Here is a 72,089-nt window from a genome sequence, read left to right as displayed (position 1 = left end):
ATAATCAAAAATGTTTCCAGATATTGCCAAATATCACCTATGAAACAAAATTGCCCTCAGTTGAGAATATTTAACTTAATCTATATGCCTCAAGATACTTTGAGAGGATTATACACTAACTAAGTAACATCTGTGTTTGTCTTGCAAGAGGTTGGCAATCAAGAGGAAACTATCTGGGCATGGCATCTCTCAGCCCAGATGATTCTGATGGTGTCAACCTCAACCAAGAGGGTGTTCTATATGACAAAACGAGCCCTAATGTAATGCTGTTAAGATTCTTTTTCTATGTTTGTTTGTGTAAGGAATAGGGTTGATAGGAGAAATAAATTAATTTTCTTTCTCTAATTAATTAATTTTAATTAAATAAATTTCTCATCTGAGAATGTCATCTACAGAAAAAATTAATTTTCTTTTTTCTGGGAGGAGGGTTACCAGGATTGAACGCAGGGGCACTCAACCACTAAGCCAAATCCCAGCCCTCTCACTGAGTTGCTTAGCGCCTCTCTTGCTGAGGCTGGCTTTGAACTCGTGATCCTCCTGCCTCAGCCTCTGGAGTCACTGGGATTGCAGGCGTGAGCCACTGTGCCCAGCGGAAAATTACTTTTATTTATGACACGTCTGTCATAATTGAGGAGCAACTAATCATAGTCATAATTTGGGGGAAACTAACAAGAAGAGAGGCACTCCTGTCTACCTCCATCCTCAACTCCAATCCCCCAGTTCTTTAGATCAGAACCCAATTCTCCTCCCCTCAGAGTCAGCAGAATCTTAAGAGAAGAAAAATATCCATTTCCTTCCAGCCAGATCTGAAGTGGGAAACTTACCAGACACATGAAAGGACTGGGGCCAGGACAACTTCCTTGGTGTCCCCAGGGAAGGACAGACAAGAGAATCAAAGAAGCTGCTAAGAGAGGATGAGAAGACTGAAGAGAGAAACTCAGAGAATGCTCATGAGCCCACAGGTGACACCAGGGACCTAAATGGGAGTCTTTGGTATGCCCTGATAAGGTGCAAGGGGGGAAGTTAATTGTACTAAGTAATAACTTCTGTGCCTCTACTTTTGCTGTGCTCTGGATTATTTACTTCAATGCACATTGAAGCAGCATCATTCACACTGAATATCTGATGAATTTCTTACCACTAGTTTCCGGTGGAAGGCAATAAAATCCATTTGAGGATCAGTGTTTTGAAGTCCTCCCCCAAGTGATTTGCCTGTGCAGCCAGGGGTATTATTCTAAAATTTCTTATTAGTAGAAGCAAAATCTCAATAGCTCATAACTCTCCTTTACATATAGTTTAATATTTAATTGAAATAACCTGAAACAAATAGCTAATGGAGATAATTCATGAATGGAAGAAACTTATAAAACCACATTGAGGCTACATAACTTGGAAGGACTCAAATGAAAAAGAGAATAATTTTCTAAATTAATGCTCTTTTCTTTGAATCCATAAAGGGTCTAGGAACATTGTACCTTTGCCAATGAGTTATCAGCAAACACTGTTGGTTCCAAAAGCCTAAGTGTCAGAAAATTAATTATTTCCAACTATATCCCACAAACATCATGTGTGTCAGAGGCAAGAAAATTGTACAGAAGTCTATATGACAGTCCATATGCATCACTAACACGGGTATAACCTGGTGGAGATGCTATGGCCCTGCATAATGGCTGAAAGAAGAGGACAGTAAAAGTACCCAGAGAATCTGAAATGGGAAAGTTGTCCTGGGATCGGTAAAAAAACAAAAGGGAAAGAAAGAGCACATCTGGGCACTTCCCTGTGCTCTGTGGTACATTTCCCACGACCCAGGTAGAATAAACATAACAGACTAGGTGAAGCTAAAGAAATTTTAACACCAAAAAAATAATAATAATAGCCAAATCAATAAATGGACAAATGAAATGCAAATTAAAACTACACTGAGATTTCATCTCACACCGATCAAAATGGCAACAATCGAAAATACAAGTAACGATAAATGTTGACAAGGATGTGGGGAAAAGGTACACTCATATATTGCTAATGGGACTGCAAATTGGTGCTAAGACTCTGGAAAGCAGTATAGAGAGTTCTCAAAAGACTAGGAATGGAACCATTTGACCCAGTTATCTCACTCCTCAGTATATACCCAAAGGATTTAAAATCAGCATACTACAGTAATACAGCCACATAAATGTTTGTAGCAGCTCAGTTCACAATAAATAAACTATGGAACCAACCTTGGTGCCTTTCAACAGATGAATGGATAAATAAAATGTGATATCACACACACACACACACACACACACACACACAATGGAATATTATTCAGCCATAAAAAGAATAACTTTATGACCTTTGTCAATAAATGGTTGAAATTGAAGACTATCATGCTAAGTAAAATAAGCCAATCCCCAAAAAACAAAGGTCAAATATTCTGTCTGATTTGTGAATGCTAACACACAAGAGGGGAAGAATAGAAGTTCATTGGATTAGACAAAGGGTAATGAAGGGAAGGGAGGGGTATGGGCTAGGAAAGACAGTAGAATGGGCTTGACTTTCCTATGTTCATATATGAATACACCACAGTGAATCTCCACATCCGCAAGACTAGGATCCTAATTAGAATAAGATATACCATGTTTGTATAAGTGTGTAAAAATACACTCTACTGTCCTATACAACTAAAAGGAACAAGAAATTTAAAAAATTTTTATAAAGAAAAATTTTATTAAAGTAATATTGTTGGCAAACCTATGCCATTTATTTTAATGAACTGATTTAAATAGAAAGATGGAGTGGGTGGAGAGATTCTGCTTAGAGAAACTTTTGCTTAGGTGCATGGGAAGGCAGAAAGGGAGCCAAGAAGGAATACATGTTGGTATCAAAACCCAGTGTAAGGAAGAAATGCAAGGTGAGAGCTGGGGTTGTGGCTCAATGATAGAGTGCTCGCCTAGCTTGCGTGAGGCACTGGGTTCGATCCTCAGCACCACATAAAGATAAAAAAATAAAGATACTATGTTCACCTAAAGCTAAAAAAAAAAAAATTTTTTTTTTTAAAGAAGACGTGCAAGGCAAGAGTCACTAGACTTGGGTTATTCCTGCCAATGAGAATAACTCCTCAAGCTTCTGAAGTCTGGGTAAAACTCCCATTGTATCCCTGCTACTCTTCGATTTAATGTAGGCAGAGGCAAGATCTACTTTTTAAAAAGATAATTTAAATATGCCCAGTTGAACATTTCAAAAACCACAATAAGTAAATGAGGAATTTGGGTTGAATGCAAATAATACTAAAAATTATAATATGAAGGAGTAGTTGATAATAATGTTCAACAGAAGTAGAACATCTAGTTGATTCTGAGCATCCTAGCAGCCAAGGCAAAGGATTCATTGCATGGAGATGCATAGTGTCGCCTGGCCCAATGCCCTGAGGAGGAGGAGGAGACCAACCACACTGCAGACCCCTATCTGCCAACACATGGCTCCCCCCGGACTCCTTCCATCTGGAGACAACAGCCAGGACCTGGAAGACTATCACCAAGGTCCCTGAAGGCCTGGTTACACCAGAGGTATCCCTACTAGTCTATTTCTCTTGATTCCTTTCTTACTCTATGACCTAATACCTCCATATTTTCACCTCCTACCTCATAAACCCCACATCCTACACTCCCACTTTGTCCACCATTAGAGACTATAGATCCATATGCAAACCTATCATTTATAGTGTGGATATTAATCGAACATATCATTTCTGTTTATTGCCACAAAACTGTAATTGTCTAAATAGGAGTTATTTGGTTTAAGGCTGCATATTGTTTGAATTGGATGCTGTAAACATTGATCTTCCCCTTAAAGGCAAGGTGTTGGTAACCTACAGGGACATTACAAGATTGTAGGGTAGAAACTGTAATACCTCAGCTCTGCACTGCTAGAGAGGAAAACACACAGACAACATGAAAAAATAAGGGAAGAAAGTGCCCCAAACAAACCAAGATGCTACAGCAATAGAATCCATCGACAGTACAGTAGATTAAATGCAGAGAAAGAGTTCAGAACATACGTAATTAAAATGATCTGTGAAGCACAGAATAATATAAGAGAGGAAATACAGGCAACAACTGATCAGTCCAACAAAGGGATAAGAGAGCAATAAAATTGTGCTACATATGTGTAATATGAATTGAAATGCATTCATTTCAATTGAATGCTCCTGTCATATATAACAAATTAGAATAATTTTTTTAAAAAGAAAGCAAATACAGGTAACAAAAGATTACTTCAAGAAAGAGATAGAGATTCTGAAAAAAACAACAAAACAAAACAGAAATCCTTGAAATTAAGGAAACAATAAACCAAATAAAAAATTCAATAGAAAGCATCACAAACAGACTAGATCAATTGGAAGGCAGAATCTCAAGCAATGAACACTATATATACATATATATGTATATATGTATTTTTTCATCAATGAATAGACACATAGACTGACAGATTGGATTTTAAAAAAGACCCAACAATATGCTGCCTTCAAAAGACCCATCTCATAGGAAAGACTTCCACAGACTAAGGTAAATGGATGGGATTAAACCTATCACTCACATGGACCATATAACAAGCAGGGGTTTCCATCCTCATATCAGATAAAGTGGACTTCAAACTAAAGTTAGTCAGAAGAGATAAAGAAGGTGATTTTATATTGTTTAAAGGAATCATTCATCAACAAGACATAACAATCATAAATATCTATGCCCGAAGCAATGGAGAATCCGTGTATATATAAAAAAAATTCTCTATTTCAGGATCAAATAGACTACAACACATTACTATTGGGTGATTTTAACACAACTCTCTCACCACTGGACAGATCTAAAAAAAAACTAAACAAAGAAACCATAGAACTCAATAATACAATCAATAATTTAGACTTAACATACATATAGAATATTCCATCCATCAACAAGAGAATACACTTTTTTCTCAGCAGCACATGGATCCTGCTCGAAAATAGACTGTATGTTATGCCACAAAGCATAAGGTGTTGATAACCTGCAGGGACATTACAAGACTGTAGGGTAAAACTGTAATAGCAAATACAAAAAAATAGAAATGCTACCCTGCATTCTATCAGACCATAATGGAATGAAATTAGAAATCAATGATAAAATAAAAAATAGAAGCTACTCCAACACCTGGAGACTAGACAATATGCTACTGAATGATTCATGGATAACAGAAGACATCAGGGAGGAGATAAAAAAAATTTTAGAGGTAAATGAGAATTCCGATACAACATATCAAAATCTCAGGGACACTATGCAGGCAGTGCTAAGAGGAAAGATTATTGCATTGAGCTCATTAATTGAAAGAATGGAAAATCAATGAACAAACGACCTGACATTACATCTCAAAGCCCTAGTAAAAGAAGAACAAATCAACCCCAAAAGTAGTAGAAGACAGGAAATAATTAAAATCGGGGCTGAAATTAATTAAATTGAAACAAAAAAATTGACAAAACAAAAAGGCGGTTCTTTGAAAAAGTAAATAAAACTGATAAATCCTTAGCCACCCTAAAAAAAGGAGGATGAAAACTCATCTTACTAAAATTCATGATGAAAAAGAAAATACCATGACAGACACTATTGAAATATAGAAGATAATTAGAAACTATTTATAAAATTTATAAAATTTCCCAAAGACACAAACAAATTTCTAGAGGTATTTGATCTGCCCAAACTGAATCAGGAGGACATAGACAATTTAAACAGATCAATTTCCAGCAAGGAAATAGAAGACACCATCAAAGGCCTACCAACCAAGAAAAGCCCAGGACCAGATGGATTCTCAGTCTAGTTCTATAAGATCTTCATAGAAAAATTAATACCAATACTCCTCAAATTATTCCATGAAATAGAAAAGGAGGGAACACTTCAAACTCATTCTATGAAGCTAGTATCATCCCAATATCAAAACTAGACAAAGACACATCAAGCAAAGAAAACTTCACACCAATACCCCTGGTAAACATAGATGCAAAAATTCTCAATAAAATTTTGGCAAATCACATACCAAAGTATAAAATGATAGTGCAGGGTTGGGGTTGTAGCTCAGTGGCAGAGCACTTGCCTAGCATGTAAGAGGCACTGGGTTGGATCCTCAGCACCACATAAAAATAAACAAATAAAGGCATTCTGTTCGTTTACAACTACAAAAAAAATAAATAAATAAATTTTTTTTAAAAGTGCACAATGATCAAGTGGGATTCATCTCAGAGATGCAAGGTTGTTTCAACATATGGAAATCAATAAACGTAAACATCACATCAATAGACCTAAACAAAAGAATCATGTTTATCTCAATAGATGCTGAGAAAGCATTTGACAAAATACAGCAACTCTTCATGTTCAAAACACTGGAAAAACTAGGGATAGTAGGTGAAAGTGAGAAAGCAAGAGACAGGTGAGCGAGAAATGAAGGACGGAGACCAGGCAGAGATCCACATGAAAGTTGATTTGTGAAAGCTGACAAATAAAGACCATCTCTCTATAGAGAGGAGAGAGAGGCCCCTAGATGTTTGGGTGTTCAGCTTTTGTGGAGTAGGGGTTTGGAGTTGTAGTTGTGGTGCTATGGGATAGGCTAGGGGGTGGGTGCTTGTGTCAGTGCTAGGTGAATGGGAATAGCATGGGTCATGGCACCATGGGGCTTTCCAGAATCAAAGGGTCTGTCCTTCTCGGATTGGCTTAGGCTTTTGTCCTTCTGATATTGGCTTAGGCTTCCGATACTAAAGGGAGTGGGGGAAGTTCAGGTAAGATGGTGATTAACATTTAAGATGGCTGCTCAGATGTTAAGTCAGGACCCTATTGTAGGAGCATACCTCAAGATTGTAAAAGCTATCTACCTATGCTAAGTCCAAGGCCAACACTATTCTAAATGGAGGAAAATTGAAAACATTCCCTCTAAAAACTGGAACAAGGCAAGGATGTTCTCTTTCACCACTTCTATTCAACATAGTCCTTGAAACTTTAGCTAGAACAATCAGACAGACAAAAGAAATAAAGGGATTGGAATAGGAAAAGAAGAACTCTATCTCTATTTGCTGATGACATGATTCTACATTTAGAAGATCCAAAAAATTCCACCAGAAAACTTCAAGAACTAATAAATGAATTCAGCAAAGTAGCAGGATATAAAATCAATACCCATAAATCAAATGCATTTCTATACATGAGTGATGAATCCACTGCAAGAAAAATTAGGAAAACCACCCTATTCACAATAGCCTCAAAAAAATAAAGTATTTGGGAATCAATCTAACAAAAAAGGTGAAAGACCTCTACAATGAAAACTACAGAACACTAAAGAAATAAATTGAAGAAGACCTCAGAATATGGAAAGATCGCCCATGCTCTTGGATAGGCAGAATTAACATAGTCAAAATGGCCATACTACCAAAACTACTATACAGATTTAATGCAATTCCTATTAAAATCCCAATGACATTCTTAATACAACTAGAAAAAGCAATCATGAAATTCATTTGGAAAAATAAGAGACCCAGAATAGCCAAGGCAGTCCTTAGCAAGAAGAGTAAAGCAGGAGGCATAATAATACCAGACCTTAAACTATACTACAGGGCAAAAGTAACAAAAATGGTATGGTATTGGTACCAAAATAGACATGTAGACCAATGGTACATAGAAGACACAGAGAAAAGCCCACATAAATATGGAAAAAAAAGATAGCCTATTCAACAAATAGTGCTGGGAAAACTAAAAATCCATGTGTAGCAAAACGAAATTAAACCTCTATATCTCACTATGCACAAAACTCAACTCAAAGTGGATCAAAGACTTAGACACTAGAACAGAAATCCTGTGCCTAATAGAAGAAAAAGTATGCTCAAATCTTCATCATGTTGGCTTAGGACCTGACTTCCTGAACAAGGCTCCTAAGTGCAAGAAGTAAAACCAAGAATCATTAAATGGAATGGATTCAAACTAAAAATTTTCTTAGCAAAGGAAATAATCATTAATGTGATCAGAGAGACTGTAGAATAGGAAAAAAAATCTTTCCTACATGCACCTCAGACAGAGCACTAATTTCCAGGATATTTAAGAACTCAAAAAACTTAACACCCAAAAAACAAATAACCCAAACAAATAACAAAAATGAACAGACACTTCACAGAAGAAGAAACACAATCAATCAACAAACATAAGAAAAAAGGTTCATCATCTCTAGCAATTAGAGAAATGCAAATCAAAACTAAGATTTCATCTCACTCCAGTCAGATGACAATTATCGAGAATACAAGCAACAATAGGTGTTGGCAAGGATGTGAGGAAAAATATGCACTCATACATTGCTGGTGAGACTGCAAATTGGTGCAACCACTTTGGAAAGCAGTATGGAGACATCTCAGAAAACTTGGAATGTATCCACCATTTGATCCAGCTATCCCACCCCTTGGTTTATACCCAAAGAACTTAAAATCAGCATACTACAGTGACACAGCCACATCAATGTTTATAGCAGCTCAATTGACAATAGCTAACCTATGGAATCAACCTAGATGTCCTTCAACAGATTAATGGGTAAAGAAAATGTGGTACATATACAATGGAATATTACTCAGCCCTAAAAAAGAAGAAATTATGGCATTTCAGGTAAATGATGGAACTAGAGAATAACATGCTAAGTGAAATAAGCCAATCCCCCAAAACCAAAAGCTGAATGTTTTCTCTAATAAGCGAATGCTGATTCATAGTGGGGTGGGAGAATAGGGAAGAATGAAGGATCTTTGGTTTGTGCAGAGGGGAGTGAAGGGATAGGTGGGATTGTGGGGATGGAAAGGACCGTAGAACGATACAGACATTATTACCCTATATACCTATATGATTACACTCCTGGAGTGGCTTTTTGCACCATGTACAGCCATAGGAATGAGAAGTCGTGCTCCATTTGTGTACAATATGTCAAAATGCGTCCTACTGTAAATTAAATAAATAAATATTTTTAAAAGTAATATTGCAAAAAAAATCCATAGTGTCAACAGAAGAAATATCAGATGGTACCTGAGAAATAAGATAAATTCCAGTCCCTTTTTTCAAGCTTTATTGAGGTATGATTGATGAACAATAGTTGGATCTATTTAAGTTGTGTAACATGATGTTTTGATATATTTATACATTGTGAAATAATTCTTACAATAAAGTTAATGTATCTATCATTTCAACATTTTGAATTCTTTGTCAGGTTATTTGTGGAACTCTATTTCTTGGGGTTTGGTTACTGTAAGTTTATTATAATTCTTTATGATTCTTGTAGACTTGCATAGGTGCGTATTGAAGAGCTCTTCCTAACTTTATGGACTGACTTTGGTAAGGCTTTCTTCAGTAAGGTGAGAGCACCGTGGAGTATTTTGTTGCACAAGGGGCATAAGAATTATGGGGCACAGTATCCCATCAGCTCGGGATGCTGGATCCCTCACATTGGTAACCACATGACCTTTGGTGGACTTCAGGGTTCCACAATAAGGAGGAAGCTGTTGAGGTCCCCAGTAATGCCTCTGGGTTCAGCAGCAATGGACCGTAGCAGACAATAGTGGACATTTTGGGAAACAATGATGTGCATGTGCTTGACTATAGGGACCAACTGCAGGTACATGTGTGTCTACATTTGCTGAGAGCCACAGTCAGAAAGGCACCTAGCATTTTGCCAGAAGGAGTGGTTGAGAGGTGAAGCCAATGAGCCATTAAGATAATGATAATTAAGTTAAACTGTGTATAATTGCTGTGACTGGATGATGCTGGATTGAAACAGACTGTGTATTCAGTTGTATATAGACCCCTGCTGTCCGGCAATAGGGCAGCTCGGACAATAGGGCAGCTCCTGCTGCCTCGGGTGCCCGCTACTTTTGAGTTCTCCCCTGGCAGAGTGTTGGGTTCTCGCGGAGCCCCTTTGAGAGCTGAGAGAGTTCCCGGGAAGCGTGCAGGTGAGAGTTCGGGCAATAAAGTAGTTCCTGTTTTAACCTACAAACCTCATGGTGGCTGGGTTATTTGGTGCCCAGCCAGACTGCGGCATACATTGGTTAGAGCTGGAAGCACTATAAGCTCAGTTTCAGAGAGCAATTTCAGGCATGAACATGGTGAGAGGCCAAGAACAGGAGTCAGGACTAGCTGCATGCATGCATCTGGGGTTGAGGCTTGTAGCATATTTGTGCGTGACTCTAGAGATCAGTCACGGGTACCTGCATGACAGTGGGGGCTGACAGTAAAGTTAGAGTCAGCTACCTATATACGGATGGTTGCAGGGGCAGCTGTGAGTGTGCATGTAGCATTGGAAGCCAGCGCCTGTGTCAGCAACCCAGAGTATTTGCAAGTATGTATACACAGTGAGTGGCATGCTGTGTCCCAGAGAGAGGGGACCCACAGTGGTACCACCTGGGAAGCTTAGTAAAGGGGGAAAGTGTCGTGACAAGCGACTAAACCTGTCAGAGTCACTCCAGTTGAATTTGGGCTGACTAAATAAACACACAGACACAGAAAGTACCTTTTTGGGTTCAGTGACGGCTCCTCAGCCACAGCTCCCACAAGGGGGCAAGGTGGGCAAGAAAGAGAAAGAGCACACCTTGAACCCAAGTTTTATTGGGGAGAAGCCATTCAAATGAGGCAAGGGGTAGGGTTACAACAAACAAGTGGGTGTAATCCAATCCCATCGAGTGACGCCCACTCCTGGAGCTGCACCTCTCTTATCCAAGCGGAAGTAAGGTCCAATTGCATTGCAATGGATGCAATACCAGTTCAGTGCCTATTTATTCAAGACTTAAAGGTGTGTACATAGCTCCTGTACAGAGCAGCTCCCAACAGGAAAGGGAGAAGGATGGTGTCTTAGACAACTGGAGCCTGCAAAAATTTGCAATTCTCAGAGGTGAAAGCAACTGGTGAAACAGATATCTGGGATCCACAATGGCAAACACCATGGAGTCCTTGACGGTGAAAGCTAGCAATGAAGGGTTGTGGATGCAATGCCACAAGAGCTGTCGCGGTCCTCAGTTGTGAAACCTGGACACAAACCACTGGGGACCACAGTGGCACCTACTCACTACATGACAAATAATGAGAACTCCCACCCTTCTTTGTTTTTAGTTATTTCAGCTCTACTGGTCTCCCCAGTGATCTGGGTAGGGTAAAATCAAAGCAGGTGCTTTGGTAAATGCCCCAAAAGTCTGAGGAAACTGGTCATTTATCTTATTCTCCTTTTCCTTGAAAGGGGAACTCGCAGCCGGGAGGATGGGATGATGCAGGCAAAATTAAACTTTTCTTTGTACCCCTTTGGTGCAATTATTCTTGGGTTTGGTTTTTTGCTCTACTAGGTTGCCAAATCTTCATAAATAGACACCTGAGCTTCTCAGGGCTATTCTAATTTGTAGGTAGCTCATTGTTTTTTGTTGGAGGATGAAGGCCAGGATCTCTTATCCCACCATCTTGCTGATGTCATTCCTTGATCTAACAGAAGATGTTATCTCCTTTAAAAAGAAGCTTGAAGTATTTAAGCAAATGATTAAGGTCTAGATATATTCCATTGGAACCACAGAGAAAATGGGCTGCTGAAATTTTAGTTGAATGTCATGCTAAGTAGTAAGAGACAGGAGTTAAGGTAACCTCAGGTGTTGTTTCAGTTGACTGATTTGTCAGAAGCCATTTTGCTTCAGTATCTCTGGAACAAATAAAGAAAACATTAATATTCTCTGCACAAAGACTAAAATATTCAACACTTGCTATTTTCAGTCCAATAAAGATCATTAGCAAATGAATATGCCTTCATCAGAGCCAAATATGCTTAATAAGTGCTTCATTGAAACTGCTAAAGCTGCAACTCTTTTTGAGAGTCATGGATAGCAACAAAATTACCCCATCAAAAAAAATGGCCCTTATGTTGTCTAGCTTAAAAATAATTTGTTTAATGGTAAGAAAAGCCTTTGGTCTTTGGCTTCTGTCCCTTGCACAATTTCCAACATGACAACAGGAGAGAGAACCAACAAAGAACACAAACAGCAACATGTGCCAGCTGCCATTGGTGGAGAGCAAGATTCCAAAAAAACAAAACAAAACAAAACAGATTATGGCCAATCTGACTCCATACAACAAAAGAAACACCCTGATACCAAATGGAGGGCTTCCTGTGGACAGCTGAGGGCTCTGCACAAAAACAGCTACTTCATAGCTACAGACCAAATTAACAGGCACAGGAGCCAGCACAGGGGACACAAGGATTCTAGTTCTTTTTTATGTGTAAAGTAATATTTATTTTACACAATTTTTCAGCACTTTTCCTTTATCTTTCCGCTGGGTCTACATCTTAACTCTAACAATGTGGTTCTCAACTCCATGTGGATATCAGAATTACCTTTGTAGATTATTAAATATTGCATATGACAAATGTGTTTGCTTGGACTGCCATAGCATAATACCATAAACTAGTGGCTTTAACAATTGAAATTAATTTTCTTACAGTTCTGGAGACTTGAAGTCCAAAAGTGAAGTTTTCAGAGATTTGGTTTCTCCTGAGTCCTCCTTGGCTTCTTGTGACTGTCTTCTTATTGTGCCCTTGGGTCGTCCTCTGTCTGTACATGTGCATTCTGATGTTCTTATGTCCAAATTTCCTCTTGTCATAAGGGCATCAGGCAGATTGGAGTAGGGTCCATCCTAATGGCCACACCTCCTCTTTAAGTTCTGTAACCTAAGCTCTTCTTTAAAGTTCTCTGTCCCCCCACACCTCCATATAGACACATTCTTAGTTACTAGGGCTTAGTACTTCAATATATGAAGTTTCAGGAGAGTATAATTCAATCCATAATATTTGCCAAAACCCAGTCACAGAGACTCAGATTCAATCAGTTTAGGGACCTGCCTTGGCAACTCTACTTTTAAACTGCCACAGGAAGCTCAAATCCACAGTGTTATATTCCAGCATGATTTTACTTTCTGATTTCCATATATGCCCCTATATACTGACCTGTATGTGCAATTCCATTCATTTTGTATACCTATAATAGATGCTTATGAAACAGTCTGTTCTGTTTTCTGTTATCCTCCTGGATCTTCTTCTTCTTCTTTTTTTTAAAATTTATTCTTTATGTTCAATTCATTACTGAGTGTTTCATGTTTGTGTTCTTGTATCCTTCCACGGACATTTTCTTTTCATCTCTCTGACTTGCATGGGGACTCATCTTGTTCTACCTCAGTCTTCTCTATTCTCCAATTCCATTCTTTCGTGAGGCTCTGAGATTCAGAGCACTATTCAAAGAAATTTCAGAAATAATCCATACTTCAGATAAGCTGGCATCTTATCAAACTTACTGCTTTTCTCATTTCAGCCTTGTATCTCTATCTTGGTAACTGGGCTTCTCTCTTATTTCAGAGTCTAGATCCATATACCAAATGCCATTTCAGTTAATTGGATTTCTAGCTTGTTAGAAGTTTCTCTTTTATCATTTTGTATTTAGGACTCTGTCTTAGTCCATTTGGACTGCTATAATAAAATACCATAAACAGGATAGTAAGGCTATCAAAAATTTATTTTCTATATTTATGAAGACTGGGAAATGCAAGATCAAGGTTATGAAAGACTTGGTGTCTGGCGAGACCCACTTCCTATTTCATAGATGCCCATCTTTTACTGTGTCCTCTGTAGGGGATGGAAAAACTCTGCTCTCTTTGGCCCCTTATAAAGGCACTAACCACATTCTTGAGGGCTCCACCCTCATGACCAAATCACCTCTCAAAAGTTCCACCTTTTAATAACATTACATTAGAGATTAAAGTTCAACATGAATTTTGAGGAGATATATTCAGACCATAGCAGGCTCCAGATAACATTTTTTAATGGAAACAAGGTTCTACTGCTTTGAAATAAAAGGTTTGGAAACTACTCGTCTAGATCAGTCTAACAAATGAGTAAACTTAGATCTGAAAAAGTTAAACTAACTTGTCCTCAGTTGCAGAACTGGACCAGAAATTGCTTCTCTGATTCCCTATATTGTGCTCTGATACCATATTCTAGTTGATGTTATATGGCTACAGTGGGGTTGCCCTATCAAAATATATACAGGGTTCCTTAAAGAGATGTATGGGAATCACTTGGTGCCTCATCAGACTCTGCAGGGAACAACATTCCCCACTAGACATGTGTTCATGTGGGACTTCTACAGTTGTACAGGGCACCATGCTTTAAGACCTTACATTTGATTTAATGTCCTGCTATTGTCTTAAAAAAAAAAAAATATATATATATATATATATATATATATATATATATATATATATATATACACACACACACACACACACACATACATAGGTGTGAGTTTGTGTATGTATAATTTTTAATCCAAGCTTTTCTGAGTTTTTATTTTTCCCTGAAAACTGTAAATTATGTAGCTGACCCTGCTCTTTACACACATATTGACAGACAAGGGTCTGAGCTGAGAGCAGGGATGAGAAGGTCCCTTGCTCTTAGAGACATGAGAAGATGTCCCCTTTTTTTCTTCAATATGTGTGTGTGTGTGTGTGTGTGTGTGTGTGTGTGTGTATGCCTTTTTGCAGTAAATATCCAGAGAGGTGAAATTTCCCTCCTGACTTAATTATTTTAAGAAACAGCTCATAGTCCTGACCTCATGACTTGCTACAGTGCCTAGAGCACTGTATTTATGTTCTATACAAACATTTGAGCATGATAGCCCAAGGCAAAATTTGCAGCCAGCCAAGCTGTCCTTTGAAGTTTGCTTGTCTCCCTCTAGGATTAGCCTCATGACCCTGTCTCCGCCTGAGTCTCTTCCAGATCCTGCTCTTACCTGGGCCTTACCATTCTTCTGCTTTCCACCTCATTTGACTCTCCCTCCCCCACATTAGCACCCATCCCTAGTGAAGTAACTCTCCCTCAGTGCCACAGTTTTACTGCTTTCCAAAGTCACAATAAGTAAATTCATTTATGGAAATGAGGTTTAGCAGTCATTTATTTTCTGCTAAACATCTATTTCTAACAGTACTACCTTGATTTTGCTTAGACATCCACCTCTTCCATATAGTCATAAATTCAGAGCAAACTGGCTCCATCTCTAAGTCCAAGTCTGGGTCCTAATTGGTCTAAGCCAACCATGAAGATTTCATTTTCTTTTCCATCCATTGCTTTGAAAAGGCACATGACACAGTCCAAGTGGCAGGCAAGGGTCTGGGCTAAGGGCAGGGATGGGAAGTTTCCTTGTTCTTACAGAAATGAGAAGATGTCCCCTGTTTTTCTTCAATATGTGTGTCACTATTCCTTAAAAACTCTAATACTCCAAATCTCCCATTTGCACACATGATGGATATACCCCAATAAATGTCTATTTTCATGTGGTTTTAAAATGACTACCCCCCCCCAAAAAAAAGAAAAAAATTCCAAGAAGAAAAATTTGTCAATTTTTTCAGAATTCTAAGAATTATATTTATAAATTCAATAAGTCATTTCAGTTTTTTAATATCTTTAGACTCAGTATATTTTTAAACTTCATTTGTCTATAATTTTAATTTTGTATTAGAACACAGTTTCCAAGTAAATATCAAATAATCAATGATGAATAATTATTTTTATATGTAAAAGTGACTAAATGAACAGTGTTGATCATTGTACCTGGTAAAATTCGGAACTGCCTGCCAGGTAGGAAGGGAACAGTCATGAGCAAAAGACAGTCTTGCTTGTCAAGAACTAACCAGTCTGCTGGAAGAAATGGACTTGAATCCATTAACCACATAAAAATATAAATAAAATAGATTAGTACTATGATGAAAAGGTGCAAAATACTTTTAAGAGAAATAACAACAAATTGTTGTAGGTAACGGAAGGTAAACTTGGGAAGTAACATTGGAGTAGATTTTGTGAAAGTGTAAGTTGAGAGGAACTGAACTAAGTAGAATAAAATTGAAGAATAAACAAAATTTAACAAGGAAAAATGTTGAGTATTGGTGGGGGGAGGAGTCACAAAAATAATAAAAGAAACTGCATATGCAAAAGCACAGAAGTTAACCGAGGCAAGTCACATAGGAGACACTTTCCAAAAGTTGGGGGACTAGACTTCAGAAAAGTGAACTAAGTGATATAAAGTAACAATTTCTTTCTCTGAAGGAGGGGATCAATGGCTACTTTCATTTATCCAGAAAATTAAAAAGGTGAATTTGTCAAAGACAGAAGTTAGCACAAACTGTATTTTAAATGACCATTTAATAGTTGGATATCTGAACACATCCATCAACTCTTTCCCATGGATCTTCCTCAAGTAGATGAGTATAGTATGCTTAAGACTGGATGCAGGTCAGGAGAGCCAAAAGAGTTCTACCCTGAAAGACATAGTGCTCTCTTCAGGCACTAAGCAACAGTCAGCTATGGATGGAAACAGGGAAAGAGAAGTGAGCAGAAATTCCTCTGATATATATCAGACTTTAGTTGAATGCAAGCAAGGCACTGCTGAAGGTCCACACAGAGGAGAAAAAACTCACAGAGAAACTTTGCAATTTCACCAACTGAAAGGTAGCCGTCTTCCAAAGACTGAGGCTAGGGCAGCAAAATGCAGAAATCTCTTGAGGAAAAACAAAAAACAAACAAACAAAATATAGGCATTGGGCTAGAGAACAAAGAAAACTCTTCAGAGACTGGTAGTTTTTAAATTTTTTTATTTATATATGACAGTGGAATGCATTACAATTCTAATTACATATATAGGGTACAATTTTTCATATCTCTGGTTGATACAAAGTATATTCACACCAATTCATGTCTTCATACATGTACTTTGGATAATAATGTCCATCACATTCCACCATCATTTCTAACCCCATACCCCCTCCCTTCCCCTCCAACAACTCTGCCCGATCTAGAGTTTATTTATTCCTCCCATGTTCCCTCTCCCTATACCACTATGAATCAGCCTCCTTATATCAGAGAAAACATTTGGCATTTGGTTTTTTGGGTTTGGCTAACTTCACTTAGCATTATCTTCTCTAACTTCATCCATTTACCTGCAAATGTCATGATTTTATTCTCTTTTATTGCTAAGTAATATTCCATTGTGTATATATGCCACATTTTTTAATCCATTCATCTATTGAAGGGCATCTAGGTTGGTTCCACAGATTAGCTGTTGTGACTTGTGCTGCTATAAACATTGATGTGGCTGTGTCCCTGTAGTATGCTATTTTTAAGTTCTTTGGGTATAGACCAAGGAGAGGGACAGCTGGGTCAAATGGTGGTTCCATTCCCAATTTTCCAAGAAATCTCCATACTGTTTTCCAACTTGCAATTTCACCAGCAGTGTATGAGTGTACCTTTTCCCCCACATCCTCACCAACACTTATTGTTGTTTGTTTGCATAATAGCTGCCATTCTGACTGGAGTGAGATGAAATCTTAGAGTGATTTTGATTTGCATTTCTCTAATTGCTAGTGATGATGAACATTTTTTCATATATTTGTTGATTGATTGTGTATCTTCTGAGAAATGTCTGTTCAGTTCCTTGGCCCATTTGTTGATTGGGTTATATTTATTTATTTGTGTATGTGTGTTTAAGTCATTCCTGTATATCAGTGACAAATCCTCAGAAAGGGAAACAAGGAAAACTACCTCATTCTCAATAGCCTAAAAACAAAACAAAACAACAACAACAAAAAAACTTGGGAATCAACTTAATGAAAGAGGTGAAAGATCTATATATTGAAAAATTACAGAACCCTAAAGAAAGAAATCAAAGAAGACCTTAAAAGATAGAAAGATCTACCCTGCTCTTAGAATTAATATAATCAAAATGACCATACTTCCAAAAGCACTATACAGATTTAAAGGAATTACAATCAAAATTCCAAGCCTCATAGAAATAGAAAAAGCAATAATGAAATTCATCTGGAAAAATAAGAGACCCAGAATAGCTTAAGCAATCCTTATCAGGAAGAGTGAAGCAGGTGGCATTGCTATACCAGACCTCAAACTATACTACAGAGCAATAGTAACAAAAACTGCATGATATTGACAACAAAACAGACTGGTAGACCAATGGTATAGAACAGAGGACACAGAAACTAACCCACAAAACTACAATTATCTTATATTAGACAAAGATGCCAAGAGCATGTATTGGAGAAAAGACAGCCTCTTCAACAAATGGTGCTGGGAAAACTGGAAATCCATATGCAACAAAATGAAATTACACCCCTGTCTGTCACCATACACAAAACTCAATTCAAAATGGATCAAGGATTTAGGAAAACAACCAGAGACCCTGCGTCTAACAGAAGAAAAAGTAGGCCCTAATCTCCATCACGTCGGATTAGGCCTGAGCTTCCTTACTAAGAATCCTGTGGCACAAGAATTAAAATAAAGAATCAATAAATGGAATGGGATCAAACTAAAAAGTTTCTTCTCAGCAAAAGAAACAATCTGTGAAGTGAATAGAGAACCTACATCCTTGGAGTAAATCTTTAACCCTAACACATCAGATAGAGCACTAATCTCTGGGGTATATAAAGAAATCAAAATGCTATGGTTTTTATAGGTACCCTCAGAAGGACCAGTTTTGAAGGGTTATTTCTCACCCATAGTGCCATTGGAAGATGGTGGGACTTTTCAGAGGTGGACCTACAGAAAGGAAGCTAGTTATGGGGAGCAGGATATTATAAAGAGATATAGGAACCCTGGGCCTTCCTTTGTCCTGGCTGCCATGAATTGAGAAGTTTTGCTATTATAGCAAGATTGCAATAAATCACCAAGTCAATTTTAAAGCAGGAGATGGAACCATCTTTATTCACCAGCTGGCAGGCCAACTGGCAGGATGCAAGTCTTCATCCTTTGATCCCCTCCAAGGGTTAGAGCACACCTTTATAGTTCAAAACCACATTAATCACAAGTGGCTGTTTCTGTGATCCAAAACCATAAACGAACATCATGAGATTTAAAATCATAAGCAGAAGAAGTGGGTCGAAATGATCCTAGTTGAGTACAAGTTAAAGAATGGTTACTAACGTCTAGATAATCATTCTCTGACAGGGTACATTGCCCTAGAAAAATGGGAACCAAAATGAGAACAATTTTATAATGTATAAGAACAAACATTTATGGGCTGAGGTTGTGGGGCTCAGTGGTAGAGCACTCGCCTAGCGTGTACGAGGCCCTGGGTTCAATCCTCAGCACCACATAAAAATAAATAAATAAAGGTATTGTATCCAACTACAACTAAAATATAAATATTAAAAAAAAGAAAGAAAAGAACAAACATTTGAGTTTCTAAACAGGGTGTGCTAAGCAGGTTAAGGATGGCAAAGGTGGAATTTTATCATTTCTTACATGATAAGGAGTCTCAGGGTAAAATGGAGTCTGTTTCTTTATTGCCCATATAGGCTGGCCCATAACACTGCCTTATCACAATCCCAAAAGTAATGTGGCCTACCAACCATGGACTGAAACCTCTGAAATTGTGAGCCAAAATAAACTGACCCTCTATTAAATTGATTGTCTCGGTCATTTTGTTACAGTAATGGAAAGCTGACTCAGAGGCCTAGAAAGCTGGAATCTGAACTATAAAGCACAGATTTCTTATGATTGGGAAAGATGGCACACGAGTTCTAAAAACTAAAAATCCCTGAAGTCTCACTGACTCTCAGGTCTGAATCTTTTCTTAGAGCAAAATCCTTACCCTTCCCTCTAAATACCTTAAGTCATTGTTGAACTTAATTTAATCAAAGCTGCAATAAGCCTACTCAACTAAATATTAGATTAAATCTATGTATGCACACGCATACACACACAAACAGTGGCATGAAAGGATAACTGTCTTCATTACTGGAAATAAAAGTTATTCACTTTAAGTCTTTGACACAAAGTGTTCAACATAAAACCTAAATAAATAAATAAATAAGTTATGAGATGTGGAAAAGAAAGAAAATATCAGCCATGGTTAAAAAAAGAAATGGTCAATAGAAGAAGACTCAGAAACTCAGAATTACTAAAGAAGAATTTTAAATAACTCTCAAATACTGAAATGTGTAGTGGATAATGTGGACTACATGTGTGAAACATGGAAAGATTCAACATAAATATGGAAAGTATAAAAATAGAAGTAACAAAAATAACAAACAAAATGTTGGAAGAAGAAATTTATTTGATGAGTGTTAAGAATTAATATGTTTAATTGTATGTTAGGATGGAAAAATTAAAAGTCAGCTAATCTGAAGACAGATCAATAGAAATCTGAAACAGCACAATAAAAATATTGAACAGATACCTGATGTCTATGTATAATATGAAGGAAATCTCAAGCACATGTAATTGGATCACATAAGGAGAGGAGAGATAGAAAGTAGACAGGAGAGAGAGATGAAAGATAGATGACCAGGCACATTGTCAAATGGCTAAAAAACAAAGCTAAAGACAAATTCTCAAAAGCAGCCAAATAAAAAAAAGATATTTTATGCAGGGAATAACAGTAATTATAGATGACCTCTCAGTAGAAATAATGGATCCCAAAGACAGTGGAATAATATTTATAAAGTGCTCTAAGAAAAAAAATAAACAACCTAGGACAATATATCTAGCAACAACCTTTTACAAAAGTGATAGTGAAGTAGAGATATTTTCAACAAAAACAGAGAGAATTCATCTTCAGAAGAACTTCTCTATCAAAAAACAGTGTTTCCGGGGCTGGGATGTGGCTCAAGCAGTAGCACGCTCGCCTGGCATGCGTGCAGCCCGGGTTCGATCCTCAGCACCACATACAAAAAACAAAGATGTTGTGTCTGCTGAAAACTAAAAAATAAATGTTAAAAAAAAATTTCTCTCTCTCTTTAAAAAAAACAAAACAGTGTTTCCAAAAACATTTTGGGGGGTTAAGACAAATAATACCAAATTAAAGTTCAGATCTATAAAAATAAATTAAAAACTCCAGAGAGGGTAAAAATCTAGGAGATATATAATTGAGATTATCAAAGTAGTGATGAAATTAAGTTACAGCCTAGGAGAAAATATGTACAAAATATATGATAAAAGGCTGCAAAATATGCAAAGAACCCTAGGCTTAGCAGAAAAAAAAAACTTTCAAGAAAATAAAAATATCCATTAAAAGATAAACAAAAGTTCTTATCAGACATATCACCAGAGAAGATAGATATATGATTAATAAGCACATGATAAAATTCTGTGCATTACATGTCATTAGGGAAATGCAACCATAAAACAATGAGATACCACTATCTACCTATTAGAATGGTCAAAATGCAGAACACTGACATAAATGCTAACAAGGACAGGAGCAAACTGAACTCTCATTGGCTGATGGGAATGCAAAATTGCATGGCTGCCTTGGAAGACAGTTTGTCGGTCTCTTACAATATTAAACACCCTTACCACATTATCAGCAGTCATCCTTCATGGTATTTACCCAAAGGAATTGAAAACTTAAGTCCACAGAAACAAAATAAAACCCAGCTATTTCTACCCACACACCCCTAATTCATATATAGAATCCATAACCCTGAATTTGGAGGCATAATTTTTAGGAGGAAGTTAGAGCTAAAGGAGGTCATAAAGGTGAGGCCCTAATGTAATAAATCTGTTCTTTTTCGAGATTTCCCTATATCCCCCACCCATGTGCATTCAGAGGAAAGGTCACATGAGGATGCAAGGAGAATGTGGCTATCTGCTGGTCCTTGATCTTGCACTTCCAGCCTCCATAACTGTAAACAAATAAATTCTGTTTTTTTAAAGTCACCAACCTGTGGTATTTTGTTATGGTAGGCCTAGCCAATAAAGACAGAAGATGAACAGATAAATAACTGTGATACATCCAGACTATGGAATATTATACAGTACACTAAAACACAATGAGCTATGAAGCCATGAGAAGACAGGAAGGAAACTTAAATGCATATTACTAAGTGAAAGAAGTCAACCTGAAAAGGCTAAAAACTGTATGATTTCAATTCTATGACATTTGGAAAAGGAAAAGTTCTGGAGCCAGTAAAGTGATCAGTGGTTGCCACAATTTATGGAAAAAGATGGAATGACAGGTGGAGCACAGAAATTTAGGGTAGTGAAAATACTTTGTATGATACTATAATGGTGGATACATGCTGTTAGACAATTTGTCAAAACTTGTGAAATGTACCCCACTACCAATGTAAGCCAGGAACGTGGGTGGTCTTGATGTGTTGACATAGGTTCACTGATTATAACAAATGTAGCACGTCACTCTAGTGTAGGACGTTGATACAGGCAGAGGTTTGGGGAGCAGTGAGAACAAGGGCTATGCTAGGTTTTGAATGTGATTCATCTCCTTGATCTCATGTCGAAGTTTCATCCACAAAGTCATATGTTAATGGTGTTAAATGGGTGAAACTAGATATTGGTGTTAGAAGTGCAACTTTTGCAAAGTGATTGGATTAAATAAGATCCATTGGGTAGAGTCTATGATTGAATCATGGTGGCTTTGTAAGCAAAGGGAGAGAGGCACACAGACAGACATGTACTCGTCTTCTCTTGTGATGTGATGCACTCCACCACTTTGGGATTCTGCCAGCACGAAAGTCATCACTAAATAAGGCCCCTTGACCTTGCACCTCCAGAACTATGTGCCAAAATAAACCTCTTTTATTTGTAAAGCTCTCCAGCCTGAGGTATTTTATGATAGTAATGAGAAATGGATTAGTTAGAATTGTATGGTAACTATCTGTACTTCAAGCTCAATTTTCCTGTAAACCTAAAACTACTCTAAAAAATAAAATCAATTTAGAATAAATTATATTTTAGTCCACTATGCGGCCAGTGCAATGGTTTCATTAATGAGGTTCTTAGCATAAAATTTAGTTAGCGAGATCGAAATAAAACACACAGACTCAGTTACCTTATTTCTATTGCCAGGTCCAAGACGGCTCCCCTCTCTGGTTTCCACCTCTAACCGCCCGGCAGGGCAGCAAGGATTACTCAGGGCTAGCAGGAGAGAGAGGGCACGCCAGGGAGTAGCCTTTTATTGGGGAACAAGAGATTCAGGGGAGAATTCCATCCAATGAAGGATGAGGGGGGGCCGCACTCCAAGGTCAGGGTCAGTGACTGGGCCCCTGGGGTCAGTCACACCCCCACACGGATGGGCTCTCTCATCAGGAGAGGGCAGGGAAAGCTCCGACACAGCCAGAGCGCCTCAGGCCCTAACCGGGAGTCGCCCAATCACGTGTCAGAATGGCTTCCCACATTTTAGTCTCTTCCTCACAAAATGAGTTTAGTAAAAACACAGAAATATTTAGCTAAAGACACCAGAGGATAAAAACAATTGAATATATAAATACCTAAGATGGCAGGAATGAAGAGAAATGGACAAAAGTGATATAATTTTTTAAAATAGCAAGGCAGTGGAAGTAAACCCACTTTGTTTTATCTTACCTTTATTTTGAAGACATAACTCATCATTCTCTAAATTCTGTGTTAATCCCTGACTGAAATTATTGCAAATCTGATCCAACTGAAAGAAGTAATAACTGAATAACAAGAATAATATGTGAAGTGGTTAATTTTACATCTGTATATAGGTGACTGAAACAAGGATCTAACCTGATAGAAGGAGAATGGAGTGAAAGCTTCCATCAGATATCTGCCTGTGCATGCGCACAATGTCAGGACACAAACATGATTGGGATGCTGCCATCGTACCATATAGTGCCTAAAATAATCCTTGTGTAATCCCTCCCCTTATCTGTACCTGATTTGACCAACAGAATAAGGCAGCTTCTGCTAACCCCACTGTAGACACAATGTGGAGAGAAGGAGGGAAGGAGACAGAGTGAAGAAGAGAAAGAGAAGGGGTGGGGAAGGGATCATATCATTACATGGAGAAGAACTGAGAAATAGAGCCAACAGGAAGAGCAAAGGCACTACACATATGACCCCAGCAGAGCCATTCAAGTCAGTCCCACCATGGGACAATTCCTATGGGAGGCACCAGACACTCTAGCCCCACAGACACAATATGGAGCAGAGATAAATCTTCTTTTCTCTAAATTTCTGATCCATAGAATAGTGAAAAATAACAAGAAAACGGTTGTTTTAAACCAGTAAATTGTGAGGTACTTCATTAGGCAGCACTGGGTGATTGAAATACACCTAAAGGATTCAGCTTCAGAGAAAAAGTGGGGTCAAAAAGAGGAAGTGGTAAGAGGCAATATGAGAATGAATAAGAAATTAAAGATCAAAAGAAGTTGATATGAATGCATAATACTGAAGAAGCCAGAGAATCCCAGAAATATAGATGTGGGCTTCAGACCATCTGTTCCATCTATATAACACCTGTAGCCCACCACCCTGAAAGAGGTAAAATGTTACTGGGTCAAAGTATGGTATGAAGCCAAAAAAGAAATCTATTTCTGCCAATTTGATCATGAAACCTCAACCATAACTGACTTAATTTTATTCGGCACTGCTGTACCAAGATTCTCCTTATGTTTCCAGCTGAGCTATAAAATTGAGATTGCCTTAAGTAATCCCAAATGATTTTCTAGATGAGAAAGGTGTTCCTTAAAAAAAAAAGATTAATGTATACATTAAGATAGCACATTACTATTACTTTTACACATATGAACAAATTAAACTACAGATGTTTTCAATCTACATCTGCTAGGCCAGCTGCACCATCTGCATGCGATGCTGTTTTGAGATACATACTTAAGGGCTGGGGATGTGGCTCAAGCGGTAGCGCGCTCGCCTGGCATGCGTGCAGCCCGGGTTTGATCCTCAGCACCACATACCAACAAAGATGTTGTGTCCGCCAAATACTAAAAAATAAATATTAAAAATATTCTCTCTCTCTCTCCCTCTCTCTCACTCTCTCTTTTAAAAAAAAAAAGAGATACATACTTAAGCAGCAAAGGGCACATGAAACCTTATAGTAGCAAAGTTATCTGGACCTGGCTTCATTTTAAGAAGCTAGAAAATCTTACAGACTTACAGGCCGGACCTACTAGTAATGATTGAAGCACTGGGGAGTAATAAAACTATCAGCAGTGCTTTTTCTTTTTTCTTTTGCCAATGCCCCTATTTTATTATGTGCAAATTGAAATAATTTTATGAGTTACCTTCCTTATAAAATTATTATGAGAATTAAATAAGTATGTAAAATGCTTAAAACAATTATTGGTATGAAGCAAGATTTCAGTAACATTTATCTATCATATATAATTTCCTATATATGCCATATAATTAATCTATTCTTTCAACAAAAATACCTTATTTAACATATTAAGCACTAATCAGAATTCTTGTTACTTTGCATGATATAATTATGCAAAGGCACCTGGTAGCTTGTCACACACACACACACACACAAAAAAAAAAAAACCTTGCTTACAAGCTTCAATTACTTTATGCAATTTTATATGGCTTGAAAGGAGATAATCAACAGCAGTAAGTTTAAGGCTATACATGATGGCTCATTATCTCAGAATCAGAAACCCTATTGGATTTAACAGAGCCTAAACTGCTAAGAGAATATTAGGAACAAAGATAGATGCTAAAAACCATTATGTCTTTTAGAAATCTTTTAATTGAAAGAAACTGATATTGGCCTTTAAAGTAAAGAGGGAATTTATTGGAATGATATTAGGATTTCATGCTATTGGTGGGGATATTGGCATCCACCTTATTTTGTTCAAAAAAAGCAAGTATCACCAGGTGATTGTCAGTTGAATGACATAAGAGGACAATCCGATTATACCTTAATCATTTTAGAATCCAAATTCACATTTTGTCAGCCTGAAAAGGACTCTGCCTTTTAAGCAATTAGCCTCAAAAACTTTTGGCTACGCTACTACAATTATTTGCATAAACTCAGATCATTGAAATAGCAGATTGAATAGAGACATTAATTAATTACATGGTAAAACAAATTGGTTACTTGTAAAGTTATTCCACATAAACACATTAACCAGTCAGGCTATTTTCTATTACAATAGCCATTACAATGATCAATTAAGTAATTTTTCCATATTTTTTTTATCTGTTGTAACAAACTTTCACAAACTCTATGGCTTAAAACACACAAAATAGAAGTTAATTTTCTCATGTTCTGGAAGCCTGAACTCTAAATCAGGGTGTCAATAGGGCCACAATCCCTCTGAGGGCTCTGGGGAGAACCTCTTCTTGCTCTTCCAGCTCTGGTGGCTGCAGGTATTCCTTGACTATGGCCGCATCACGCCAGTACCCCCCTGGAGTGACATTATGTCCTCCTCATCTGTGTGTCTCCTCCTCTGCGTGTCTGTTATCTTCTTCTGCCTCATTCTTATAAGAAAAATATGATGGCCTTTAGGGACATAGTTCAGGCTAATCTCATTTTTCAAGATCTTTACCTTAATTACAAATCCTCTTTTTTCCAATGAGGTAATATTTATAAATTCCAGGAATTCAGATATGATATTTTTGGTGGCTACTATTCAACCTGATATAACCATAATAATCTATTTCTGTATATAGTTTAAATATTCATTTCTATACAAGTTTTATATGTGTATAGAAGTACCCAGCAAAATAAGAATAACACATTTAACTTAAGGGGAAAGTGGGTTCAAGGAAATGGTGAACATTTGTATTTTAAATTACATATGAAAACAAACGGTAGTTAGGTGTTTTAAGTCTTTTCGGAGAAACAAAACTAATAGTGTGTGTGTGTGTGTGTTTGTGTACATGTGTGCACACTTAAAGCAAAAGAAAGATATTTATAATAAGGGTAGGCTCATGAAATTTTGAAGGCTATCAAGTCTCAATGTCCGCTGCCAGCAAGCTAGAGACTCAGGAAAGTCAGTGGTATAGATTCTAGCCTGAAGGATAGCAGACCCAAGATCCAGGAAGAATCCAGGTTTTAGTTCTAGTCCAAAGGAAGCAGGAAAAATGTCCCAGCTCAAAGTAATCAGACAGGAGGAGTTTTCTCTTACTCACCAAGACAGTGAATCTTCTTATTCCACTGAGGCTTGCAACTGATTAAATGAGACCCACCAACATTAGGAAGGTCAATTTGCTTTACTTAGTCTACCAATTCCAAAGCTAATCTTTTCCAAAGATATCTTCACAGACATACCCTGGATAACATTTGATCAAATATCTGGGCATTACATGGCACAGTCTGGTTGACATTAAATTAATTATCACAAATTTGGTTCCAGAGACATATTCAAATAGGGATTAAAGTTGCCTTAGAGAGGGTATATTGCAGTCACTTATTTATCCATATTCATCAAGAACCACCATGAGAGGTTGAGGCAGGAGGATTGCAAGTTTGAGACCAGCTTCAGCAACTTTCAAAAATATATATAAAAATGCTGAATGTGGCTCAGTAGTTAACTGCCCCTGGGTTCAATCCCCAGTAACAACAACAACAACAAACTCCTCACCATAAGCATGTCATTGTATTATCATGGAAGATATAACAAAAAGGAACAAAAGAACATGTCAATAAAAATACCAAACACATTAACACACTTGATTTTTCAGCTATTATCAGGAGAAAAAACACAAATTTGAATATTTTTAAACAAAAAAAATATTTTATATTAGTAAAATAAAATATATGCCATATATGTGAAATATAGAAAGAAACATGGCTTTGTTTAATATAATATTCACTTGATAAAAATAATATAAATTATTGAAAATTTAGGAAGCATGAAACATGGAAAAGAAATAGAATTATCAGTTTCATTTTTATAAAAGTTATTAACATTTTTAAAAATGTGAAGAAATGAGTTAAATATCTGCCCCAAACTACAACCAAAGTTTATTTCTCTCTACCCTCCTCTTCCTTGGAGTACATCAAAAACGCTTGCCCTGTGCCATTTGTGAGAGAAATTGAAGTACTGTTGGGAGCTGCCACACAGAAGTGAGCACAGACCCTTAACCTTGAGCAGGGAGGTGTGGGACTGGCTTCCACTCCCAGGGGAGAACAGGTGGATCCCACCTCCACTCGGCAGGGGAATGTTGCTCTGGGAGTGGGCATCACCCAATGAGACTGGGCTACACCCCCCAAAACCCAATCCCTTGCCTCATTTGGGTTGAACTTTCTCAAATATCTTTCTCCCCAATAAACAGAGGATTTTCAGGTGGCTCGCTCTCTCTTTCCAACAGACCCTTAAGGTTGAGAGCAGTCCTCGAGAGCCATCTCTGATTCCTGCAAGCAAAAGGTATTTCTGTGTGTTGCGTGCTTCTTTCGCCATTTTCTTAGTTATTGAGGTAGCCAGATTTTGTGAACCGATTTTGTGAACCCAGCATAGGTCGCCAGCTTGGCTAGTTGGCAATAAAGTATAATGGAAACTAGTGTAACAAGTCTGCGGAAGCATGTTGTGTGCTAGAAGTTATTTGCACAAAATATTCTCCCCTCAAGGAAGCACATTTCATATCCATGTGGTTTAGTACCTTTAAAAAGAGAATTTGTATTTTTTTCCCCATGGTAACAACTACCAAATTTTAAAGGCACAATTAAGTTGTGCCTTTTAAATTGTGTAGCTTACTCACAATTGACCAGATTTAAGTCATAATCTGGTGACCTATCAAAGGAAAACATTTCAAATATTTAAGGAATTTTACATACACATACATTGCTTTGAGATAAATATTGATAATGATCTTTCTGTAATGGAAATAGAGGATTAATTATTAATTTGCCTAAGAGGCTAGTTTCTCAGAGAAGGAGTTGAAACTTGCAATACTTCATGAAAAATAGCTATGCCTACTAGTACTTAAGGCCTTTATTCTCAATTAACCCCAAATCTTGGACCCTGTTGTCCTGGTCATACTAGAGGGGTAAACAAATCCTGCTACTGGCATATCATCACTTGGAACCAGTTCCCTGATTACAGCAAAGGAAGAGAAGTATTTCAACCCACACCCTATATATGCACCCTAGCCAAAGGCCTGAGTTATTAGGATATGACTACATTCTCCCAACCCCTGATCACACCAGCAGGAAGCCCAGTGCTTTCAAAATAGAAGTCCAACTACCCCAGAAATCACTTGCCCAGAATAGAATATCTAGCCCTGCTAAACCTCTATGTAAATACTAGCCTAGACAATGGCATACCCTAGATATTATTCTCCCCTAGTGACTGCTATTCTAAAAGATTTGGATGTGCTGCTTGACCATTTGAATTCGATGTATAATAAAAAAATATACATGCTACTCTTACTCCAAAGCTCATCATTTTCTCTTACGTGATTTTGAAACTACATTTTATTAAGTTGTTCATTTAGGTTAGCCATATTCTTTTGATAAAACTACCAAATATTTCTTACTCATGAAATTCAAGAAAATGCAAGCTAGACAAGATCATTAATAGTAAAATATTTAGCACTGCTACAGAACTGTAAAAACTGCCTAAGTTGTGGCTCATATGAATTTGGAAGTCACAGATTGACACTCTACTTAAGAGTCACCAGTAATTTGTATCAATAAATATAAATCCGCCTAACTCATTTGCCTTGTTTTAAAAAAAGGCTAAATAAAAATAAAGGAATAGGCAAAGTAGACTAGGCAATTGCAAATAAAAGTAAAGCAAACATTGTGAACTTGATATCTGATGAAGGAAAATTCAGATACAAAAGCAAATGAAACAAATAAATCAAGTGGAAAAAAACAAAACAACCACAATAAAACATAAGTATGTCAAAGACCTAAAAACACACTCACTAAAGTAAATAACTAAAAACATACTCACTAAAGTAGATACATCTCCAAAATTGTACCCTGATATTAGAGAATCTTATCTTCTTTTCAAACAATGTGAAACATTCAAGGAATTTGACTGTATGTCACAAAGAAAACTTCAGTAAGAAAAATGCAAATATTTTTGATCACAGTATTGTCTATTTAAAAGCTGAAAAAATAATTTTTTAAAAACCAAAACTGTTACTTCACCTGAAAATGGAAAAACTCAAAATTCACCATTAAACAAATAATTCAGATCAGAATGAAAAAAAATCAAAACTATCAATTTTCTTTAAAAAAAAACAATAAAAAATCACGTATTAGAATGTAAAAAGTTAAATATTTGTGGAAACTTTAGAAATTATAATATACTTATATTAATAAAAATGAATCATATATTGAATTACTCATTTCAAAAACTATAAAAACAGCAATGAAGTTGAAAGAAAAAAATGCAAAAATAAATGTAAAATACAAGTAATTGTCTAGAAACAAAATAACAGAACTAATAATTTAAAAATCTGATTCTTTAAAGTTAATCAGCAAAATAAATAATTGCTAGTTACCTAATCAAAGAAAAGGAGTGGGAGAGAAGAAATGAGAGAAAGAACACAAATATGCAAATAGGAAATAAAAAGAGAAAAATGACTTAGACACCAATAATATATTTTTTAAATCATGAAAGTACTTAATATATGTCTTTGAAAATTTAAATTAGATTAAACATAATTTTTAGGAAAATAAACCTTACCAAATTTGACAAGACAGGAAGTATAAATTGGAATTTTAAACCTTATCAAAGGACTAGCCTAGAAACAAACACCAAATTAGATGATTTTAGAGAAATCTTCCAAATCTTCAAGGACCAAATAATCCCAGTGATATTTAAACAGTTGTTAAAAAAAAAAAGAAGGAAGAAAAAACTTCCTAGTTATTATTATGAAGAAAATATAACATTGAATCCAAAACCTGAATTATATTGCAAAGGAATGAAAAACTTCAGACCTATCATACTTAAGAAGATCAATGCAAAATTCTAATCAAAATATTGTCAAAGGGCTGGGGATGTGGCTCAAGTGGTAGCACGCTCGCCTGGCATGCGTGCAGCCTGGGTTCCAACCTCAGCACCACACACCAACCAGATGTTGTGTCCGCCGAGAACTAAAAAAAATAAATATTAAAAATTCTCTCTCCTCTCTCTCTCTCACTCTCTCTTAAAAAAAAATATTGTCAAATAGAATCAAACAACACATTACCAAAAAAAAAAAAAAGAGAGAATAATTCGTCCACTGGGTGTGAGTTATTTCGGGAGTCTAATGATAATTCAAATATTACTAAATCCATTAGTACAAATTACAAATGATCTAAGAAAAATCCTATGATCATCTCTATGTAATCTAAAAAATCCTCAACAAAACTTAGTATCCATTACTAATACTTAAAAAGAAAATGAGGACTATTTCCTTATCATAATTACATTAGTATAATTAATCAACAAAAACACACATAGACCCAAATCAGCATCTCACTAATGGGAAAACACTGGAGGCATTCTCACTGAAGTTCAATATGAGGCATGGATATCATGTCTCTCTCCACCACTCTTTTTATTAGAAGTAGTAGCTAACACGATTAGAAAGATTAAAACAAAACAAAAACAGAGACACAGAATTGGAAGAGTTAAAATTATTTGTTTGCTAATTTATAAGAATAAACAGAAAATCCTGGGAAAACAAAGGTAAAGCTCAAACAATATGAGAATTCAGTATGATGGCAGAATATGAAATTAACACACCAAAACTACAAAAAGAACAGAAAAAAGATGAAATACTTAAAAATATAAACTTGGGTTAAAATTTTGTAACACATATAAATAAAACTTTAAAACACTCTTGAAAGGCTGAACAATTCAAGAGTAAACTTGAAAAAATGAAGCCCCTTGTTCTTAGAAAGCCAACTTTATCATAAAAATGTCAATTCTTTTCAAGTTACTATATAAATTTAACCTAAAATAAATAAAAATAACAAAGAAAGTTTATGTTCTGTAAGTGAATAGATTTATTGTAAAGTTCATTCTGTAAATAAGCAAAAATAACTCAAGAACTCTAAGAATAAGGGAATAAGAGAGAGATATCTGATTTAACTCCTTCTTCTGATAAGGATACCAATTCTATTGAATTATAGTTCCACTCTCACGACCTAACTTAATTTTAATCACCTCCCTGAAGGCTCACTCTCCAAATACTATCACATAGGGAATGGGGAGGAGTTTAAAAAGATGGATTTGTTGGGCTGGGGATGTGGCTCAAGCGTTAGTGCGCTCGCCTGGCATGCATGGGGCGCTGGGTTCCATCCTCAGCACCACATAAAAATAAAGATGTTGTGTCCACCGAAAAACTAAAAAATAAATATTAAAAAATTCTCTCTCTTTAAAAAAAAAGATGGATTTGTACATAATTCAGCATACAACAGAAGTTTACTGTACTAGTTCAGCAAGACATAATGACCTAATGCCAGAAGCTTTGGAAATGAGGAATTAAAATTGAGCAAGTAGGTGAATCTGGGACAAGAAAATGTGTATTTCAAACATGAATAAGATTTTATAGACAGAATCACTGAGAGAACTTAAGATGAAACAGCAGAAAGAGAAGTGTCATAGTCTGGAAGGAAGATAGTAAGGTCAGTTTGGGTTAGATGTAGAAGGTATCCAGAAAATCTCTATAAGGTGCTCAGCATGTGGAACTCAATAGTAGAGATTGGGAACAGAAAAACAAAAACAAACAAACAAACAAAAAAAACCCTGAAAATCATTCATTTGTACATGGAAACTGAAGCCACAATAATGAATGAGATTATTGAAATAATGCATGTAGAGATGAGAAGGTTAAAGACTGGTTTCCTTACACAAAATTTGTTCTTTCAATGTATATAGTTCCTCTCAAATCTCTTCTTCTTGCAGTTGCAAGAATGATCAAAGGTGTAATCCCAACCATTTCAACCCCTAATCTATTACCTGTAAAAGTATAAACTTTAAAAATTTGCATTCAGATTCATGAATCCCTCTCTGGCTTCCCTTTTATTACTTTCTGCTCCACACTTTTCACATTCCAGTAACATCAAATATTTGAGATGTCCCTCCCTGTTCACTTTGTATTTTTTTAAATTCTTCTTAAGATCTTATTGGCTCTCACTGTGCTATTAACAGGCAATTCTATTCAGTTCACATATCACTTCTTGTTGGAATTCTTTCCTGCCCTCCCAGCTACCACACTGGATTAGAATACTCCCTAATCCAACATGGTGAAGTGACCATGATTACTATTATGGTTTGGATATGAGGTATACCCCCAAAAGTTCATGTGGCAATACAAGAATATTCAAAGGTGAAATAATTATAGATTATAAGAGCTATATCAATCCCTTTGATGGATTAATAATTTGAATAAATTACTGGTTGGTACCTGAAGGCACATAGTGCATGACTAGAGGAGGTAGGTCATTGGGGACATAACTTTGGGAGTTATATTTTGTTTCTGGCTCTTTTTTCTCTCTGCTTCCTGACTTCCATGAGCTGAGAATCTTTCCTCCACCATGTTCTTCCATGGTGATGTTTTGCCTCAGTTCAGGGCCAGATAATGGGAGTCAGCTGATCATGAACTGAGACCAAAATAAACTTTTCCTCCTCTAAGTTTTCTTTTCAGGTATTTTGGTCACAGCAATATAAAGCTAAGTAGCACACTTACTGTACTACAGAATAATTATGCATTTATGTGTCTACCACAACCTCAGAACATCTTGCTGAGGAAAAAGGGTTGCTCCTTGTCAATACTAATCCATACTACCTGTTTTGTCAATTAAAGTAAAATTTTTAAAATCCTGTCTTGAATAAACTTACTTTTTGCTGGCAGACAAGCTATTAAAAAAAAAAAGACAACTCCATAATTAAGTAAATCACATAGTATCTTAGGTGACACATGATATGGGCACAAAGTAAGAGAGGAATTTGGAGGAAATAAGGAGATATATTGTTAAAAGCTTTCAAGATGTTTAAAAGTTAAGGGAAAAGAAAAAAGAATCCTGAAGAAAGGAATAAAAGCTATTGGTTGTGACAAGAGAAAATATGCCTACCCCTCCCTTACACAGGGGAAGGCATTTAGGGGCAGAAAAGCCAGACCCACTACCAACTGTGAAATTCATCTTTCTGGACAACACAATTTTTTTTTTAAATGCAGAGAATTTTGGGACATAATCACCAGCTTAGCAGGCAAGTAGGTAATACTGTTTTGTGTTAAGACTCAAATTTTATCTTTTTAAACTGAAAGAAATCCACATTCAAAAGTGCACACATTTGTTAACCTTGCTTTTCTTTTCCAGGACTCAGGAAACTAGGCAGCAAGGAAGCCATGACTCTTTAATTAAAAGCATCAGAAATTGATATGCTATTAGCACTTTGGCTGGTCGTAACATCTGATAAGGTTTGGCTTTACAAGCAATTTGATATTTTGCATGTTTATGTATGAGTTTCAGCTTCCAAGTAACTCATAAATTAATATTTAATGAAATCATTTGCCTGGAGATTTTCTGTGCATTCCCATTAATCAAAATTCTTTAAATTTGATGTTGCACTGCACACTCCAAAGTCAATGATAGAGTTATCAGAACTATTTTTTTTCATATACATTTCTATCCCATATGTACCTGAACACAAGGAGGTGTATTTCCCTATAATTATCCACTGGAAGTCATCTTTCTCCAGCCCAAGTGAAATCTCTTTACATCATACCCTTTAATTTCTTACTTGCACTGCAATTAATAAACTTGTGGAAATCCCACTAGGTTGAAACCACTTTGATCAATGCTACTTTCAAGAAGGCAAAAAATGGGCCACCAAATTATTTTAACATAGAAGCAAAAAAAAAAAAAAAAATTAGTCATTTTTGTAGTTTGTGTCTCCAGTGTCCCCCTAGTCACACGTGGCTTATTAGTCTCCAGCTTGCACGGTTTTTGAGAGTTGGTCAAGTTTGGAAGGTGGAGCCTAGAGAAAGAAGATGAGTCATTTGGGTGTGCTCTTGAAAGATATATTGAGACCCCAGCTTGTTCTCTCTTTGCTTCTCAGCAGCCATGAAATGAGCAGCTTTGCACCCCACCATGATGTTCTGACTTACCAAAGACTCAAAAGGAACAGAGCCAGCTGACCATTGACTGAAACTTGAAAAAACAAGCCAAAATAAACCTTTCTTCATTTTCCTTCAATTATTTTGTAACAGCAATGGAAAGCTAATAGTAATTTTTCTTGGAAATGTGACCTTGAAACAAGCATGGAATATGTCTAAAACAAGCATTTTAAAGATTATTCTTAAGAACAACGTAAGCGATTTAATTGTGGAAATCACAATTACCTATAGGATAAATTAACTCTAATGTTTACACAATCGGTAATTTGAAGCATGAGACTTCTTATAATTTACAGATAAAATATTACTATCTTTCAAAAAACACTTCCTTCAAATAAACTTAAGACAACAAGCTGACAGCCTTTGGAAAACTGGTATGGGCAAAATGTCAAGGAAAAATGTGAATATAGTGAATAAAAACCACAAGCAGAAAAAGGTATTTCATATAGTTAAAATATACAATTTCCCTCATCTCTAAACTGAGAGCTACAGATTCAAATATAAATAAACTGATTTTTTTTTTTAATTAACCTATAGCATACTGGAGGCAACATCTAGCATTACCACTTCTTAAATTAAAAAAAGTGACAAAACTACAGAAATCACTCTAGACCAGATTCTACACATCATTATTACTGACATTTAAGGCTGAGTAATTCCTTGATGAGAACTGTCCTGTGCACCATAGCAACACTCTTTTCCTTTTCCTAATAAACACCAGTAATAGCCCTTTTCTGCCCAAGTTCCAACAAACAAAAATTTCTCCAGATGTTGTCAAATGTCCAGTGAGGGCATAAAATTACTCCAGCTGAGAAGTACTACAGCAGACACATGCTGTGTCAAACATCTTGAAGTAGCTTCCATGTATTTTTTCATGTTCTATTTTAATTAACTGAAATCTACTTGAGAAAGCAGTTACAATTATCCCTATATTTCTCCATTAAATGTGAAAAAAAATTAGTATAGATGTTATGTATAGCTGCTAACAAACATTAACATGGTAAATACACATTAAAATAAAGAGTTCCTAGAATCAAACCCCAAAAGATACAGCTAGTGAAATAAATCTTCATCAGATTGGAAACAGGTATCCTATATTCTGAATTTTTCATTTTACTCAGGCTTTCCTTCCCTAAACCAAAAAGGTTTTTTCTTGTTCCCAAAACAGCAACTTAAATTACTAGTACTAATGAAAAGCAATATAAATATGGTCAACAGCAAATAACCCAAATAGTTGAAACTAGGATTACATTTAATTTTTATTTTTTGCAATCCACTGGAATGAGTAATATAATCCCTGACTTGTTAAAGAATAGTCACGAAATTATTTTGAGAATTTGAACCAAGGTTATTCATTAAAGTAACTGCATGTGAACTATATTTTTTCCAAATATTTTATTTTCATGGACTAACAAAATTGTTTATATCCAGACACAATAACAAAATGCAAAACTCTCAGTTTCTGGTTTATAGTTTAAAATGTAATCAACCAGTTTATTTTTCCTCTCAGTCCTCTGATTTTCTTGAAACACAAATGTTTTTAAAACTTAAGCAAATTCTCTTTGCATTCCCCTTTCCCACAAATTTTACCAAACAATCTATCAGCTAGAATCTTGAGCAACTGCTGACACTAATCTAATTTCCTGGGTTTTATTTCATGCTATCCTAAGCTTCTACTACAGTAGAAGTAATTACTTTGTTAATTTTTTAACAAAAATACTTGTTAAATATTGGTAAAGGTTGGCAATTTTAGTTAAAGGCATTTCCTATTAACCATGGTTAAAGTCGACCTTTGATAAACTTAATTTTAGATGAAAACTATGCACAAAAAAAAAAACCCTTACAATTAGGTTTTCAAGTAAGAAAGTGAATAATATTCTATGCAGCATAAGATAAACCATAGCTCTTACCTTTCAATTTCCTGGCTTGACAAGAAATATCAGATTCCTTTTTAAAAGGGTATACATATATACATTTTTAGCTTGGCGATTCCATATGCAATGAAAATCAATTCAGATTTTAATTACCGTAGAACTTTGACAATTCTAGCAATTGCAAAACTGAATTTTATCTATCAAAAAGTAAACAACATTTTAAGATTTCAAATGTTTAACCTGTTAAAAATGAGAATATATTTTAATCAAGGGCATACTATCTAAAAATAGTATTTCTATCTAGTCATGAGTTTCTCATTACATTTTGCAGCCCCTAAATGTTCAGAATAAATGTAACATTCACATAATACTACAGTCCATGAAAAGAGTATATTCTTTTATTGGGTTTTGTTCGTACATGTTGTTCTCAATAATAAAATTCAATAAATTTAATTCCTTAATCATAAAAACTTGCTGTACACATTATTTACATGTTGCGCCAAAGTCTACAGCCATACAAAACATCACAAGGATTTAATTGACTCTATGCATGGTACCATCACAGGAGGGAGCTAATTAAGTAATATACATTCAAAGATTAAATTATAAGATAGCACAGTGTATTTGGCACTGCTCATTAATATGACATCTTCTCAGAGACAGGCATTCTAAAGCCGTTGTCACAATATACCAGAATTTGCTATTCACATTAAAACCAGCTTTTAAACTTTATAACAGAACCAATTAGTTTTAAGAAGCAAAGCACAACCAGAATTGGGAATGGAATTCAAACTCTCCAACTTCTTGCTATGCTACAAGCTGCCATCCATATAGTAGCTTTAATTTGGTAATTTTTTCCATTGTGGGGAGTGTTGAGAAAAACTGAAAGAAAATAACTTCAATACATATAAAGACACATTTTTCTTTCCAGCTATCAATTCTTGTGGGGGGAGTGCAAAGGGAGCCCTGAAGATGGAGAACCTGTGATAATTTTGGCAGGAATGATAGACTGACCAATGTTATTCAAATTGTAGATTGTACAAGAAGTCAAACTCATTTGAGGAGGTCCTGGAATGTCTATATCCAAATTCAGAACCTTTAGCAACATGTTTCAAGTATTTCTTCCTAGACTCAGGTGATGGGCTATAGATTTATTTTGATGTACAAACACTATTATGAAATAGGAGAAAAGTATAAAAACTCAATATTAACTCTTTAGGTATCTGAGCTATATACCCAATGGTAATCTATTTGACTAATTTCATTTTAACAAACATTACAACCCTTCACTTCAACTGGGGCAATTAATTTAATTCATTAAAGCTGAATATACTCCAGAATGGTTATAAATAACATATCTATAGTATTTGTAAAAGGCAAAAATTGTCTTAAGTTAGCCAAAAACAAAAACAGAGACTCTTAATGAAACATGTATCACAGCACAGAGAAACAAATGAAAAAGTCTCCCATAAATTTTAGATATGCTGTAGTTTCACACAAAACTTTTGGTAATAAATTAAGACTTTGAAAAAGGTTGAATAAAGAACTATGAAGTGCAAAGGAATGTCAATGGACCAAAATTTAGTTTAATCATTTTTATTTCAAGTGTATTTTTAAAATCATAAATGGGGTTTTATAATCCAAAGTTGAAACATTTATTCTTCATTACTTTAGAATCTGACAAGCATTTCCAGACCATGCTTTCCAAATTCAGTCTTCTTTGCTGTTTTTCAGACTTCTGAGACCTAGTATTTACACTACTCCATTCTAAAAGTACAATTTTAGATAACTACTGTACACTTGTTGTAAGAGAATTTTCTGAAAACAGTCCATCAAATATAAAGTATGGTTTCTGTCCAAGGATCAGCAGTGAGGGGAAAATTTCAAACATCTTTCAAGAAATCATTTATTCATTAAAAAAAACAGAACCAATGAGTTCTCTGTCATAAAAGAGAACATATAAAATTAATCTAAATTATTTTTGTAGACTTTGGTAATATTTTTCCCCACACACAGGTCTCAATCCTACTTATTTTTTTATGCAAAGTCACCACTGGAATTTACTGGAAAAGAAAAAAAAAAATCCCAGGTGTTATTTCAAAGATGAATAGGTTACTACTAAGGAAAAGAGCTGCCCTGATAATTTCTCTCAAATGCTCATTTTAAATAAAAATAGTTACTGGAAATATTTTTTAAACCAACTTTGGGTACTATGCAGCATACTACACATTACACAAAATAGGAAATCAAAACTTTTCTTTTCTAGGAAATTTTCCATCTTTACTTTTAAGATTACAACTTATTCAACTTTTTTCCCTTTTGATTGCCTAATTCAACATTTAAATTTTTTAAATTCTGCATTTCAGTGTAGCAAGAGTTCTTTTCAAATGTTCTTCACAACACAGAACACAGACACCAGAGCAACATTCTCAAGTCACATTGTTTAACTACAATGAAGTAAGAAATGAAAGTGGACGGATATCTCAAGATAGATATTCTCTCTCCTCTGAAGAGGAGCAAGCTTTTAACAAGTGAGCAACACAGAACTCCACTCCCCTGTAACTCCCTCAAACTGAGAATACCTTCATTTAATAATATATTATTTTTAAAAATTAAAGTTTGGTCACTAGGAAAGAGTGAACAAAAATTATTCCCTTCTCCCCAAACAACCCAAACAGTTCTAGTCACTCTCTCCCTCTACTCCCCACAAAAACAGGGAAGTAGTAGGGGCCCAAAGCTTTATATCTGAAATCTTGGCTCCTATAACATTGCTATATGCTCAAAGTTGTAGGTCTATATATTTCATTATCCAATACTTCCCCCATTTATAAGTTTAATTCCATACACACACACACACACACACACACACACACACACACACACACACACCCCACCATACACTCACTCTCAAGTAAGACACTTTTTTGTGTTTGTTGATAAATTATGAGGAATATGAACTAGGTGTGCACAGGGTTTCATAGGTGCTTTGTAAACATCAGAGTCACTTGGGTCCTTTTCTCCAAAAGCCTGAAATCAAATTATGCAACCAGGGATCACTACTTTCCCAGACGCTGTTCACAGGCTGCATATTGACGAAGGGCAGAGAAAAAGTCCTCATAACTGATGTTTAGGTGGGAAGGCAAAGAGCTGTAAAGAAAGCACAAGAGGAAAAAAAAAAAAAGGCAATTAGATGATAAACTGTAATTTGGTGGGGGAAACAAAGGATAACAATGAAAATGATGTTAAGGACAGAAGAAAATAAATTATAAGCAGAATATGTTAAACCATCTCTACTAAAAGACTGCTAAACTTATTGTAAAACAGAAGAGAAAAGCAACTATATTAAGTTAGCTTCATAAGTGGTTAAAGCAAAACCTAGATTAACATAAAGCTGGAGATCTATGTGTATAAAGATCTCACTCGAATCCACTTGTAGTACTCATCACAGAGTGAAGCCAGTACTATGTGAACAGTTTATAAAGCCAGGCTTAATGTTGAGCAGAGCATCACAACACCCCACATGATGATATATTAAAGTTATATATGGTGAATAAACAAAAAATGAATATTTAATTTAACTCTACCACTTTCAACTGCTCAAGGAGATACTTATAGTGTGAAAATGAGCATTTTAAAGACAAGAGTAAACATACAACCAGAGGGTTCCCCTTTAATTATTTTAAAATAATTTTCAACAATTAACATGAAAAAAAATCTCTATTTATACAGCTTTAAAATGAGATTTGGAAATGCCAAATGGTAGCAGAATCAAATACACAGTCAGATTCAGAATTTAATGGTTACATGTAACACATACACACAAACACACAGAGTGCACAAACTTGTCAGAGAAGAACTCCTGCCCTGACCTTATGGTTCCTTTTAGCCATGTTTTTTCCCTCTGACGACAGAAATTCTGAACCAAGTCACCCACTTTCTTCATATTTCCAATCATTTCTTCATAACATCAAATAATATCTCTGGGTAACATCTGTTATCAATCTTATATCTTCATCTTCTACTTAAATGATATCCTCAAAAGACACATTTAATGGCATTCTTGCTAAAGCTGGTTTCAAACATCCTCCTCAAACTCCACACTTTCCAAAGTCTGCCTCAGTTTACACTTCTCATCAACACTCTTTGTCTTCTGTTAACTTTTCATGAAGCACTGAGAGTCACTACCCGTCAGTGCTTCAGAAGCTGTCTATGTCCCATTTTGCTCTATCAGGGATCAAATCTTCTACTTCTCCATCATTAAGGTATCTTGCCTGCCATCATTACGCTCAGTCTGATGGAGAATCGACAGAGAACAAGCCTCAACATAACAAGAGAGAGCCTGTGACAGATGTATGGAAATAATAGGTCCAATGGAAGAGTCTGTATAAGAATCTGTTCCCCATTATCAGATTTAAATCCCCACCTCTACCTTAAAATGTCCATTTGACAAATTTCATTTTAAGTTAAAACAGAAGTTTTAACTTTCCAAAACCACATAAAAAGCTGCATAGCCAAAATTCAAACCAAGATCTATCCTATCTGCTCTAAAACATTTTTTTCCCTCCAGACCACTCAACTATCACTACTGCCATTCTTAAAGTCTACCTAAAAGGCACCTGAAATGAATGACTTGGAAAATCCCTGGAGAAAACCAAATAAAACAATGTATGCTCACCCTAAGGATACCCAGTTTGGAGACCTAGGTTCTTATCCACTTTGTTACAAACTTGAAAAATTCTCTTCCCCATTTTTTTCACCTGTAGAATGAGGAGGTAGGACTAGATGATCTACAGTCCTTTCCTACTTTACCACATCACATGAACCCTGTGCCTCTTTATTTGATACTTTTTTCTTTCCTGCCCCCAAGCTTGCATTTCTGAGGACCTTTGGTACACTTTGGAGAGCTTCTCTATTCTTATACTCAAAACTACTTCCTAGGTACTGATGATCCCAAATGAAAAGATGTTCATATCTTTAGTCTTGACTTCAGTCACCAAAAAAAAATTACACCTTTTACTACTAAGTGTTTCCACGTAAACAGACTGGCTTCAAAATAATCCACATCTTCCTTTCAAAAATCAGTGCTCCCTTTATTTTCTGGTTTCCTCTCAATAACACTTCAATATACATCACCACTTCGGTTTTACCAAGTAGAAACCATTTCCTTTCTTCTCTCACATTTACCATAATTAGAAAAGTGCTAGGTCTGTGATCACACTTGGTAAATATTTCTCTTGGCAGTATCTGATCCTTCTAAGATCAGGAATTTAAATACATTTTAATGCTACCAAGTGTTTCCTTTATTCTAAAGCTGGAGTCAGCAATAACAGCCTTGGAGCCAGCACCTGATTTTATTTATGAAAAAAAATATATATAAAGATTTTTCAGAATATAGCCATTCCCAGTTGTTCATGTATAGTCTGTGGTTGCTTGGCTGTACTAGATGAGTTAAGTCATTAGAATAGTGAAGGATAGTTGCAAGAGGCTAACTGGCTTGAAAAAGCCTAAAATATTTACTATACGACCCTTTTCAGAAAAAGTTTGCCAAACCATGTTCTAAATAAACAATTTCATTTTCTTCACTATATTCTTCTCTTAAATTACAGCTGTGGCCTCTTCACTTGTCTTTATATTCCATCGTTTCCCAAACCCAATTTGCTCTAATATACACCTGCCAAACAAAATCTTCTAAAACCACCATACCCATATTAGTCACAGGTTCAACTATTTCTAAGTCTCTGTCTACAATTATACACATTCCTTATGTTGGTATTTAAAGCCTTCCAACCTTTGACACCCCTAGACTATTTAATTTAATTTCATACTACTGCCTAATACTCTGTTCTGGTGGGGCCAGTTCTATTTCTTTAAAATGTGCCCCAGATTTTCTTTTGTTTCTATTCCTATCATCTACATGTCCCACTTTATTCTAAATACAAAAATTATATCCATTTTGTATAACCTGGATAAGTCATGTTTTCTGTAGAATCAACAACTCAGGCCCACAGAGATATTGCTCCCTCCTGATCTCCTACTCAATGTCAATATCAAACATGTATAAAACAATATTTTCTCTTAGGTCTAACTCATTTATTTATATGGGTATTTACTTAGCCACTGGTAATGTGAAGTACCTGAGGTAAAGAATGTAGTAACATAATTTTTTGGAAATTCCACCAGATATAGTACTGGGCTCAAGAAAACAAGTGCTGGGCTGAATCAAAACAAAATTATTACACTAATTACTTACACAATCTCAGTCAATCTGATTTGCCAGGGAAGAAAGCCTAATGTGCTGTCCACAGGACCAAACTTCAACACTAAATCAGGATCAGGGTAACCATTTGAACCTTGGAAATAAAGATACACACATGAAATTAACATGCATCGCTTACCAAAACAATGACCAAGGATAAAATCTGCTAAATAAATGATATATACATTTTCTTCAGAAGCTTTACCTGTGTTTCTATCTGTATGTTTCCCCCTCACATCACTCTTGAATATAATTTAATATTTATGTTCATTCCAAATGTAGAAATTTTCTCAAAAGTCCATTTAACTGGATTTCTTGATAAGGAAAGTAACCCAATTCTCACCCTAAACCCAATAAGTACCCCACCCTCACCAACACCAACTTCCTCTATCTTTTAAGACTTAATTTAGGTATTCGCTTGGCATCCTGGGAAAGATACTCCTCCTCTTAGGGCAATATTGATCTTGTGGCCCAACTGTTGATTTGGGCCACAAGATCAATGCCTTCAAAGTTCCCTAGAGCCTAAGCAATCTCAAAAGGGAAAAAGAGACTACTCCAGCCTCAACAAATACATGAACATTCTTTATCTATATTATGAACTGGTTTTCATATGAGACCTGTCTTTCAGGGGGGCAGAGGTAGATAAGGAAGTTTCAACTGCTTCAAAATAAAGTTTAAAAGAGTCACTGGTATAGCAGATAAGATACTATAATCTGAGGGACCCAGGTTCTAACAGTTCCTCATACCCTCAGCTCACTTGCTTGCCACACAGTATCCTAGAGCTTGACCATTTTCAAGCAAGAAGATTGGGTTAGGCAGTAATACTGAGGAATTAGGCAGATATTGAGGTATTGTTTCGATGACAAATTCCCTTTAAAGTTCATGGTGGTAGAGCAAATAGACTAAGCAGAACTCCTCAACCATCTAAAAAGCAATCCTCTTTAGTTTAAAAAAAAAAAAGAAAAGAAATGTCAAATAATACTCCCGAAGAGGATTCCAAATCCTCTCCATAAAAAATAAGTATTAAATTAGATAACACCTGTCCTTCAAAAGCATTGGATACTGGCTAAAGGGGAAAAAAAAAAATCATTCTTTAAAAAAAAAGTGTGTGTGTGTGTGTGTGTGTGTGTGTGTTTCTTAAAACCAGGTAGGAAATCAGCTAGAACTCCAGGTAAGAATGGCAGAAGTCTGTGGCCTTCTTACCTGGGATTGTTCCCAATCCCCCACAACTCTATACCCAATCAATTGCAGAGAACTATAACTTTTCTAGCACAGGGCTGATGGCAAAATCAGTAGATTTGCTTCTTATAGCAAAAAAAAAAAAAAAAAAAAAGACTGAATTCAGAACTGAAAATTGTAGCCAGGAGGAAGAGAATGGTAATAATCCATATTTGCCAGCTACACGCTGGAGACTCAAAGGAGAAGGAATAAGGAAAGTTCATATCTTTATTGGCCTGAGGCTGAAGACTCCTTAAATTTAACAGGAAGATCCTGGAAATAAGATCTCAGATAAAATCTCATACTTCTACAGCTGACCGGGAAACTATTTACACAGGAGAGAGTCAGGGAGAGAGGGCAGGGCAGGAAGTGAAAAGTAAAGGTGAAGGAGACTTAAAAATGTTCTCAATTTTTTTCTAATTCCACACAGAAATCACCTAAGCCTTACAAACTTAAGGTGTCTGAGCATCTGTGTGCAAATCACTGAATTACCACTCAACTATGCAGATACAGGAAGCCAGACCAAAAAACCACAAGCAAATAAAAAAACCACATGCACACACAAAAACAAAACAACAACAGAACCAAACAGAGACGGTTGTTGTCATCTTGATGGACAATATAATCTTATATTTAGAAAATTCCAAGTCTCTTCAGAAAGAGCTGCTATCAAGATTAAGTAAATTTTAGCAAGACTGTCAGATATAAAATAAATATTTTTAAAAACCTTCTATTTACAAGTATTATCAATAATCTGAAAATAAAGTTAAGAAAATAATTCCATTAACAATGGCATCAAAAGGAATAAAATACTTAGGAATAAATTTAACAAAAGAAATTGAGTGGCTGGGGTTGTGGCTCAGTGGTTGAGCCTCACCTAGTATGTAGTGAGGCACTGGGTTCGATTCTCAGCACCAAATAAAAATAAATAAAAAAAAAATTAAAGAGAAGTTGAAATTCTAAAGCCTGAAATTATACAGCTCTGAGAGAAAAATTAGGACCCAAATAGAGAGAGAAACTATGTTTATGGATTGGAAGACTCAACAATTTTCCTCAAATTGAGGGACAGATTCAACTTAACCCCAAATCCCAGCAGAGTCTTTCTTTGAAATTGAAAAATTGACTTTAAAATTTACATTTAAATGCAAAGGACCCAAAATAGCCAAAAAACAATTAAATAACTAGGACCTTTAACCTCATACTGTTAACACAGGTTATGACAAAATGGATTATAGACCTAAATATAATCACAAAATCTCTAAAACATCTAGAAGAAAACACAAGAAAAAATAATTGTGACGTTGGGTAAGGCAAAGATCTCTTAAATATGATACCAAATACACAATCCATAAAAGAAAAAAACCTGGTAAACTGGAGTTTGTAAAAATAAAAAACTTAAAAAGTTAAGAAAATGAAAAAGTAAGCCATGGACTAGGAGAAAGTATTTGTAAGTGTACCTATCTTATTACTGATAAAAGACATGTATCCAGAATATATAGACTCTTAAAACTCAATAATAACACAAACAACCTGTTAAAAATAGGCAAAACATTGGAACAGACATTTCACCAAAGAAGATAAAGCACGAAAAATGTTCAACATCATTAGTCATTATAAAGATGTGAATTAAAACCAGACAGAATACTATTATACACACACTAGACTGGCCAAAATACATTTAAGATGTTTTTAGCAAGGATTTGGAGAGATTAGAACCTTCTACCTTGCTGGTAGGGATGTAAAACATATAGTCTATTTGGAAAGCAGTTTGGCAGTTTCCTAAAAAAATTAAACATGGCTGGGGATGTGGCTCAAGCGGTAGCGTACTCGCCTGGCATACGCAGGGCGCTGGGTTCGATCCTCAACACCACATAAAAATAAAATAAAGATATTTAAAAAAAAAACAGAGACAGAAATACCTTTTTTAAAAAAATTAAACATTCACTCACCACATATAGCAATTCCACTGTTAGGTATCTACTCAAGAGAGAAGAAAACATGTCCACACAAAGACATGTATGCCAATAGTCACATGATTATTAAAAAACTGAAAATAAGCAAATATACATAAACTAATGAATGGATAAACAAATGTGGTATTATCCATAAAATAGAATTACTATTCAACAAAAAGTAATAAGCTATAAATGCAAGCAACATGGATGAACCTCAAAAATATTAGGCTGAGTATATAAGCGATAAAGACTATACATTATATGATGGCTTTTCTATAACAGTTCTAGAAAACAACGCTATGTCAGAAAGCAAACCAGTGGTTGCCTGGTTTGGGAGGTAGAAGTAGAAATTGAATACAGTTACAAGGGAACTTTTGGGCATGACAGTATTCAGAGTATTTGTTTCTGTCATATTAATTAGGTTAAGGACAGCATACATACTCTTTTGTTATAAGTTTACAATACCTGAAGGCAACACCTGGGTTCAACACGTTAGCACTTTCCCACGGGCAACCAACCTAAAGACCACCTGTTTGGCAAAGGACAACTTTAAGGATGTACTCATAAATTACTGCCTGCTTGGACCTGACAAAGTCCAGGAAACAGTCAATATCCCAGCAATCTCTAACCATAGGCCTCTACAATGGTCCACTTCTCAGTGAGCCCAACTATAGTTACACAATCACAAACAACCATAAGAATAAAGGCAACAAGTGAAAGTCAAAGTAGGAAGTTAGAGCAAGAGAACAGAGGGGGACTGTACTCAATGATGGTCATGTCAAAGTAGAAGAAACAAAGAATGAAGAGTTACTGAGTTAGAAAATGGATACTTAGTAAGGTAAATGGATACTAAATGTGAATAAATAAAAAATAAAAGCCCTGATACCATATGGCTATAGAACCTATGAATGGACATGTACTTGTTAGAAAGATTGCCTTTCTAGTTAGAAGGATCAGGATGTTAAAGCAAAAAGTTCTTAGAGTAGCTCAATAGGGAATAAGCAACCAAAGGCATTTACACACATTGTGGAAAGACATATACATAGAATTATATTTTGGTATAATACGAAAAACATAGTGGTTTATTTGGTACAGCAAAAATACTTAAAAAAAAGTAATCATGGATGATGGTAAGATTATATTCTTGGGATTACCTTGTAAAAAGTTCAAACTAAAAAGGGGGGGGGCAGTCAGGAGGCTGAGGCAGGAGGATGGCAAGTTCAGAGTCAGCCTCAGCAACCTAGCAAGGTCCTAAGCAACTTAGCAAGATACTAATCAAAATAAAAAACAAAATGGGCTGGGGATGTGGCTCAGTGGTTAAGCACTCCTAGGTTCAATCCCCCATGCCAAAAAGAAAATTAAAAGAAAGAAAGAAAAGAAAGGGGGAAAAGTAAATAGAAGTCCTATTTCTCAGAATATTCATTAGTATAAAAAAGACTCAAAAGTCCTTTTCTTTATCAAAAAGTTCTCATGTAAGTGAGCTGACTACCAATTTTATTCTTTCAAAACCATTTCAAATGTCTGTCCTTTAAATTTAATAGAGTATAAAAACAAATATCAGGCTATATACTATGAAAGGAACCTAAATACTTCCTTTCATAATATATACTTGTGGTACAAAATTAAAGACATATATACTACTTACTAAGTAAACTGTCTAATGTATCTACATCCAAATCTGTAGATCTCTTTTGCTGCTGGGCTACTAATTGGCAAAAGTCCTGAGCAGCTCTCACAATATCTGCTTTTCCATCTTCTGGGGACAGCACCTTCACTGCCAAATGGCAATTTAAAACTGGAGGAAAAAACAAATAAGATATTTTAAAAACACACTCTTCCAGATTTATTTCAAAATCAGTTTTATGAATAGTAAGTTCAGAACAAAATAGAGTTCTTATAGTAAGAATCATTAATGCCCTAAAATTTCAATATTAAAACATACTTGGCTATTCTCTGAAAAGATCAATGCACTCAAAATAATGTCTATGTATATATTTATTATACTGTCTTATCTTCCAGGTGCTTAGAATGACTTTGTACTGTGCATAAATGTTCTATAAAATAGGAATTTTACTCATATAAAACCCCATATATAATCATAGTAGTAATAACAAAATAGAAGAGTGAAAATTGTAGGAAAAAACTGTGTTTCAATGAACTATGTGTGCATTATCAATAGCACACACCTTATCTGATTCCCTAAGAACTGCTTTTCAACTGACAGAATTCTGTTAAACTGATAACAATATAAAATCTTTATCTATAGAAATGCAAAGTTTTTCTAGTCTTATATAGTTTCCATGGTCTTTCCTCCCACCCCAAGAAAAGCCAGTTTTCCTGTGTTTACATATTCATTTATTGATCTAAAAACACTCTTTGGATTGTCTATTGAATAATATGTCTGATTCACTAAGATCTCTAGCACATGTTCACTTTTTAGTATCTATAAACTGTTTTTATCTTTTATTGAAAATCATTTTTTAAAACTACAAAGAGGGAAAGTCTCAATCTGATGATTAAAGATGCCAACAATAAAGACTAACAGAGCAAATATCAATGAAAAATGAATGTCAGACTTTGCTTTGAAACATAAATATACATCTTCATGTGTTACATATTCAATTTTACACTCATGCTTACCTTGATCATCTTTGTCATTACTATTTGCAAACCCCAGTGAGTATTTGGAACAATCTAGGCCCAGAAGTTCCTGCTGTTGTTTTAAAATTTCATCCATCAATCTGGAATTATTTCTTTTGAAAATACCTTAAAGAAAAAAAGAAAAAGCATGCAAATCATAACTAGGTTCATTTATCTTCTTCAGTGATTAATGGATGCTTGTCAAAAGAATACTAAATCCAGAACTGAACAAATCTGAAATAAAACAAAAAGAATTAATCCTAAATCAGAATCTATAAGGAAAACATGATGAGATTTGTTAATATAAACGTCTGGCTTCAGTCTTAAGTCAGAAAAAAAAAAAAAAAAAAGCTATGTGAACAGGACAGAAATTTAGACCTTGAAAGGAATTTTAAAAGCTCATTTATTTGAAACATTTACAGATTAAAAAAAAAAAAGTCCTTAAAAAGCTTGTCCAAGAATTTACTTATTCCTGATTTCCAACCTTCCATTATTTTCTCTGCACATTTACTATTTATATTAAATACTACTAGCTCCATTTCAATTTGATTTTTTAACCTTAAGAGGAACTTACATGAATTATGTAAAAAGTAAAGAATAGACAAAAGTAATAAAATCAAAATTTAATAAACTCAAAAAAAGCACAGAAATAAACTATATAAAACACTTTTTGTTCCTCCAACTACACACAAAAAAATTTACCATCAGGTCACTGAGAAAGACAAAGGAACAATGTGACATACATTTAATGTAAATGTAATATACAGCTCCACCTTAAAACATAAGAAAAGTTTCTGATTATTTTTGAAGAGGCAGTTTTCTAGTTAACACTGCTTTTTTGATCTTTATTAAGTGGTCTACTTTATATACTCTCAGGCCTGATGGTAGTTAGTAGTAATGGTAAGTAGTTAAAGTAGCAGTAAAGAGTAGCTGGGAACCCACTTGAATCAATCTGTGAAATATGGTATATTAAGAACTATGTAATGTTTTGAACAACCAACAATAAAATATTATTAAAAAAAAAAAAAAAGTAGTAGCTGGGAGAGAGAAGCGAGAACTGTGTGTCTGTCTCTCTCTCTCTCTCTCTCTCTCTCTCTCTCCCCCCCCGCCCCCCCCCACCATGGGTGGAGAGACAGACAGGTAGAAGAATCTGCTGCACACTTCAAAGTGGTAGCATATGTGTGGCAGCAGTTATAAAAGCAATCTCTTTGGGTGGAATAAGGCTTTATAAAAGAAACAAGCCTTGGGCCAGCTGAACTCAAGAAAGGTAAAGAGGAAAAAAATGGAAAGGACATTAGAAGAGGCAAATCTTTTTTTTTTAATTTTTTATTTTTTAATTACATGACAGTGGAATGCATTACAACTCTTATTACACATATAGAGCACAATTTTTCATATCTCTGGTTGTATACACAGTATATTCACACCAATTCGTGTCTTCATAACTTACTTTGGATAATAATGATCATCGCATTCCACCATCATAGAAGGGGAAAATCTTTAAGAAAAAGCACTGTTTGGAATGTTCAAAAGACAGACAAATGCTGCTGATGCAAAGGGTAAGAGAGAAGGGGCAAGAGGATAGTTCTAATTTATATTTCATATTGCCTACCAGACAGGTAACAGATAATTTGTAAGCAATGTGGAAATGTGTAGAAATTTATACCTTTAAGGAAATTTTCCTAGCATTAATCATAGGCAGGCAGCAGACTACTACAGGTTGAGGCAATGGAAAGAAGGACTCACCACCACAAAGAACTGAGAGGACATGGTACATGGCTTACAGTGGAACGTACAACATTCCAAGTCTTTTATCCTAGGTTGCAGAAAATGATAATTTTTTTTTAAATGAGCAAATTCTACAAAAAAACTGGGTAAAAGGAAAAAAATTCAGTTTTAGATAGTAAATAACAGAATATTTAGGTGGTGTTAACAATAAAAGTGATGAGACAGAAGTACTTTACCTGTATATACAAGAACTATACAGGTAAAGGATCCTATCCGTTTTTCTCCTGAGGCCTAACACAGTGCCTGGGGCACAGAGCAAAAACTCAACAAATAAATGTCTTCTTAAAGAAGAGAGGTCATCTTCAATCTTGGCACAATCCAACTTCAGTATCTTCAATGGCTCCTAAAATGACTAGTGTATTAATAACAAACAGCTCAGCTCAACCACAGCATTCCAGCCTGTGTATTGACAATTGGTGGAGGCAAATAATTCATGTTTATGAAACAAGTCAAAATATTTCTTTGTAGTACTGTATCCCAGCAAGCAAGAACTGCCTTATGTTTCTCAAAAAATAGATGGAGTGACTCTAACCCCTATCCTTTAACTTCCCGAATGACACACCTGTAAAATTCTGTTTCTTCACACGCCTGCTGAAATGTCACCTCCCTTAAGAGCCCATCCCAATACCCTATTTAGATGTGTCCCATTTTATTCCACCCTCCACATTTTATTCAAACGCCTTGAAAACAAATACTATTATTTTTAAAATAGCAATATCTTAACCAACCACACCATCACCAGGAACTAACTATATTCTTACTTGTGAACTTGTGTTCCTCTCATCTATTCCTTTAAGGGAACTTCCATTTAACAGAAGTTCAATGTTTACTTTATAAATGGAATTATCAATGCATAAGATGCCATCAAAAGGGACATGCCATTGAATGGAAATTTTTTTTGTTTGTTTCCAGGAACCTCTCACAATAAAAGCAGACACTTCCTTATTGCACACAGGCAGGAACTCTGTTAAAAAGACTATAACAGAGACACAGTTACAAAATATCTTTTATAAAGAAGATTTTCATAAGGTTATTTTAAACAGAACTCTTGTCTTGGTGATCCAGATGAAGAGATGAAACTAAAAAGTATAGTTTCAGGCCTGAAGGTAGAGCTCAGTAGTAGAGTGCTTGCCTCCTACACTTGAATCCTGGTTTTGATCTCCAACACCACAAAATAGTTAAATAAATGCAGTTTCTGCTATGTTCTTAGATGAAATAGATTATAGAAAGATGATTCTCAATATTTCACAGCTTGACTCCCATCAAGAAATCTGATTACTCTATGGTAGTTATTTTACCCACAAATAATAATATCAACTTACATTTTTCTTTAGGATTCAAAGGCAATACACACATATGCATACCTCACAAGATATACAAGAACTGCAAAAAGATATAAGGGAGGCTTTGATTGAAATCAGAAATTTCTATAGCGATAACATAGTATATGTAGATTCTTTTTCTCATATAATTCATTCTGTTTGCCTTCCAGAATTTAAAGTCAAAATGATGGCATAAACGTAAACAAGTTATCACAAAAGTAATTTTATACAAACAGAAGTTAAGATCATACTCATTCAAAAATAAGTGATTTAAGGAAAAAGCATTTAAACATTCTCAAGTTTTTGAGAAAACTATTATTTTACAGAATTATATAGTATTGAGCTTCAAGAATAATATTATTGTATCCTTTTACAGATGAAGAATAGATGCAGAATGGTCAAGCAATTGTCCTGAAGTGTCTTAAGAATTTGTCCTGACTTTAATTACTATTCAGTTCAGTAACTATTTTTAACTCTGACAAATGAACAATACTATTAAACAATTTTGCTAAATTTTAATTTCCTCTCTTTAAAAAGTCAAATACTGTCAAGTAAAAATGATCCTTTTTAGAAATAATTAATATCTTTTGAAAAAAGTAGAATTTCAGCTCTATTCCCCACTCCCCAATAGCTCTTTCATAAAAGGCTTTTGAGGTTTTACAGGGCAAACAAAATATGTATTTTGAATTCTTTAAGAGTGATCTGAGAATCTAAAGTAAGTCTTTGCAATAATGCTTTAAGGAATTTCACATTATGTTCACATATGGAAACTATATCATCTCATATTCTGCAACTATATCTCATGAAGACTCAATTTCCAAAAAACAAACAATATAAAATATATTTAGAAAAGGCACATGAAAGTCATTTTTGAAAACAAAATGCAAAAAAATCTCCAATTTCCATAAAAGAGGGAAATATTATGCTAGGAAAGCTACACCCATTAAGACTGTAATGTTTTTGGTATTTTCTGAGAAACATTAGCTATGAACTTTAAGGACCAAATGTAGGCTTCTAATAGTCAAAGAAACATCTGTTTTAAATTCTAGTATTAAAAACTATAAAAAGGAAGTTTAGACAATAGGAGAACTGCACAATTTCAACAGTTTGAAGTATCCCTAACTTTCCATCATAAGACAACTATTCACTTTTTTAATATTCACTAGTTCTTGTCCACATGCACAAGGTATAGATGATGCACCTGGTATACAAGATTATGCAACTTTGTAACCTGTTCTTTTCACTTCTATACCATATATACTTCCTTGGTGACAGACTCATGTTTATTTTTAACACTGCATTATTTAAAAAAAAAAAAAAAAAGGACTTTGCTGATGTTGCTCAATTCTGAAAATACAGTAATCAGTACTTCAAGGGCCAGGGATACAACTTAGTGGTAGAATACTCCCTAGCATGTGTGAAGCACTAGCTTTGATCCTCAGCACCAAAATAAAACAGTACTTCACCAACTGATTACTATTATAGAAATAACTGAATATTCTCACAGAATTCAGAATTTATCTTATTTAAGGAAAAGAAATATATCATTATGAGCAATACATAAATAGAGAGGTATATAATTCGAGACAACAGACATTAAGTGGTTATAACATTAAGGCGCATGTGGGCCTGGGTAATTAATTTATAAGCATTCTAAGTACAATGTGAAGTTATTGCAGTGATCTATTTAGAGTTTTGAGTGATGTTATCAAAAACAGATTAACTTTGCTAGTGGATGAAGAATGGATTATACAGGGGCCAGAGTATAAATGAAGAGCAAGGGTCTACTTGAGGAATATAAGTGAAAGATGATTGCAACCTAAACTTAAGACAACTGCAAAGGAGAACAAAACAAGTGGTAGATTTGGCATATACTCTAGAAGGATGGCCAAGGTGGCCTATTTATTGATAGATTACAAGTAGAACATGAAGTCAGAGAACTCACACAAAATGATATCTAAGCTTTTAGCCTGTGGAACTGGATGGAAGTAGTATTTTGTGGGATGAGGAAAATATGAGGGGGGAGGTCTGGAACAAAATTTAAGAGTATTGTTTTAAACAGGTTAGGTAGTTGAGGAGCCTAATAAAATAAAAGTGATTTTACAAAGAAGTTGGATATAGAAGTTAGGAACTGTGGAAGAAATCAGGGCTGGAGATACAAAACTGCATGTCAGCACACAGATGATAATTAAAATCACGAGACTGGAAAGTTTATCTGGGACAGTGGTCAGATAACTTCCTGCTATAGGAGCAGTCATACCCTTTCACTCAGGGCTGTTTTCAGGCTACACTGGCCCAGCTAAGCAAAAAACAACAACATACATACAGCTTAAAACTCTACAAGACATTTAAAAGTGAAACAAAGGAAGAAAAGCCAGACATAAGATTCAGAAAGAACAAGTAGTGAAATAGGAAGAAATCTAAGCACATGTGGTTATCTTGTCAGGAGCAAAATATGTTTTAAAGGAGAATAAAATTAAATATGATGGATCTACCTATTAGATTATACTCTTCTTTCAGACACCTTATTAAAATCTTTTCAAGTTTCTGTGGCACGAACTCTTCCAGCAAAGCAGCCTGAAGTGATCTGTAAAAATGGTTCCCTACTCTCATCTCAGAAAACCCTAAAAAAACATGCAAATCAAGACGTTCAAATCTTTATGTTCACTTTAAGAACACCCATGAAAATGCCCAGACCGTCAAAGGTACAGGTATCTGAAAAGTCCCAAGTATCTGAAAGATGTCACTTTAAAGAAACAATGCATTCCATTCGACAATGAAGTTGGGAGTTGTGTCCAGTGGTGCTAGACACAAGGTTGGTGACCCAAAAAGAGTGTTGTATTTCTGCTGCACATGCTTAGAAATGCAGAAAGAAATGTTGAATATAAAGGTTTGGATGTAGATTCTCTAGTCATTGAACATATCCAGATGCACCTCAAGATGTGACACCATACTTACAGAGTTCATGGTCAGATTAACCCATACATGAGTTTTCCGTGCCACACTAAGATGATCCTCAATGAAAACAAACAAATTGCTCCTACACCAAAAGAGGAGGTGCACAAAAGAAAGATATTCCAGAAGAAACTGAGGAAACAAAAACTTATCACAAGGCACAGGAATAAATCCAACATAAGATAAAAGTTAAAAAAAAAAAGAGAGAAAATGACAATTTGGAATTATTTACAGATTTCCATAGATGGTCTGCCCTTAAACCCAAACAAGTACTAGGTAATGGACATGACATTCCTTTTTTTTTTTTTAAATTAAGGCAACCAAGTAACAAGGAGTTTAAAGAAGTAGGCAGTTACAAATCTTGTCTGTACTCCTTAAATACTGACTCTTAAAATTTACGTGAAATGTAGGATCTATTCTATAAAATGAGACTCTAAAAATACACATTGAGCCAGGTGCAGTGGTACACGCCTGTAATCCCAGTGGCTCAGGAGGCTGAGGCAGGAGAATTGTGAGTTGAAAGCTAGACACAGAAAAAGTGAGGCGCTAAGCAACTCGGTGAGACCCTGTCTCTAAATAAAATATAAAATAGGGCTGAGGACGTGGCTCATAAAAATAAAAATACACATCGAATGTCTTAAATATGAAATCAGAATTTTTACTGTTGTTGTTCATGCCTGTTATGATTTGGATATGTGGCATCCCCCAAAAGCTCATGCGTGAGACAACATAATAAATTTCGGGTGAAAGATTAGATTATGAAAGTTGTGACCTATGAGTTGATATGGATTAACTGGATGATAACTGTAACTTTGGGGTGTGGCTAAAGGAGGCAGGTCACTGGGGGCTTGCCTTTGGGCTATGTTTTGTCCCTAGTTAGTGGACTCTCCCTGCTTCCTTGTTACCATGTTCCGCGCTGTTCTCCTCTGTCATGCCCTTCTGCCACGATGTTCTTTCTCACCTCAGGTCCACAGCTACGGAGTAGGCAGACCATGGAATGAACTTCTGAAACCCTGAGACAAAATAAACTTTTCCTCCTCTGTGTTGTTTTTATTAGGTTTTTTGAATACAGTGACAGATCTTTTAAGAAATATCTACAAGTATTTACAAGGACAAAGGAAGGAAGAAAAGTAAAATCATAAACACCAGGGGAAAAATTATCCTGGCTATCAAGCATCTCACCAGCTATAGAAGTAAAGCAACACTTATATATAAACAAATACCCATTCTTCAGTCAATTGCTTTTTTTTTTTAATTAGACACCTAAATAAGTGACCTAGGGGTTACTCTCATTTAATTTCTCTAACAACCCAACTGTAACACTACTACAGGGGGACTCTTCAGAGAAGAAAACATATACTTATGACATAATTATTTAAAATGAAAAAAACTATTAATAATTTATATAACTAGTCATAACCACATAAATCCTAGAAGCCATTTAACTATTTTATTTCAAGAGAACTTCCAGATAACCTCACAGAACAGCAATCATACTGGAATCAGTGTGCTGTAGCAAGGGAACAGATATGTATAATAGTGGAACAGTATGATGATAGAACGAGTACTGGATTTTAAGTCTAGGCACATCAGCAAAGGAGATAAATAACATGAACAAGCCATGTGGATTTCTCAGCTTCTAGCTGCACATTTATTTTTGTTGTTGTTTACCAGTCATTGAACCCAGGGCCTACCACATGTAAGGCATGTGCTCTAGTTAGCTACATTCCCAGCTCAGGCTGCACATTTTAAAAATGAAAAATCTTCACAGACTGTGCTTATCTGATAAATTAATAGTTCAATATAGAGCAAGAGCTCTATAAAATTAAACTGAGTTGATTTAAAAAGTGTATCCTATGATTCAGGAGGAACTTATATATTGGTGGTATTAAGAGAGCTCTATTTTGACTTAATAATTTCTTTAATAAGTAATTTCTATCACTTGTAGATAAGTACCACTTCAGCAGGGCTTTAAGATGATCCAACATAATTAGTATAAAAAATGACTATTGTGGTCAGAGTCTCTTACTGGAAATCAATACAAAAGTACAAAAGTTTTTGAGCGAGGCCTGGTAGTACATGCTTGCAATCCCAGTGTCCCGGAGGCTGAGACAGGAGGATCTCCAGTTCAAAGCCAGCCTCAGCAACAGCAATTCAGTGAGACCCTATCGCTAATAAAATACAAAACTGGGCTGGGGACGTGGCTCAGTGGTTGAGTGCCCCTGCATCCAATACCCAGCCCCCCCACACACACACACACAAAAAAAAGCTTTTGAATAAAATCTAGTTCAAACTCTAGAACTGCTAATAGCTGAACACAGGTCTTGTCTTTTTAATTCTCAGGTTCTTGATTTATAAAACAGCTAAAGATTTGCTGAATTCTTATGTAGAAAGCAATGCCTTACTTTATGTCGTTTCAATTTATAATAAATAACACTAAGTCCACTCTAAACTAACCTCTTATACAAAAGAACATGATGAATAATCTTATATAAGACAAGTTGCAGAGTACCCTTTGATCACTGTTGATTTAATGATACAAATAACTTGATTAAAACAGAAATGTCCTGGTCCTACTATCTTCATTCAGTCTGAAGAGTAAATATTTTCAATCAGTATTTCTTAGAAGCATCCCCAATTACTCATTCACAAATGTTTTGAAAAAGACTGACTTACAGCAAGGTTACCAACATGACACCAATACAGCCAGGCAATCAACAAGTTCTAACACTTAAGATAACAAAATATAATTAGATAACTTGAAGTTAGGTATACTTGAAGTAAGACACAGGCAAGCATAACACCCCTAAGGCTCAAACAGCAAAAGCCATTTAAGGCACAGTCATGCCCCAAATACTGGTTTTTGAAGCCGAGTTATAATAATTTCTTAAGTTATAATCATGTAAATAAAATACCAATCTTCTTACTAGAATTCTGAGCTCAAAAAATTCCTGATCAGATCTAAGAAAACTCCAGTTTTAAGTAGATGAAAGAAATACCAGCAGAAATTACTATAATCAAGAAATACTGCATAGCATAGTATAGCAATACAGCCACATCAATGTTTACAGCAGCATAATTCACTAGCCAAATTGTGGAACCAGCCCAGATGTCCATCAATAGATGAATGGGTTAAGAAGATGAAGTATATATACACAATGAAGTTTTACTCAGCCTTAAAGAAGAATGAAATCATTCTGGTAAATAGATGGAAATGGAGAACATCATGCTAAGTGAAATAAGCCAGACTCAGAAAATCAAGAGTTGAATATTTTCTCTCATATGCAGAAGCTAGAGCAAAATAAGGGCAAAACGGTGGGGGATCGGATATCATGAAGATATAGGGAAAATCAGTGGAGAAGATGATCTAGGAGGAGGAAAGAGGGATGGAAAAGGTGAGGAAAAGCTAAATAAATTTGACAAAATCATACTATGTGCATATATAAACATACCACAGGAAATCCTAGCTTTATGTACATGTAAAAAGCACTGTTCAAAAATAAATAAATAAACACAATAAAGGAAGATCAGTAGAGGAAGGAGAATGGGGGAGGGGAGGGAGAGAAGAGGAGGAATGGGGACTGAAATGGAGTAAATCAAATTCCATGCATGTATGACTCTGTTGAAATGAACACAACTGCTATGTACTATTCTGATACAAAAACAAATAAAAACAACACATTCTTGCTAAAAAATGTGAAAAAAAGAAAAAGAAATAGGGCAGGTAGCCAGGCATGGTGTTGTAGGCCTGTAATCCCAGCTACTCAGGAGACTGAAGCAGAAGGATTACAAATTTCAGTCCAGCCTGAACAACTTAGACCCTGTTTCAAAATAAAACTGGTTGGGGATGTAACTCATTGGTAAATTATCCCTGGGTTCAATCCCTAGTATGAAGAAAAGGAGAGAGATATGGAAAAAAAGATTAATTACAGAGAAAATAAAAAACAAAAAGATCAGGCTGGGTGTGTAGCTCGGTGGTAGAGGGCTTGCTTAGCATACAGAAAGTCCAGGTTTGATACCCCCAGTTCAAAAAAAAAAAAAAAAAAAAGTAAGGGCTTTTTTATAACATCAGGCCAAGTTAAATATCAAAATGGGAGGTTTTTGTCTAAAGATTAAAAATAACTTACAACCTACATAATTAGAATGAATACTTGTTTAAGTACAAATATTTGGATAAAGGGATATAGGACAGGAAAAAATAAAGGTGGTAAGCTTGTTTCTAAAATGGCTGCTATCAATCCTGTCAACTCCCGACCTTTCTGCTTAAGCCACTTTTCAACTGAGAACTGAAATCCTTTTCCCCATTTCCTTAATTCAAGGCAGATGCATGACTTTCATTTCCCAAGCTCAGTCATAAGAAGTCTTACAGCTTTGGTCTTGGACTCAGTCTCTGGGAACACTTGATCCAGAGGAAGCCCACTACTTTGTTAGAAGTCTGATTAGCCTGAGGCCACTATAAAATGAGGAAGCTAAAACCATCCTTATGAAACAACCATATAAAGACAAAGCAACCTGCTCTCATCTATACCAGGCATGACAAACCATGCATCAGACATGAAAAAAAATCCTTTATGTGCCAACTTGTCTGCAATTGTACTATGAGTGACTATAGAAAACTGACCAATTGAACTGCATCAACACATGAACTGTTTTAAAAAGTTATACTTCTGGGCAGAGTTTTACAAAGCAACAGATAATAGAACAGTTGTCCAATCCTTCATCTTATAATAACTTTCACTAATTTCACTAACTACCATTTACTAATCCCAACATTCCATTCAATGTTATTGCTACTGGGAATGATGCCTTTGGGGAACTCCTATTTACACATACTCAAAGAACACTGCACTTTCAAGCTAATCCAAATTCTACCTATTTTTGCTAGGTCCAGCTCAAATGTTATTTCCTTTTCTTTCCAGGACATATGGGGACTAATGCTGCTCCTCAAGGAATTCTCCCTTTTCTCTAAAGTCTCTTCTCACTTAACATTTATATATTAGCTTGTGTTAATTTTTTAGATATCTCTCCTTGAGTGTAAACTTAAGAGCATCATTTCTTCTACTCCTTGTATTACAGTACAGTATTCAATAACATAACACTTGTGAGTATGTTAATAGGATTTTTAAAAGTTAAATATTTACCAAGATACAGGTTTAACAAACATTTCATGGAAAAAAACTGAATAAAGCTTAAATATCTATACTTCCCTGAAAAAGCCCAGTTTTTCTTACATATTCATGATTTGCTCCACCTCTTTTTAGATTTATACTCAAGTCACTGTGGCTTTCCCTGGCCACACTATTTAGAATGGCACCCCTTTCTACATTACTGACTTTCAACACTCCTATTTCTGCCCCACTTCTCTGCTTTATTTTTCCTCCTTGCACTTGCAATACAAAATGTTTTATATTAATTATAATGCACTAAATATTTTATACAAATTGACAAGACTCCTACAAAATCTAAGGTTCTACGAGCCAGGAATTTTTGTCTATTTTGTTCATTTCTTCATGCCCATGCCTGGAAGAATATCTAGTACTTAGATACCCAACTGTAAACTGTTGAATGAATTAATCAAAACTGATAAATTGAAGGTCTCTTAATCAAGCAGTGAAACTGTCCTCTTCTCTTTAAATAATAATAATAATAAAACCTGCTTTTAGAGTAGGACACAAAATTCTCTAATCTTTAAACCTCCATTTAGTTCTCAGCTAAAATGTGGTTCAATTTGACTTCTTCCTTTTCATTACCAATCATTTTGCTTTTAGCCAGTATGACACAAGATATGTATGAATCACATCAGAAATTCAATAACAGGAATTGCCGGAACAAGGAAGTGTGGCAATATTATAACCTGAGCTAGGATATAGTCACAAAGTCAAACAATTTAGCTATATATTTTCCTCCCCTATAGGAAGATAAAGGTACTTGATTTAAAAGAATCACTTGGATATAAGTCAATCCAGCATATTGCTCAATGTCTTTAATTTCCATTTCTAATTCACTTTATTTTATTAACCAGACAATATGGATTACATTGGTTTAGGCAAGGATTGTCTCATCTCCTGACAATCTCTACTGGTCTGCTGAGTTTTGTTTTTTTTTTTTTTTTTTAGCAAGTTCTATAATGTCTGTCTCTGGCTATATTAAACCTTACCCTATAGGGCAAATCATCATTGGATGATGATAGGATACTGAGTCATATTCCTTGCTGACAGCAAGGAAGATGATAGGGCAGTCAGAGATTACTACTTATCCTGAAGAAACCCTGCACTTAAATCTACCTATATGATGAAGATTTAAAAGTAAAAATCAAGTTGTAGCTTCTTTAGAGCACACAGGTATTCTATGTTATTGAACAGAGAATAAAACATTCATTTTCTTTCCTTCGTACCAGTACTCCAAAACCATCATCTTTCTCATTAACCCATTAAGTCCCAAATTTTCAATTTTGTGAATACTTTATTTAAAATAGGTTGGAAATCATAACCTAAAGCTTATATATCCTTTATGTATTTTTTTTTAAATGCTCTAATCAGTCTTCTGTTACTTTTCTCAAAAGAATAGACCTCTATAAACATAATCATTATTTCAAAGTGACCATAAGTGGTATACTTGTTGCTCATTTGAAGTTTTCATGCATTTTTAACATCTGGGACAATGGGACAAAATGAGTTAAAATACCAAAGCAGTCAGGACTTGATTAAAACCCAAACCTGACATTTAGAGCCCTCCTCAACCTTATCAATTAGATATTTTCCAATAGCCTGATCAAATCCCATCTCCTCTGTATGTAACTCTCAAGTTCCTCCACTCAGGAATTTCTCTCCTTTCTTCACATAGTAGTTACTTTACTCAAAAAATGCCCCATGTCACCTTTCTCCCCAAGCCTGAGAATCCATGAAATTAAAGGCAAGATTCCAAGGAATGTCTGGCACAGTGTTTTGGGCTTGTTTTTACGCAATAAGTGTTGAATTTCTGTACTTATAAAAATTGCCTGTGTTGAATTTCATTCTCTCAATCAAAACTTATGAAGGGACAATCCTATCAAGTACTGTCCTGGTCACTGAGGACCAAGAATCACACAGGATCCCAGGCTTCCAAACACAGAAGGGAACCACTGTCCTTTGTGCCTACTCAATCTCTATCACAATTTTTCATAAGACTGGGTCAACTGATATCTGGCCCCTACCACTCCCATTTCCAGCACTTACCACAAAGCCTGTCTGCAATTAAGAGCAGTGCCTCAAAACTCTTTGGGAAACAAGTGAAGTGTAACCAAAGGGTAACTGGCTAAAATTCCAATTTCCCCTGTATTACCTTTGTGACGTTGGATAAATCAGTTAATGTTTTTGAACTTCAACTCCCTCTTTTGTGAAACAAAGGTATACAAATCTATCTTACTAGGATATTGTAAATAATGACACATTTTTTAAAGTATTAACTTACTGAATCGAATCCAGGGACTTAATAGGTGTTCAATAAAGCTCCCTTCCTCGAAAGCTCTGTCACTGTGATTTGCACAGAAGGGCCGGAAGAGCGACCGTGTGCGCGTACCCTGGGCACACCTGCCAAATACGCGGTGCTGGAGGTCAGCGATGTCTCTGGCAGCCCACCCACCACCATGCCTCACCTTGGTGGTCGTAGACGCTAATGTAGGAGATCCCCACAGCCATACACCACACCACGATGCTCGCGATGTCCGAGAAGCTGGGCTCCTGCTCCTCCGCGGTGATCACCAGGCCCATATGTACAGGTAGCTTCTCCAGGGAACGGCCGTCCGCGCGCCAGCGCAGCCGGGGGTGGGCGGCGGCCGGACCCGGCCCCCCGCGCGGGAGCCGGTGGTGACGGCGGTTCCTGCCTACTGCCGGGGGCTTGTGGAGCGCAAAGCCGAGCGGCGCTAGGACCGCGGCGGAGGCGGCACGGTAGCAGCGCCTCCAGATCCAGTTCCAGGTGCCGAACCGAACGCGGAGCCAGGAGGTGAGCGTGCGGTGCAGGCAGAGCAGCGCGTGTAGCACCCGCCACACCAGCTCGTACAGCCCCGTCATACTCTTGTGGCGCTCGGTCGCCCACCCCTCCCTCCCACCCACACCCGCGGCGTGATGGCTTTTTATCCTCCCCTGCTGCCGTCGCGGGCCATCACTCCGCGTCCCCCCACCACCCGCGCCCGAACCCCTTTCCACTGCCAACACTTCACCTCGCCCCCGCCGCCATCTTCCTCCTCCCTTGGCGGCCCCGCCCCCGTTAGTACATGGACAATTCTGATTGGCTGGCGTGGAGCTCTGACGCGACTTATTGGGCCCGAGGAAGAGGCCTAGCCTGCGCGGCGAGAGAGGGCGTGCGCCTGGAAACTGGGCTGGCCCCGGACCGAGTGCGCCCCCTGGTCGTGTGGAGGGCAAGGAGCGGGTGCAACCGACCATTTCTGGAGGGACCCCAGAAGAAGCACACGTGTCCTAGGTAGAATGGGTGGCTCCAGGGACCAGCGTCCTGGACGTCTTATACTGTCGGGCTCCTTTGACAGCCAGAACAGAAACGATTTTCTAGGAGAGTAAGTGATCTAAGTGGTTAGGAAATTAAAGATACTAGAAAGAATCTAAGGGTGGAAAGCAATCCTCAGCAAGTGTAGACACTGGGGATCAACCAAGGTCCCCCAAAGGAAAGTGTCCCCAAAGACTGGGATGTATCTCTTAGAGAGGTTCTGCTACTACTGGTTGTTCAACCTCCCAGCCTAGACTCTCTCTCCTTAATGGCACTGAAGATCCTGAAACGCACCCTCTCAACACGGAATCCTTACTGGCTTGTCCATTGCTTAGTATATAAAAGAGAAACTCAGTTGCCTGGTGATCCAATCACTTCCCTCCTATACTTATTTTTCATTCATTGATTACTGACCCCGAGCTGGGAGTTAAGTTTAGAATGGGGAGGAAAATAGGCATGGCATGTGATCCCAGTCACCACCAAGTCGAGCCTTGTCATACCTTTTATACAACCCGCTGTGCAACCAGGCTGGACTTCTGCGTGGTCCTCTAAGCTACTTTGGTACTTCCCAGAATCTATTTTGTACCATTCTTCTCCTTTTTTTTTTCAAACTCTCCCCTTCTGGATTCCTGTTTCCCAATCAGTTATTGCCCAAATCCCAACCAATTCTCAAGTATTAGCCTACATGATACATACTCAATCACTACACACACACACACACACACACACACACACACACACACGTACATACATACACATATACACAGTTGCATTTGTCATAACCTACCTTTTTCTCCTTTTCCCACTGGGAAACATCTGTTGACTTTTTGGCTGCATGCCTTAATTTTTTTGGTCATTGTCCTTTTTACATTTAGTCTAATTTGAATTTCTAAGGCTTACTTCACTTTTTTTAAAAACTTGAATCTCATGTCTGTCTCAAAGTCTTCCTCCCTTTGGCAGCTTAGCTTGAGGAAATACCTGCTGGACACCAGGCTCACCCCTCACACATTTCTGTCTGCTCTGGACAGGCTCTTATGATAATAGACAAAGAAAAGGATAAGGGGAAAGGCCAGAACTGGGAGGAAGCTTGCAATCTTCTTCCTTACGGGTCATAACTTGCTGTTTTTGCTGCCTCAGAATATTCGGCTAAGCATAAAGAAGAATGAACTGGAGGCAATCATGATAAGTGAAATAAGCCAATCCCAAAAAACCGAAGACCAGATATTCTCTCTGATATGTGGGTGCTGCTCACAGTAGGGATGGGGGAGGAGTCTAGATCCACCAGATTGGACAGAGAGGAATGGGGAAAAGGAAGCGGGTATGGGAATGGGAAAGATAGTAGAATGAACCAGATGGAACATTCCTGTGCTCATATATGAATATACGACCAGTGTAACTCCACATCATGTACAACCACAAGAATGGGAAGTTATACTCCATGTATTGTATGATATGTCAAAATACATTCTACTGTCCTCTATAATTAAAAATAACAAAGAATGCTCAGCTAAGGACGCTCCCTAAACATTCACTGAGATTTCGCCAGGTATTCTTCAGACACTATTCCCCCACCCACACAGCTGACACTGCCACCTCTCTCAGGCACTCACTTCTTTACCCCAGTGCTTGCTACTTCAAGTTGCACCAGGATATGAAACCCTGGGTAGGACGTTTTCTGGGTCCCTCACCTGCAGTGGAAGACACATGCAAATGAGACTCAATCCTCCCTGGGCAGCTTTCTTGATCCCTGGGGTACTGACTCATCAGGAATCCTAGGCTTCTGATGTCCCTTCCTGCCTCCTTCCTTCCTGTCTTTAATAAACACACTTCATGTAACTTGTGTGTAGGTGTTTTGCCTGGCCAGTCTTTGGCAGTAGTCAAAGTGTAGTCCAAGGTCCAGGGAGCTAAAGTGGTAACCAGAGCAAGGCAAACCCGCTTGTTCCCAACTATGGCTGCTTCTCTACATATAAAAGGAGGTAAAATCAATGGCTTTTGTTTTAAGCCATTAATTCAGAAATGACAAGAAAACCACACTGGATGTCTTGCTCTGTATACGCATTCGATCCAAAATCATGGAGTCCTCCCTCTCCTGAAGATTTTCTTATTTTGTCACTTCAAAAAAGAAGTAATTGTGGCACTTTTAGGAATGTGGGGAGATCAAAATATAAAATTTGGACTTCTTAAACATATTTAAACTTCTATCCCCCAAATTATCCCAGGGGAAGAATAATGTAGAAAAATTTATGCACCTTAAGGAAGATGTTAAGTACCAAACATTATAGGGAAAATATTTTACTTACTTTCGGTTACAAAATTACATTACTTTAACTTAAATCCTCACCATCAACATATGAACTATGTTGGTCAAGTGGAACCATCCTGATTTCAGAGAAAGGAAAATTGTTAAAGAGATTGTCAGACTACTGAGATGCTGACTCAGCAAACTGGATTCAGCCTACTCATCCTTTTTCTTTTCCCACATCCTCATCTGTAAACTGGAGATGATGCTGTGGAGAGGGTTATGTTACCTGGCCTTTCATTTGTTGTAAAAACGAAGTTGATGTTGGGCTTTGAACTGTTTAGCACTGTCTGGTCCATAGTGAAAGCTCAGTCATTTAATCTATTGCAGGAAAAAAAAAAAAGACAAAATTTCAATATCCTGATTTAGAAAGAGCATTTTCATATAGTACATTATTTATTCTAGACAATTGTAACCTTGTGGTTGAACTAATACAACTAGCCATTCAAATGGATGATGTTCTCATTCAAAGGTGAAAATCCTGTAAGTAAAAATAAAGAGAGACATGGTACAAGTTCAACTGCTGGATCTTGAAGCAAAATGAATGACAATATTGAGAAAAATATGTTGACTCACACGGCAAATTTTGATTTCCATTGAGTCACATTCTAAGAATAGAGCAGAGATTAAGAATTTAAAATGAAGATTATTTAAAGTAGTTTGTGAAATGTACAAGCCCCCAAAAATGAGACTGAATTTTAATTAATATTTGTAATGATATCCTTGCTAATGAAAGCCTAAAACCTTCAAATTAAAAACAAGAATAATGACAGGAAAGGATACTTGAAAATATGTTTCAGCATGCTGAACTTGTCAATAAACTTATTGTTATGGATTGGCTATGAGTTGACCCTCCCAAAAAAATTTATGTTAGGCAATACAAGAAAGTTCAGAGGTTAAATGATTAGATTATTACAGCTGCAACCTAATCAGTGGATTAATCCATTTGGTGGATTAATAATTTGAATGGATTACTGGGTGATGACTATGGATGGGGTGAGGGAGCTGGGGGAAGTCGGTCACTGGGGTGTACCCTTGGGAATTATATCTTGTCCCTGGTTCCTCCTGCACACCCATGTATATTCTCTCTCTCTCTCTCTCTCTCTCTCTCTCTCCCCCCCCCTCATTCTTCATCTCCCCACTCCCATTCCTAGCCGCCATGAACTAGCGGCTTTCCTCAGCCATGCAGTTCTGCCATGATGCTGTGCCTCTCCTCTGACCCAGAGCATTGGATTCAGCCAACCATGGACTGAATCTCTGAAACCATGAGCCCAAAATAAACTTTTCCTCTTTTAAATTATTCTTGTCAGGTATTTTGGTCACAGAAATAAAAAAATCTGACTAACAAAATTACTGGGAAAAAAAAGACATACAGCACAGAGAATTCCCATATAACCACTACTTTTAGGAAAAGGGGAGGGGGGAGGGGAAGGCATGGGAGGAGGAAAGATGGCAAAATGAGATGGACATCATCACCCTAGGTACATGTATGACTGACTGCACATGTGGTGTGATGCTGCATGGTGTACAACCAGAGAAATGAAAAGTTATGCTCCATTTGTGTACCATGAATCAAAATGCATTCTGCTGTCATATATACCTAATTAGAATAAATAAATTAATTAATGAAAAAGACACCTCCGGGGCTGTGGTTGTGGCTCAGAGGAAGAGCACTCGCCTAGTATGTGTGAGGCACTGGGTTCAATCCTCAGCACCACATAAAAATAAAATGAAGATATTGTGTCCACCTAAAACTAAAGTAAATAAATAAATATTTTTTTAAAAAAAGACACCTCCCCCCGAAAAAAAATTCTTCACAGAAAAGGAAACAATCAAGAACATGAAGAAAGAACCTACAGAATAGGAAAAAATCTTTGCCACCTGCACCTCAGACACAGCATTAATCTCCAAGATACGTAAGAAACACAAAAAACTAACACACACAGAAATAATAACCCAATCAATGCATGGGCAAAGGAACTAAACAGGCACTTTGAAGAAGAAATACAATTGGTCAGCAAATATATGGAAAAATTATTCAACATCTTTAGCAATTAGAGAAATGCAAATTAAAACTACACTGATCTGTATACGGGGTAAAAATGGGAGTTCATAACCCACTTGAATCAAACTGTGAAATATGATATATTAAGAACTATGTAATGTTTTGAACGACCAACAATAAAAAAAAAAAACTACACTGAGATTTCATTTTACTCCAGTCAGAATGGCAATTATGAAGAATGAAAGAAACAATAAATGTTGGCAAGGATGTAAGGGAAAAGTTATATGTTGCTGGTGAGACTGTAAATTGGTGTAACTACGTGGAAAGCAGTATGGAGATTCGTCAGAAAATTAGGAATCCAACCATCATTTGACTCAGTTATCCCACTCCTCAGCAGATACTCAAAGGATTTAAAATTAGCATACTACATTGACATGGCCACATCAATGTGTATAGCAGCTCAACTTAGAATAGCCAAGCTATTGAACCAATCTTAGGTGCCCCTCAACAGATGAATGGCTAAAGAAAATGTGGTACATACACACAATGGAATATTACTCAGCCATAAAGAAGAATGAGTTTATGGCATTTGCCAATAAATGGAAGGAACTGCGGACCATCCTGCTAAGTGAAATAAGCCAATCCCCAAAAAACAAAGGCCAATGCTCTGATTTGTGGATGCTAACACACAATAATGGGGAAGGAAGGAAGAATAGAAGTTCACTGGATTAGACAAAGGGTAAAGAAGGGAAGGGAGGAGGGAATGGGAATAAGAAGGCAGTAAAATGAATCAGACATAACCTTCCTATGTTCATATATGAATACACAACCAGTGTAACTCACATCATGTACAACCACAAGAATGGGAAATTATACTCCATGTATGTAAAATATGTTAAAATATAGCCCTGTCATCTGTATCTAAAAAGAACAAAAAAAATATGTTTAGGCTGAAAAGGTCTAATGAAGAAGAAAATGCTAGTTATAATATATAATTAGTACATTAATATGCTTTTATAGCATATTGTATATGCTACATAATATATATAATCTTTTTTTTTTGGTACTGGGGATCAAAGTCAGGGGCACTTAACCACTGAGCCCAGCCCTTTTTTGTATTTTATTTAGAGGCAGGGTCTTATTGAGTTGCTTAGGGCCTTGCTAAGTTGCTGAGACTGGCTTTGAACTCATGAGCCTCCTGCCTCAGCTTCAGAACCGCTGAAATTACCAGCGTGCTCCACCACACCCAGCAATATATTCTATTTTACGATAAAAAAAAAGAGGTGTGTCTTATGGCCAAAAATGTGGTCTATCATGGTGAATTGTTCGTGTGGTTTGGAGAAGAATGTGCATTCTGCTGTCGATGGATGAAATAGTCAATGGATGTCAATGAAATCTAATTGCTTGATGGTGTTTTTGAGATCCACTATGTCCTTACAGATTTTTCTGCCTTCAGGATCTGCCCATTTCTGTTAAACATGTTGAAGTCTCCAACGATAATAGTAAATTCTTTTTTTCTTACATTTTTGTCAGTTTTTGCCTTCCATATTTTGACATTCTGTTTTAAGTGGATACACATAAAAGATTCGTATTTTTTCTTGGAGAATTGACCTTACCCTCATGTAACTTTCCCTAATAACTTTCTTTGCTCAGAAGTCTGTTCTCTCTGAAATTAATATAGCTATTCCTGCTTTCTTTTGAGTAGTGTTAGCATGGTGTATCTTTCTCCATTATTTTACTTTTAACCATATGTGTCTTGATATTTACAGTTTCTTTTAGATAACATAATTGGATCATGTTCTTGTAAATGTGGGTCTTTCTGTTGCCAGTGTGGTTTTAAACTTCTGGACTCCAGTGATCCTCCTACCCCAGCCTCCGGAGTAGTCAGTACTTTAGTCATGTGCCACTATACCTGGCTTAGTTGGATCTTGTTTTTTGATGTGTTTTCATAATCTGTCTTTTAATTGATGTAATTAGACCATTAGTGTTTCAAGTCATTAGTGATGTACAGTTAGACCAATATTTACTCATTTTGTTATTGTTTTATTTTTCCATGTTCTTTGTTCCTATTTGTGCCTTCCACTCTTTTTATGACATTTGTAATCTTAATTGAGCATTTTATCGGACTCTATTTTCTCTCCTTTCTTAGCATATCACTTATCCTCCATTTTTTTATACAGTCTTTAGTAGTTGTGCTAGAGTTTGCAATATTTATTTATAAATAATCCCAGTCCTCTTTCAAATAACATTGTACTACTTTGCAGATAATGTTAATCCTGAAAAATAATAAGGTAATCCTAATTCCTCCCTCCCATTCCCTTTTATTGTTGCTGTCATTGATTTCATTTGCATATATATGTGCATACATATTTAATATGTATACAGACATAATCAAATACATATGTGCATAATCAAATGTTGCTGCCATTTTGAACAAACTGTTTTCTGTTAAATCAAGTAAGAATTAGAAGAATAAGAGTTTTAATTTTAGCTTCATGTATTCATTCTCCAGTGCTCTTTTTTTCTTTATATTGATCTGAATTTCTAACTGATCTCATATTTCTTCTCTCCAAAGGGTTTCTGTTAACATTTCTTGCAAGGTAGATCTACTGACAACAAGTTCCCTAAATTTTGTCTGAGAAAGTCCTTACTTTCCTTCACTTTTGAAAGATAATTTTGCAGAGTACAGAATTCTAGTTTGGTGAATTTTTCCATCAACCTTGTAAATATTTCACCTCACTCTTCTTGCTAACATGGTTTCTGAGAAGAATTTGGATGTAATTCTTATCTTTGCTTTTCTGTAGGTAAAATGTCTTTCTCCTTTGGTTTCTTTAAATAATATTTTTATCTTTGACTTTTCAAAATTTAGAATATGATATGCTTAGGTGTGGTTCTGGGGTAGGGGTCATTTATCCTGCTTAAGGTTTTCTAGATTTTTGGTTTGATGGAATTCTCAGCTGTTATTGCTGTAAATATATTTTCTGTTTCTTTCTTTCTTCTCCATGAAGTGTATGTTACACTATTTATAGCTGTCCTACAGTTTGTGAATATTCTGTTCCTTCTTTCCTAACCTTTTTCTCTCTTTGCTTTTCTTTTGGGGAATTTTCTAATAATTATATATGCTCAAGCTCAGAGGTGTTTTTTTTTTTTTCCTCAGCTGTGTCTAGTCTACTCATGAGCCAATCAAAGACATTCTTTTTTTTTCTGCTATAGTTTTTAAATCTCTTAACATTTCTTTATGATTCTTGGAAGCTCCATCTCTGCCTACATAACCCATTTCTTCTTTTTTTTTTTAATAATGAATTAACCCCAAGCCTTAGACTTTTTATTATTTTATTTTTTAAAGAGAGAGAGAGAGAGAGAGAGAGAATTTTAATTTTTTTTTTTTTTTTTTAGTTTTCGGCAGACACAACATCTTTCTTTGTATGTGGTGCTGAGGATCGAACCCGGGCCGCACGCATGCCAGGCAAACGTGCTACCACTTGAGCCACATCCCCAGCCCAGCCCATTTATTCTTACATGATGAATTTTTGACCATTAGAGTTCATAGGGTATTTATTTCTCTCTTTCTTGGGGATAGAACCCAGGACCTTGCACATGCTAGGCAAGTGCTGTGTCACTGAACTATATCCCGCCTGAGTCCACAGGATATTAATTATAGATGTTTTAAATTCTTAGTCTGATAATCTCAACATCCTTGCTAGGTTAGTATTTGATTCTTTCTGTCTCTTTCAAACTGTATTTTTTCCTTTTATTATGTCTCACAATTTTTGTTGATAGCCATCATGGCAAGCTGAGTAAAAAGAACTGCCATAAATAGACCTTTAGTAATGTGAAGGTAAGATGGGAGGGTGGTGTTATGGTTTGGACATTAGGTGTCTCCCCAAAATCTCCTGCATGAACTCAGGAAGTGAAATAATTAGTCTGTGAAAGCCATAACTTAATCAGTGGATTAATCCATTTGACAGATTAATAATTTGGAATAGCTGGGTGGTAACTACAAGGTAGGTGGGATGATTGAAAGAGGTGGGTCCCTGGGAGCATGCCTTTGGGGATTATGTACTTTGTTCCTGGCTCCTCCTGCATTCTCTCCTCTTTCTGGCTACCATGAGGTGAGCAGTTTTCCTCCATCACACCCTGCTGCCATAATGTTCTGCCTCACCTTGGTCCCAGACCAGTGGTGTCAGCAGACCCTGGTCTGAACTTCTGAAACTATGAGTCTAAAATAAACTTTGCATTCTTTAAGTCATTCTTGTGAGGTATTTTGGTTAGAGCAACAAAAAGCTAACTAACACAGGTGAGGAGCAAAAACATCCTGTTTTCCTATGATTAGGTCTCAGTTGTTTAGTGAGCCTGTGACTCTAGTCTATGAATTCACAAGTGCTTCTCAACATCCTGCA

At 36.2% G+C, this 72,089-nt stretch overlaps 1 protein-coding gene and 1 pseudogene across 3 annotated transcripts; one reads left to right on the top strand and one right to left on the bottom strand.

Annotated features, from left to right (window-relative positions):
• Positions 1–36,381: 36,381 nt before the first annotated feature.
• On the bottom strand, positions 36,382–63,123 carry NUS1 (NUS1 dehydrodolichyl diphosphate synthase subunit). Of its 2 annotated transcripts, XR_014022118.1 has the most exons (6): positions 62,541–63,093; positions 48,843–48,968; positions 47,848–47,997; positions 46,079–46,107; positions 43,024–43,123; positions 36,382–39,920 (listed from the first exon to the last, which is right to left on the bottom strand). XR_014022118.1 is itself a non-coding variant. In XM_081295253.1 (5 exons), exons 1-5 carry the CDS (start codon positions 62,953–62,955, stop codon positions 39,830–39,832), a joined length of 882 nt encoding a protein of 293 aa, XP_081151379.1. In that variant the 5' UTR covers positions 62,956–63,123; the 3' UTR covers positions 36,382–39,829. The 2 variants fall into 2 exon arrangements, 1 of the variants encoding a protein (XP_081151379.1); XM_081295253.1 differs by lacking the exon at positions 46,079–46,107 and having other exon boundaries at positions 62,541–63,123.
• Positions 49,724–55,857, top strand: LOC308650417 (large ribosomal subunit protein uL22-like; annotated as a pseudogene). Its single transcript has 2 exons — positions 49,724–49,742; positions 54,571–55,857. The product of its transcript is annotated as a large ribosomal subunit protein uL22-like (transcript).
• Positions 63,124–72,089: the final 8,966 nt, after the last annotated feature.

This window comes from Spermophilus citellus (assembly GCF_964194105.1).
Source record: "Spermophilus citellus genome assembly, chromosome: 5".
NCBI classification, from domain to species: domain Eukaryota; kingdom Metazoa; phylum Chordata; class Mammalia; order Rodentia; family Sciuridae; genus Spermophilus; species Spermophilus citellus.
The sequence above is the reverse complement of the archived record's forward strand: the minus strand, read 5'-3'. Positions and strand labels throughout refer to the sequence as shown.

Bases quoted from the DNA above. Each gene is read 5' to 3' on its own strand.
- NUS1 (XM_081295253.1), bottom strand. From the start codon at position 62,955: ATGACGGGGCTGTACGAGCTGGTGTGGCGGGTGCTACACGCGCTGCTC. The intron at 43,124-47,847 runs GTAAGTAGTATA...TTTATTTCCAAG, and splicing joins TACATTAGACAGTTTACTTA to GTTCAAATGGTTACCCTGAT. The intron at 39,921-43,023 runs GTAAGTAATTAG...CTTTCTTTACAG, and splicing joins ATCAGATTGACTGAGATTGT to CTCTTTGCCTTCCCACCTAA.